This window comes from Sprattus sprattus, assembly GCF_963457725.1.
Source record: "Sprattus sprattus genome assembly, chromosome: 20".
Classification (NCBI taxonomy): Eukaryota; Metazoa; Chordata; class Actinopteri; order Clupeiformes; family Clupeidae; genus Sprattus; species Sprattus sprattus.
Window position 1 is genome coordinate 16,713,269 of NC_137918.1, and position 72,089 is coordinate 16,785,357.

General features: G+C 42.9%; 1 protein-coding gene across 1 annotated transcript; it reads left to right on the plus strand.

The window, feature by feature from the left end:
• Positions 1-24,795: 24,795 nt before the first annotated feature.
• LOC308381606 (NACHT, LRR and PYD domains-containing protein 3-like) lies at positions 24,796-40,450 on the plus strand (the record flags this gene model as incomplete). The annotated part of the gene is made up of 11 exons (XM_080859196.1): positions 24,796-24,979; positions 25,105-26,905; positions 28,904-29,077; positions 29,548-29,721; positions 30,759-30,932; positions 32,026-32,199; positions 32,737-32,910; positions 34,372-34,463; positions 35,850-36,015; positions 39,859-40,032; positions 40,267-40,450. The coding sequence occupies 11 exons, from the start codon at positions 24,796-24,798 to the stop codon at positions 40,448-40,450; spliced, it is 3,471 nt and encodes a 1,156-aa protein (XP_080715322.1).
• Positions 40,451-72,089: the final 31,639 nt, after the last annotated feature.

A 72,089-nucleotide genomic window follows, 5' to 3' on the forward strand; every position in this document is an offset into this window, starting at 1 on the left:
AAATTCTCCCACTTCTTTCCGACCTGCTGGGAGGTGACCTTGCCCTGGAGGCCAATGTCCTTGATCAGCGTCCTGCATCGTTACATTGACAGATAACGTGTACGAGGAGGACACTTTACAACCAGCAATGATCACGTTAACATGCACATCTAAAGTGTTTACTCCAATTACTCGTTTATTGCAATAACACCATTATTGTGATAATGTAAACGGGCTCATTAACAAACCAATACACTGTAAGAAACCTAAATAACTCACTCCCAGAGTTGTTTGGAATTTGCTGGGGACCTCAGGAAACGCTGGTCATTTTCGGCCCTATACCTGATGAGCTGCCGCGTTTCTTCTGGAGACCCTGTAAAGCACACAGGTATAGTTGTGGGAATTGTTATGTATTCCTTTTATCAGTCACCGACACGTAGTTACTGGATCATGTGGCGCCATAAACAGTTTTTATTGACAATGACAACAACCATGCAGGTCAGCGACAACAACCATAGATTGTAGGCTACATAACTAACGTTTTATGACAACAACCCAACTGTTACCATGGAGATATTTGTACTGATTCTACGGGACACGGGAACAGTCTGGAACTAGTTCTTGTTCTATTGTCATCGCTGGAGAATACATACAGCAGCTGTTGCACGATGAACATTTTCCCCAGGTATTAATAGTTCAACGTGGGTAGTAAGTTGGTGTTTTCTACCAGCCAAACAAACATTTCACCAGCATTCGGCCGATTGGCTGGTGTTCAAAGTTTTCGAGCACTGCTGATAAAGGTTTCCATTTGCGTTTTATGGAGAAAATGTGACTGTTTACACAATGCAACATTTCATCAAACAAGTTTTCAAACCATGAATTACAAAGAAAATACTTACATTTGTGTGCTGCTTTCCGCGCTGCCATTTTTAAAGGGACTTCTTCAATGTTGTTTCGATGTTTCTTCTTTAATGACAGCTGCCAGACTCAATTTATTGCCGCCATCTACGGGATTGGGGTGTGAATGATCACGGGTTCGCAATGCATTGAGGGAAATCGATCTTACCCCTCCGTTTGAAGCGTGCCCTCGGAAAATCTCCGTTTGGAGCGGTAGAAAGCGCTTCCCCTTCCCCTACCCCTCTGTCTTAACGTGAATTGGGACAGCCCTACCCCTCCACATGAACGCGCAAAACGGAGGGGAAGGGGAAAGACGAAGGGGTAGCGGGAGAAATGGGATTCAGCCTAAGTCTAGCTCATGACCACCACTTTGCGGGACATCTGGGTATCAAAAAGACTGCAGACCGAATAATGCATAATTTTTTTTGGCCAGGAATTTAGCGTGATATTGCAAAGTTCTGTACGACCTGTCATCCGTGTCAAGTGGCAGGGAAACCGAACCAGGTCATTCCGCCTGCCCCGTTAAAACCGGTCCCAGTGTCTTCAGAACCATTCGAACGCGTTATCTTGGACTGTGTTGGCCCTCTGCCGAAAACCAAATCCGGAAACCAATATCTACTGACGATAATGTGTAGTTTAACGCGTTTTCCCAAGGCCATTCCACTTAGGAAGATTACAGCGACCGTTATTGTGATGGCGATGCTGAACCTTTTCTCTATGTTTGGTCTCCCAAAGCTGGTCTCGACAGATCAAGGGACCAATTTCATGTCTAGAGTGTTCAAACAGGTTATGCAACAGTTGGCCATTCAGCATGTCACGTCGAGCAGTTACGTCCGACTCACATTGTTGCGTTGGAAGGCGTTGATGCGTCAGGGTTAACGCATCCCCATTCACTTTGCATGGGGTGACGTCATCCTTTGCCGAACTGAATTGTGGCTCCGTTTGGTTCGCGTGCGTTGCGTTCCCTGCTTTGCATGCGGCATGAGTTGAAGAATGTTGAACTTTTCGAGAGGCAAAGCATGCGTCAGCGAATCAAATTCCCTTTCATGCATAACTGACAGCACAGGCGCTAGCCAATCATATCCCGTATATGCTCACGTCTACACAGCGGCAAGCTCAAAAAAAAAAATGGCTGACCAAACTCCGTAGATGGTCGTATTTGTACCTACAAGTTGGTTGTTTGACTTTTTTTTGGTTAGATTTTTTAAAAGTTACCGAGAAATAGACACTGTACAATGTAAAAACCCCTTTATTGTACCTGAAAAATACGTATCGTAGGATTTGCGAGGTGTCTTAGCACCCTATCTAATAATAGCATGCTACTACTCACAGGGTAAAGCTTGCTAGTGACGTGAATGGTTTGTTGACCTGTCCATCTCGCTATAACGTCTCCGGTATCAGCAGAACCCCATGCGCCAGACTCCTCCTCCACCGTCCGTTGCATCGATGCTGCAACAATGTGAGTCGGGCGTTACCACCCGCAGTCCCAAGGCGCACTCGAGCGTTTTCATCAAACCCTCAAAACGATGTTAAAACTTTTTGAGGTCTATGTAAGAGAAGCGCTTGCGCTCGTGCTGGGGCTCCAGCACTTTGAGGTCTATGTAGGTGGAGCGGCGACGGTGACTGTGTTTACGGACCACAATCCGCTAACTTTTCTTCACCGCATGTGCAACAGCAACCAGCGGTTAATGCGTTGGTGCATTGTCCTTCAAGGTTATAATTTTTAAACATCAAGCACATTCGTGGTCGGGATAATGTTGTTGCTGACGCTTTATCCCGTGCGTAAAACACTGTTACCAAATAAGTTGTCGGGTAAGTTAGTGGTAGGTATTAAGGTATTGTATTGGTTTACTATTGTAATCTTGTATGGTGTTGAATTTACATGGTGTACATGTAACATGTACATGAATGGTGATTTTCTTAGTTTACTACAATATTGTATTGTAGAGTTGGTAAATTTTGCCGCCAACGTATTTCTTAAGGGTGGGGGTGTTACGTGGCCCTCTTTTGCCATCCCTGGTTTTGGCTTTCACTGGTTTCACTAATTGATGCCCTGATTGCGCTCTGCGCTCTGTTTCCTCTAACGTGATTGTGTGCAGGTGTGCCCATGGGAAGGAGTGCCCTCATTGGCCAAGCCATGGACATAGGCCTGGATATAAGTTCCAACCTCCAGTCTCCACGCTCTCTCTGCTCTGCGCTCTCATGCTGCACGTCGCGTTCTGAGAAGCTCTTGGCAAATACTCAATTACTCTGCCCTTAGCCGTATACTCATTATTGTCTTATTTTGAGATAACTTTGACTTTTGTGATCGGTGGCGAGGTGGTGATTGTTTTCTTTCAACTTTGAGCACGACATAGGTTTTAGTTAAGGAGTCAGGAAGTTTTTATGTTCCACTCCCATGTTTATCTAAAATGGGTTTGTAACACATAAAAACAGGTATATTGCAGGTATAAAACAAATCATGACGTCAGATGATGATTTTCAGTCTTGTTACCATAAACAAGACCCAATACAGAGCAACCCTGAGCACTGACATGATTAGCACTTTGGTGACAAGAAAGGTGAGCATGGCTGCAAAGTCACATGGAAGGCTTCAGTTGTGCTCTGCTCAAAAAGGCCAATATACATAGGCCTATATATATATATATATATATATATATATATATATATATATACATATACAGTACCAGTCAAAAGTTTGGACACAACTTCTAATTTTTAGAGACGTTTTTTCATTACTTTTATTATTTTCTACATGGTAGATAACACTTTTTTTGTTTAGTGAATCATTCTGTGTTCTTTCATAGTTTAAATGTATTCAGTATTAATCAACAATGTAGATAATAATAAAAGTAAAGACAACATTTCTCAAAATAATTAAAGGTGTGTCAAAACTTTTGACTGGTACTGTATACACTGTATATATTCTTGATAAGTGCTTAATGATGCAAAATGTAAAGATCTCTTTTCATTTATGGAATTCTTGTCAAGAAAATATGATTGTATTGTTTTCTTCGCTGCTGATTTATTATGTTGAATAACTGGATGATATGGCTGTGAGTGGGGAATTGACCACGTGCAAAGCACCTGCCAAACTGAACGCGAAGGGCCTTGCCATTGCCAATAAAATGTATTGAAATCTGAGTTGCATAACATTGTAAAGGCTGTCAATCATGATGAAAGAGTAGACCAGTTAAGTTACAGCATGTCCAACATCTCTTGTGGGGGTTATGCATTAAGCCATTTGTGGTGCCCTTACCACATTGTGCCTCATATACTGTAAATGTTAGACCCAGTGACAGGCTGGCATGAAATGGCTTGCATAATACTTAGTAAGGAGGCCATAATCATTTTTGACTCATGGCTGAAGTTAAGTTTCTTCAGCTCTCCCCAGGTTGGAAAAACAGCAACTCAAAATGCATCCTCTTGATGCTTCAAAATATGGAATATTTAAATTTTGCTTACGGGGGAGCATGCCCCGGACCCCCCTAGAGGGGTAATGTCCTCCTCACCTTTTTCACCCCTGACCCGTTTTCATGCCTGAACAATAATGAATAAGACAACTGACTTGCATTTCAGAAATTGCTTTTTTATTGCTTTAATTCACAAGAAGGTAAAAGAAAGACAGAGACAGACAGACAAACAGCTGGCCACGCAGCTCCTCTGTCTCAAGGGAGTTGAAAAAGAAGCGCCCACACGGCAACATTTCAACGTGGTATATTTTCAACATAACCAGAGATTTGGAAATATTAATCTGCTACGACAATGCATGAACTACGGGTGATCATGGTAAGCACAGCAAGCTATCATTCAGATTGAAAAAGTGGAGAAGACAATCATAATCATAGGTCACCTAACCTTACAATATAATGCATCTGCTCCATATGCTTGGCTCAGGTCCCTTATCTCCAAACACTTTAAATGGTTTAGGATAATACTTTTCCAGCTCTGCATTCAGGTCTTGTATATTTCCATACACTGTAGCCTTAGCCCCCTTGACCCCTGTCATCTGTAGCATGTAGCCCCCTGACATACACTTTGCATCAGACGAAAGCTGACCAGTAGTGAGTGGGGATGTTCGCTCGATTCACTTCAACATTGCTAATTTTCCTCTTTATAAACTCTTTCCCTGGCACAACCCCAGTCACTACATAGACTTTGTTGTCTTTATCCCTTTTACATTCTTTGTCAATTTTTTTTGTTAACGAGTTCTCCACCTCATCGGCCCACTGCAGGTTGTCTTACTCTCTCTGTGGGGCGACGGTGGACAGCAGACAACTGGACTACATGAACATTAATTAAAGAATAATGAATACGACAACTGACTTGCATTTCAGAAATAGCTTTTTTATTGCTTCATTTCCACCCAGCTCCTCTGTCTCAAGGGAGTTGCAAAAGAAGCGCCCACACGGCAAAATTTCAACGTTGTATATTTTCAACATCACTACAAATTTGGAAATATTAATCCGCTACGACAATGCGTAAACTACAGGTGATCATGGTAAGCACAGCAAGCTTTCATTCAGATTGAAACAGTAAAGACTTAATCATCAAACATCCTAAGTCACCTTACAGTATATTGCATCTCCACTTGCCTGTCTCAGGTTGCTTTTTACCAAACACTTTAAATGGTGTGGTGGACTTGGAGAAAGGATCATGCTTTGCCAGCTCTGCATTCAGGTCGTGTATATTTCCATACACTGTAGCCTTAGCCCCCCGAGCCCCCTTGACCCCTTTCATCTCTAGCATGTAGCCCCCTGTCATACACTTCGCATCAGTTTTCCTAATACAGGCGAAAGCTGACCAGTAGTGAGTGGGGATGTTCACTCGATTCACTTCAACATTGGCAATTTTCCTCTTTATAAACTCTTTCCCTGGCACAACCCCAGTCACTACATAGACTTTGTTGTTGTTATCCCATTTACATTCTTTATCAATTTTACCCTTTAACAGTGTCTCCACCTCATTGGCCCACTGCAGGTTGTCGGCTTCTTTCTGTGGGGCGACGTTGGTGAGGGTGAAGGTTGACTCAGCCTGCTCCTGGTCACAGCTTTGACACTGCGGGAACACATGGCCCCTGGTGTAACCAGAGCCTGTGTAGTCCTCGTTCACAGCCTGGTTCCCACCAAAGGTCACCGGTGGTCTCATCTCATCGATTGTCTGAGTAAAGCCAGTAGGGGTGATCTCAGAGAGATCAAGCTGCAGTTCACATTGGAGACAGAAGGGAATATAAAAAACTTATCAGAAAAGCTCTCTCTCATAATGTACACAATGTAATACTACAAATGTACAGTTGTGCTGATTAATGTAAACTTAACTCACCTGAGGTTCAATCATCCAGGGTAGGGTTGGTCTCTTTGCATCGTGTCCCTGGTACTCATAGGCGGAGTAGATGGGGATCCTGTTCTTGATGTCGTAGAAGGTGGCGTAGCGGTACTTGTTTTTGTATTTCTGGCAGATCTGACGGTACTTGTTCTGGTCTGGCACCAGAGTGGGGGGGACCCCGTTAAGAAAGAACTGAGAACAAGACTGAAAAGATGTAACCACCTCCCCCTCCACCAATAAGACGAGAGCCAGGAGCACCAGCAGACCAATCAGCTTCATGATGATGATGATGATGGTGATGATGATGAAGAGCAGTGTTCTCTGCAAGCCCCAGGAGCCGAGTAAAGAGAGCAGGACAGAGTGCCTTCTTAAATACTCACAAAACGCACACACTCAATCACACAGTGAAAGCCATATTTGGCCTGGAGGAGGAACTTCAGTTAGTCAACCGGCATATGGAGGAGGAAAGGAGAAAAGTTTGTGTACTTTAAAGTGCACAAACATTTCTCCTGATGGACCAAGATACTAATTTCATTATTAGACTATTACTGTTTGTGGGGTGAGGAGTAGGCTAGCCAAAGGCTAAGCTAATCTTTGGTCCTGGATGTGTTGGGCAGTTTTTATGTAGGTGGTTAGTGACAGTACCGAAATGAAAGAAAATCACACGAGGATCGAAAAGGTTATCGAATGTGGTTGGCTGGTCTGGTTCAAAAATTCCCTGGCTGTTTTTTTTGTCCAAGTCCGCCTCTGCTGATATGTCAGGTGAGTCCAGGCCTAAAATGGCTATCTATATACAAATCGCCACACTTAAAATACAATAGAGAATTGCAGAGGCAATGTTGAAGAATGTAATACACATTTAAATGTTAAGAACAGACTAGACCAGACAATTTCTCAGTATGATCTCTGTATGTATTGATAATTCATCCAGTAACATTTTTAAAGACATATAATCAAGATTTGTTTGAGCGTTTTCAATTGTGCCCGCTCAGAAAAAAATCTTGATTATATGTCTTTAAAAATGTTACCGGATGAATTATCAATACATTTCTACCACAAATAAAAACCTGAAAAGGTTTCAGTTAAATATGTGCAGTTAAACATGTGTAATGTAATCTGTCCAGAGCTGTTAATGATTTGGGTGCGCCCTGAAAAGGAAAAAGTTCAAACTAAAGTTTAGAAAAGTATGTTCATATAGAGTGTTAAACATTCGGAGAGGGCCCATGAGTCACAGGGTCTGTGTGTGTATGTGTGTGAAAAATTCCCTAGAATTAGAGTTTCCTATTGGTCAGTCCGCCCCTGTGTGAATGTCTTTTTTACTGCTTCATCTCTGCTATTTAGAGAGAGACAGAGGAGAGACAGCATTTGTAAATCAAAGAAGGCTGGAGATGGGAAGAAATCCGGACAAAGGCGAGAGATGGAGATGGAGGAGAAAGAAGAGAAGTCCAGAATGAGATGAGCAAAATTATCAACAATTTCAGAAATGTTCAACTCCCTGGCCCGGATGCTTTCGATGGACAGGGTAGTAATCCACTCAGTATCTACTGCCCAAGACTGCTCTTAAGTAGGTCTTAATCTTCTTTTGTTCAGAAAATGATCGCTATGCTGTGGCTACGGTCACAGGTACGGTAAGAAACAATAGCAGAGCCGGGCCCGTGCACACCTCGCCGAATGCTGATGTAACCGAGTGGTTATCAACAATCTGAGTTTTTGCTATCTGTTGCGCTCATGACTGCTGAGAAATCGCTGCTTTAAAAGCAAGGCGTGAACTATAAGAGTTGCGCTGGAAATGTGGGCGCAATGTCCCTGTCATAGTGGTCAGACAAAACGTTTGCCTTTCCAAACAGCGCATCATCTCCTGCGAGTTGAAGGGTACTGGGGTGTGAAGCATAGAAGACATGACAGGTTGCTCTCGTACTACTGAATCTTTGGGAAAGCTGGCTGATTATGATATCTAGCTTTAGCTATTTTCCGACTACATCCTGCAAAATAGTTTACAATATCTAACCTGGCTGCTGCCTTAGCCTATAGGCCTATACATGTATTGTATGACGTTTAATAGCCACGTCTAAATGCATTCCATTAGGCTATACCAGACAGTAAACGTTATGTGATTAGCCTACCCTGGTGGGCCTCATTGCTGTTGGGCTGGGGGTCAAACGTAGCGTTATCCTGAACACTCCTCGCCACAAATCCAAATGAAGATAACTTTGGCAGTTTTGCCACCCTTTCATCCTGCTCTTTGGGTTCATCCCGCTTCCTGCAGCCACTTTTGTGTTTGAAGGGCATGGGGTAGCCTACTTCTCGCTTACTCAACACGCAATGCAACACAACACAGGATGGGACACACTCCGGAGAGGAGGGCGTACTATTATCTTCATTTGGATTTGTGGCGAGGAGTGTTCAGGATAACGCTACGTCTGACCCTTCAACTCGCAGGAGATGATGAGCTGTTTGGAAAGGCAAACGTTTTGTCTGACCACTATGACAGGGACATTGCGCCCACGTTTCCAGCGCAACTCCTATAGTTCACGCCCTGCTTTTAAAGCAGCGATTTCTCAGCAGTCATGACTCATGAGTGCACACCTCGCCGAATGCTGATGTAACCCAGTGGTTATCAACAATCTGAGTTGTTGCTATCTGTTGCACTCATGACTCCTCTTGCCTCGAGCCCAGAGCCTGAAGTGTTATTTATACGACTCGTTACAATGAGAAAATACATTTATTTTGTTAATTAAATGTCTGCCTAAAAACACACCCCGGGATAGAATTGTGGATTGGGCAGTTTACCATTTACAGTATTTTCCATTTTCCAGATTTAACATCAACCAGATCTGCTTTTTGGGTCTGTTCAGGAGCAGCTCTGGTTCTAGGGTCGACCAGCTTCACATGCAGAACCGGAGACATGGAGGTGAGCAGGAATGTTCTTGATCTCACCACAAGGGGGCGACACACACAGCATCCACTACCAGCCAACTGAGCTGGTCACACACACACACAAACACACACACACACACACACACACACACACACACACACACACACACACACACACACACACACACACACACACACACACACACACACACACACACAGCATCCACAGCCAGGCAGCTGAGCTGATGAGTTTTACTGGTGAGAGAAAGCTTTGGACAGCTACACACACACACACACTAACACACACACAGACACACACACACACACACACACACACACACAGTCTGCTCCACACGCCGGCAGGGCTGCTGGTTGTATACTACTCGCTGACGCTGCTGGATGACATCATCGCTCCAGGGCCACCTGGGAAGTCGAGTCCCCTTCCTTCTCCGTCACCCTGAATACAAATGAGCTCTCCCCCCCAGTGTCCCAATCATTCAATCTACCCCATAAGTCAGGGGTGGGCAATTCATTTTCCCAAGGGGCCACATGAGATAGTGGGACCGTGGTGGAGGGCCGGACCAATAGGCAGAACTCAATTCTGCTCAATATACATTTTATGTCTTTATTAAACACATTAAATTGTATATTTTTGATAAACTGGATGTGGTGCAGGCATAGTAAAAACACGAACATTATTTAATCAACATTCAAAACGCTTTTGAAAATGGGCATGTTTTTGCAGTATTAATATACATCAAAAGTAAAGCGTGCCAGTCCACCAGTCCACCAGTCCACCAGTCCACATAACCTTATATGGAGTTCCTGCCACACAGTTCCCCCCTGCCCACTGGCTATAGCACAACACAACACACACAAATACCACACAAAGAACACTACACAAATGAATAACCAGACTGACACATCATTCACCAGACTGACATGTTACATCTTACTGACAGGTTACATCATGTTACATGATTAGCATCTGTCTCAAATGAGCTCTGTGCTGTCTGAACACTGTGTGCTTTTGCAAGTGTGACAATGTACCACTTCCTCTTTTAACTGGAACAACAAGCTGTTGTGCAGAGAAGTAGCTAACCACCAGATGTTTGCTTCCCTTATGAAAGAAAGATCTGCAGACAGTTTTGGCAAACTCAGAATGTGCATGTGCCTGTTTGCAAGTAGGTCATAAATGTAGCAATCTCTGTTTTTGTCAGACCTCTGAATTATTTCAGCCTCTTCACTCTGTGATTCTCATACACAATAAGAAAGTTTCATCAGATCTTTATTATTTTCTCTCAACAATGAAATTATAGATTAATTTACACCACAAAGTACACTTACAACACGTCAGTATTGTACTTCACATACACTTTAAACTACTTTAAGGTACCATGACAAGGAGGCGTGCAGCAGGGCAATGATCCTAAATATTCAAGCAGACCTTGATGGCTCAATGAGAGGACATGTAGCGAGCAACATTGAAACACTGTGTGGGAGGACACATAGGGAACTGTTCACACATGTAAACCATAAAATATCAGGAAGTTAAATAAGTTGAATAATGAAAACAGACCAAAAAAGGGAAAGGTTAAGTTGAAGTGATAGGCACCAGCAGCTGCTGGATCCCAAGGGTTCACACAATAAATGCACTCAAGGATATTAGATGAAGACTCCGTTCATTAGAACAATGAATAGAATGTTCAACATGAAGGGTTTTACTTCATCACTCAACTGTTTAGAGATCAGGTTGCAGATTTTTTGGTTGTCAGTTTATCCTCGCAGATAAAAGATTCTGGAAAATCCCAATATATAGATATACACCCCAAACAATTTCAAAAAGGCAGACATCAACTCCTGAGGTGACTAGGGTGGATGTTCACCTGACAATTACTACTGTGTGTGTGTGTCACTTCCCTGGATGGGTAAAATGCAGAGGTGAATTTCAGAGTGTGTGTGTCTACACCACCTCTGCCATAGAGAGGACTTTCACTTTCACAAGAAAAGTTGTTAATTCCCTGCGTGCACCACACACTCGGAATACACAAGAGGGGGCGGAGCGGCTAAAGTGAAAATAAACCGAAGTGGTACCCGTGCTGAGAGTCCAAAGATTATGTTTAAGCCCAAAACAGCTATTACACCACGAGGGCAAAGAATTTAGAGAGTGAAACGTTTTACATTACGTAAATACATCCTGGTATGAAATTTGGAGGACGTTGATGTGAAAAAAAAATACATATAATCAGTTAATCAAGCGATTTCTCAGAAGAGGAAATTGTTGCTGATAGGCCTCGTGGAATGGCGCAGAAGAAAATCAAACTTCGCTAAAGGGTGAGTTTTTGAACTTCACTGTACGTTTACCAGCAACACAACTTTCAGAACAGTTAGGGGATAACGTTGGGCGAGGTGTTTTGTTATGGGAAAATATTGGACAAGGAGTATTATTTTAAAATACGATACATAATTGCGATCAGTATATTGGAAATAACTGAGAACGGTATAAAAAATAAAACACAAAATAATTTATTTCCAACCTCATCAGGAAAGGAAGAAATACAACCTAAATCTGTCCAGAAATGCTTTTTTTCAGGGTATGTTGGTCTGGGGCTGTATTACGAGTATTATTGTGTGAGAGCGAGAAAGGAAAGTTGTCTCGAAAACGCAGACTGAAAAGTAGGGCTCAAGACCCGTGTATCGAGCCGCTTTAAATATGTGTTTTCTACTGTCAGTGGTTGTGTTACATTTGAGAAACAGTAGAGGAAATTAAACCTGCTAAGGGTATTAGTGAAGGAGACCCATTACTATCATGGTGGCCCCGCGAATGGCTGCTACGGTGTTGCGCACTCTCGTGCTTTTTATGTTTATGTGTAAGCACACTGACACTTTACCAAGTCAATTGTTTGTGCAAACTGACTTGGCCAATGAAATATGATTCTGATCTGATTCTGATTACGCCAGATCAGCCTGTTAGCACAAACGTAGCCTATCTGGCCTGAGTATGAACCTGTATAAAACAAGTCTGGCTGACAGAAGTGCAATGGATACGTCCTGCAGGTGAGACCAAGGCGGAGACGCTAGGTTGTTTTATAATCTAGGCTAATGCATGTGTAGGAAGATGCAAGGTTAAAAGGCTAAAACAGTGATGACATCATTTATCGTTTCCACTTTCTTGATTATCTGTCTCTGGAGCCAATTCGCGTGGGATTTATTAGCCTTCACGATATTTCTTTCCCATTTTACTTTGTAGTGAATAGAATAAAAGTATGCCTTGGTAAATTAGAAAGTGCATAGGTCAAGTCAAGTAGCAGTCTAGCTTTCTAACCTGAAACTACCTATAAAGAGCCAGACAGTTTAAGGCGAACCAACACAATAGTGCTGAATGATAGCTACTAATGCTGCAGTTAATGCTGCAGTTAATGCTGCAGTCTCCATCTTAATACCCCTGACTATTAGTCCAGGCAAAATAGTTCATTTTGGAGCCAAAAATAGAATTAATTGTAAAATATTTTTTACATTTTGTCTTGGATGAGGGATGGTAGGTCGTAGAGTTTAGGCAGCTGAACAGGTGTCCACAGGTGAACTTGTGAGACAGTATGCCTTGGATTGCAAAGGATCAAAAGTGTCTGGGTTGAACCTGTTGTAGCCCCATAGACATTCAGTCCTCGTGACCAAACACAGACGTGTCTCTACATATTCACTCATGAAGAAGGGAAACTGCTTCAGGCAAATGCTTTTTATTGGTTTTATCTGCAGGACACAGCAAAGAAAAAGAGAAGTGAGTAACTATTACATACAAAAATGTTAATTAGCCTATCATTGATGAAGTTGATCTTCAAGTTGTCATATGTCAGTCATTTGATTCCAGGTGTCAATTTTAATTCTTTATTCAACAAAACCAATCCAGAACTTGTGGTTTAGTAATAATGAAGTTCATCGTTATTATGCTAAAGGCAGACCTGCAATTAAAATATGGCTCAATATATTATAGTATTACAATATAGTATCATCAACACCGGTCAGCTTTGTCTACTTCTGTAAGTGTGGCCTTGTCTGCTCTGGCTGCCAGACGTGAGCGGTTTGCTCCAGTGTTACAGGATTGTCATCACACCAAAGGAGCTTTTGTTTCATGCCGTATCACACTGTTCAAGCATAAAACAAGAAAGTTTAAAAGCTCTTAAAGTGTGCAAACAGTAATTGTATATTTTAACATGCTGCTTATGCTTGAATCAAATTAATGTTATTTTCAAACTAGCCATCTGGGCGTCACACTGCCATACCAAGAATGACCATGAGAGGGGGCAGCGAAATAAAGTGGGGGCTGAATCTCATGAATCATGAATCTGTTCATACTGCCTTCACCTGTATGCAGGTTAATGCAGGTTCGGCAATGAATACTGAATACAATAATAATGCTCTTGTTTCAAAGGTAATTTTAATGGCTCTATTCTGTGCTCTATTCTGTGCGTGATAATAAAACATTCTCCTCGGCAAAACAAATCTTGTAAATCTTTGAGGATGCTTTACAGGCAAAAGGAAAAGTGTTGCCTTCACAGAAAAATACACGTGCCTATTATGCTTTCCATGGTCTTCCGTGGTCTTTACTGCTTTTTAGAAGCCTTTCAGGCAAGGAGTGGCTATGGAGAGAGCAGTATGGACCATGTCTTTTACTTAGTGATACCCCTACCCCTCTCAGATTGGTTGTCAGTAGGGGTGTAAAAAAAGAACCGATACGTATCGATATCCGTTTTTAGCGTGTAAGATACGACTACATTGATACACAGTCCCGTATCGGTTTTAAAATGTCCTGAACCGGTCTTTGCCCTATTTAAAAGTTATGAATCGGTTCACAAGCGTTTGTCCCTCCGTTTTTTTTTTAAACACAAAATGCTCGCTGGCCTTTTGAATTTTATCTCAGTCAGAATAATGACAGCCTATCATTGGCCAAAGCCCGCATAGCATAAACCAATCAGGCTGTATTCTCAGTATTAACGCAAGGACCTGGAGAAAATGTCAGATTCTCAACAATGCTATGCTAGCTTCGCTATACATTTTCAACGGCCGATGCTATGCTAGCTACTTCAGCCAAGGAAGATACATCGTTGTTGATTGCGTGTTTCTACAGACATCCTCGGATTTAAATAATTATAAAATAATAAATAGGAGAATATTTGTATCATTAACAATTATGTTTAACATTTATAGTCATGATTCCGAGACCGAGCCATCATGATGTCCTAACATAACTATAAGCACTGTATGAAGAGTGCAAATGCCAGTGCAGACATCCCAAGTCTCCCGGAAGTTCCGGGAGTCTCCCACATATTGATAACGACTTACTGATGCCCGCAAATTACTTAAAATCTCTCGGAATCAAGAGTGAGCGAACAAGACCGCGCACACGAGACAGACGTGCTCCAAACCGTGTTAGCATTTGTGTAGCGCGCGCACGACAGAGAGGGAGAGGGACCTAGAGACTGTGCACGTGTGAGGGAGTGTGCGTGTGTGCCTCAGTAGCATCCTGATTAGCCTGTTTCGGTAAGTCAACCAATCAATTTTCAGTGTGGACGGGCTTTTATCTTTTCTGCCGAACCGAATTAATCAGTTCAGTGTATCTAGGAACAGGGGCACCATGGCACAGGGACAGTGCCCCCCAAAAAAGAAAATATAAGACATTTTACAACAGACTATACAAAGGTGTACCCCTGTCTTATAAAAGTAAATCACAATGACCGTCTTGCACGCTGTACTATCTGTTACAGTGATTTCAGCATTGGTGGGTTAAGAGGGTAGGTAGAGATGAAAGGGGGGGGGGGGCAAAAGGGAGGGAGGAGAGGGGGGGGGATTATCAGAAGCATGGCAGATGAATTCATACACGTATGCATGCTACAAGCAGGCTACATTTATGAAGATGGTATATACATAATCCATACCAAATGATTCGTGGATAAAATGGGGTGAGATTATTCCAGTATTTTAGAACAGTTTAACATATTAAATAAAGAATTAGAATTAGAAATCTATGCTGATGGTGGAAATTATTAACATTATTGGCAGTAATGAAATTAATGTAACATATTCATGTTTGGTCTTGAATTTATCCTGAAGATGTGGGCAGTAGTCTGATCATGATGTCTTTGCAATCTGAAGTACCTGCTATAGCTGTGTAATTTGATTGTTACCTCTGCCTGGGCATACCCAGATGACCAGGGTTGGTGAGGGGAGAACGTTATCTAAGGGCATCAAGGAGAGATGGTGACGTTAAGGGATTGAAGGGTGGCAAATGCATAGCAATGAGCATAGAGGTGCAAAACCACTTCAGAATGGCAGGTTTCCTCTTCGCTTTGCTCTCTTATTCTATCACTCTATCTGCATAGAGGTGCAAAACCACTTTAGAGTGGCTGGTTTCCTCTTCGCTCTGCTCTCTTCTTCTGCTCTTTCTGAAGATGCTGCTTCTCCTTTCCTGTCTTTCAGTGTGAAGATCCTCTCTTCCACTGCACTCTTATTCTATCACTCTATCTGTCTGTCTGTCTGTCTGATCCTCTCTTCCCCTGCACTCTTATTCTATCACTCTGTCTGTCTCTCCTCTCTTTCACTGCACTCTTATTCTATCACTCTGTCTGTCTCTCCTCTCTTCCCCTGCACACTTATTCTATCACTCTGTCTGTCTCTCCTCTCTTTCACTGCACTCTTATTCTATCACTCTGTCTGTCTCTCCTCTCTTCCCCTGCACTCTTATTATATCACTCTGTCTGTCTCTCCTCTCTTCCCCTGCTCTATTAGGCTGAATCCCATTACACCCCTTAGCCCTACCACTGCATGAAATGTGGGATTTACGACAGTCTTCGACCCTGTGTATTGCCGTAGAAGCCCACATTGGTGTGAAAGCCTCCCCACCCCTACCCCTTGGCCAGGCCTAGGTTTTGTTATGTTAATTGAATTGACCTGGATTGAAAACAACTCCCCCCCTCCCCCGCCAGGGGAGGCACCCCGTCACTGCTTCACTGATTTAAAAAACCTGAAAGTCACAGGTTCGATCCCCACTAGTGGCAACCATGGCCCAAGTTGCTTAACGACTGTCAACGACTCTTAATGACTGTTATCAGAGTGAGCCTGACTCTGTATAATTACATGCCAGAAACGAATCTCAAGAACATTAAGGTAAAATAATAATATATAAGTTAGGAACATTACACATAGCCTAAGTTAAAACTTTTAAACACATACCACCATAAACATGTGAGATAATTCGACAAGAGACATTGAAAGACAGCTTACTCACTGCTTCGGCAAATAAGAGAGATCTACTATATATATATCTGGAAACCACTTACAGATTCCGATTAGCTAAATTTGCGTCTGGATGGAAAGGTGTTATCCTTCCCCATCCCACCCATGCTAAGCCATTTCTAGCATAACATGCGATCTGCCGTGGAAAACAGAAGGCAGGCGATTTTTTTATCAGTTCTCACCACACAACGACGTCTCATCTTTGCTCCTTGAATGTCCAGTGGTGTAGTCCAGTGTATACGCAGGTATACGGAGTATACCCACTTATTTTTAAGTCAGCATTGGGTATACCCACTTCTCAAAACAGGGTGTTTATCCTGTGCTGTATGAATAAATAAAGAGTATACCCACTTCTCCAGGCACCACTACACCACTGTGAATGTCGATATGTAATGGTATGGTGTTATTGAAACTTACTACGTGTAAAAAAGACTAGAAATTGAACGTTTATTATTCGAGTCTAATGTTTCTAATGTTGCCTCGGGCGCCTTTACGTGAACATAATTAAAACGTCACATAAGTCCACTAAACAATTCCCAATTCGCACGCTCCAGTAACAGAAGAGAAATACCTCATAGGAGGGAGGAATGATAAACCAGGTACTTGGCCGCACCAACGAGCCAGATCCTTACCAGCAAAGGTGGCTAAGCGGTTAGAAACAGCACCATTAGGTACACAGTACCACTAACCTGAAGAGCGCAGGTTCGGATTTTGAGACTCGCGTAAGATTTCTAAATCTACCTGAAAAGTCGCAAACATTTGCCAAGTTGCGAGATGACTATCTCAATCTCAGAGTAAGCCCGACTCTGTATAATTACATGCCAGAAGTGAATCTCAAGAACATTACAGAGAAGAAGCTCCGGAATATGAGTGGAACAGCCTCGAAAGTACATTGCAACCCCCCGAACTCTGAAAATGAAAGGCAAAGCAAGAATCGTGATATCCCCGAAATCAAAACCCTAAAGACAGAACTCTGAAAACGGAAGGTGAATCAAGAAATGTGATAACCCCTGAGCAAAACCCTAAAGACAGAATATTAATTAAATTATTATCGTGTACACTTTAATTTCGTTTTTATGGGGCAATAGCTGTAAATGGGGATACGTTTTGTCAGTTGAAAGCTGACCTATAGACAGAATCTCATTCCGTCTCATCACAAGACGTTTTAATTCAATTCCTTGTTGTTTTCAACCAATGGCTGCAGCAGGGTGTGTGTGGCTAGACTGCTGACAGTCAATATGCTAATAAGAGCATTTCTCACCTCTGTCAGCGGGAGGTGAGAATGCTAAACACATCGGCCCCCCTCCCTTCGCAGGTTCCTTTCCGGGAAATTCCGTTCGTATGCGGCAGACGGATATTTCGGGGGAATGTCGGAAACAGCAGGAAAAGCATCACAAATGAAAGTATTTTCTTTGTAATTCATGGTTTTAAAACAGTGCGGCCACAACAGCTGCAGGCGCCATGTTTGTTTTTGTCTGGTGAGTGACAGCTGTCGCTCTCCGGTTATGTAACAGCTGCCGCAGCGTACTGATGACTTACGTAATTGTTGAAGGGATATCCCAATTCGTAGGGCTAACGTTTCAAGCCCTTCGCCTACACCTACGTTATTGCTCCATTTGAAAAGGCGAGGGCCAAGGGGTAGGGGTAGGGGTAGGGGTGGAGATTAGAAATGGGATTGGGCCTTAGTCTATCACGCTGTCTGTCTGTCTGTCTGTCTGTCTGTCTGTCTGTCTGTCTGTCTGTCGGTCTCTCCTCTCTTCCCCTGCACTCTTTAGGTTATATAGTCTATTCAGGTAATTGAATTAATGAACTGTTCATTAATAATGATCTCACAATTTTCATATATTCTATTTGGTAATATTGTAGGTAATTTACCGGACTATAAGGCGCATTAAGCGAAACAAAACAGTCAGTCAGTTAAACTTTATTAAACGTGTTCACAATAACTCTCAACATTGTTCAAACGTTAATGAGCGTATTCACAATAACTTTCAACCTTGTTCAGTTGTAACACGTCTGATACCGCTAAATCAAACGCTAGCGTAATTTACCATAACTCTCAAAATATTGCCAAGTATTGTGTCTGAACTGAAGCTGCTAACGCTTAGACCAAAAATCCATTGAAACACATAGTAGCTAGCTAGCCTCGCTGCTAATAAGTATAATGTTAGCATGCTAGTCAGCCATTCTAAATAGGTTCTACACATACGTGAAATACATTCCCTATTTAATGGATAGAGAGCAACGCTCCCAGCATTACTCAATAGCAAATGACTCTAGTTGTCATTTCAAGCTTGCTGTAGAAGGTACTTCCTACACCAAGCCACCAGCTAAGAGAGCAACAGTGGTCGAAAGCAATGAAACCTACTGTTCGATTGTTTATATACAGTACCATAGCCGTAATGCTGCAAGCGGTGCGGCTCTGTAGTTTACCAAAGTCGTACTAAAACATTTTGACAGAGCGCCGTGTACCACACAAAATCGCTTCGAGGTCAGTAAGCACAACCAGAATGAATCCATATAGAAGGCGCTCGTTTTTTTGAGAAAATGAAAGGCTTTTAAGTGCACCTTATTTTCGGAAAATACGGTATGTGTGATGTTAAATGAAGATGATATGTTTGTGTGTTTCTGTGGCTCTTGGGCTTTTTAGTGGACGTATAGGCAGACTCCACATATGCTAATAGCTTACTCTTAAACACTGCCTTTGTTCTTCAATTCTCTGTGTTAATTTCCCTTTTCATAACAGCAAGTCAGTCACTGTCCAACACCATTTGTGAAAAAAACGGATGTAGGCCTACACTATGTGAAAATAAGTTTGAACAAATGAACACAAACATGGATAATTATTCTAAATTCTGAATGAGTCACGGTCCAGGCCTACTCGGCCACTGAACACAATCAGGTTTACCACAATAATCTCCTGCAATAACTGCAATAATTCATTCCTACACAAGGGTTTCATGTAATACTGTGTTTGTCAAGTACACTTACATGAGTGATTTATTCAACAGTGATCTTATAAGTCATTTGGCATAAGGCATCAAGGAGATACAGTATTATGGTGACGTTAAGGGATTGACGAGTGGCAAATGCATAGCAATGAGCATAGAGGTGCAAAACCACTTTAGAGTGGCTGGTTTGCTCTTCGCTCTGCTCTCTTATTCTTCTGCTCTTTCTGATGCTGCTTCTCCTTTCCTGTATTTCAGTGTGGAGATCCTCTCTTCCCCTCCACTCTTATTCTATCACTCTATCTGTCTGATCCTCTCTTCCCCTGCACTCTTATTCTATCACTCTGTCTGTCTGATCCTCTCTTCCACTGAACTCTTATTCTATCACTCTGTCTGTCTGATCCTCTCTTCCCCTGCACTCTTAATAGATCACTCTGTCTGTCTGATCCTCTCTTCCCCTGCACTCTTATTCTATCACTCTATCTGTCTGATCCTCTCTTCCACTGCACTCTTATTCTATCACTCTGTCTGTCTCTCCTCTCTTCCCCTGCACTCTTAGTCTATCACGCTGTCTGTCTGTCTGTCTGTCTGTCTGTCTGTCTGTCTGTCTGTCTGTCTGTCTGTCAGTCTGTCTGTTTGTCTGTCTCTCCTCTCTTCCCCTGCACTCTTTAGGTTATATTGTCTATTCAGTTTATTGAATTAATGAACTGCTCATCAACCATTTATGTAACTCCTTGTCTGTCATGCCATTTCATAGATAATGATCTCACAATTTTCATATATCCTATTTTGTAATATTGTAGGTAATTTCATATTTTGTTTAATTTAATTTGTACTTATATTTAAAATGAGTAGTATAATAAAAAAAAATATTAATGTAATGTGTTTTCAGATAAATTATTGTTTTGATTCCTTGTTTCTACTGAAGCCAGTAGTGTGTCCATGAGGAGAAGCTGAGCAATGGAAACACCAGGAGACGCTCCAGAGGGACAGAGGTAATGCATCATCTGAATCATGTGTGATGTTAAATGAAGCTGATATGTTTGTGTGTTTCTGTGGCTCTTGGGCTTTTTAGTGGACCTATAAGCCTACTCCATGTAAGCTTACCGATTATCAATTGTAAACCGATAAAACGATCATCGATGCATGTCGATTTTTAAAACATTTGAGTTTGCTACTCAGAGTCTTAAATCACTTCCTACTTTGTGTTTGAAAATGAAAGAAAATCAACAGATGAATTACTTTCTCTATTTTTTATTAGAGAAAAAGCTTTTTCTTGTCACAATTATGACTTTCTATGAACAATGCAATAATCGATGCAGCTTGCATTTCAACACAAAATGGATGTGTAAAAAAAAAAAAACGTTTCTGAATCGAGACCGAAACACTTGAGAGAGAATCGAGTTTTTTCCCCACCCCTATTTCTCCTGTAAGACATGTGTGTGCAGTATTGACAAAAGAACTACATTTGACACGCTCTCCTGTAAGACATATGTGTGCAGTAGTGAGAACAGAACTACATTTCCCACGCTCTCCTGTAAGACATGTGTGTGCAGTAGTGAGAGGAGAAAGCTACATTTCCCACGCTCTTGCATTTCATATGGAATTGTGAGCAGAGCAGCGTCATTAAAACTCTAGTCAGTTCAGTAGAATGGCTAAATTTGATTTCCTAAATCGAAAGGAAAAACGATGCCTTCCATGGATATTTTGTATTTGTATTTAATTTAAATACCAACATTTCCCTTCCAGCTTCTCCTTTTAAATAAAAGTCAGTCAGATTTGAGTGTAAAAGCCTCTGTAGTAAATCATGGGTGCTATTTTGTGTGATAGACATGTCCGTCAGGAGAGACCTCCATCACCTGCACCCACTTGTGTGTCCATAAAGAGCGACCGGTCAAAAGATTACCCTCTCAACTTCCAGAAAGAAGATGGTCCAGATGCATCAAGGCAAGTACATGAAACAGACTCATGTCAAGGGTATGCTTAAAAAGGTATACTGCCACACAGACTAACACAAGGGTGTACTAGGAAGGGTGTGTAAGAAATCAACAAATAGTGAATTTAGAGTGTCACAACCAGATATTTGGTCAAGAAACAAAGAGTCTGTCAATACATACTTCATAACTGTAACTGTGTTTTTTTTCTATAAATACTTTGTAATTAAATTTAATATAAATACCAACATTCCCCTTACAGCTTTCCCTTTTTAAGAATAGTGTAACGTGCACGGCTCAATGCACGAAACATAAAGGGGAGGGCACGCAGAATTTATGATAATAATAATAATAGAAGGTATTTATTTAATGATACAAGGTTTATATTTATCTATTAATTATAGCAAACGTGTGGTGAATATCAGTGTTGTGAAGAGAAACAAAGATGTTATGTAAAGTCAGTTAAATGGTAATCCAAAACAAACAACGACGATAATCCAAAACCAATGACAATACAAAACCAACAAGTATCCCAAATCCAATCTATATCCAAATCCAACGATTAGCAAAATCCAACGACCAATCCAAAGCTCTCCCGACTTCAGTCTGATCAGGGCTTTTGTAGCCCAGCCAATCCAAGATCCACCTGTTTCCAATCACCTGCTGTAAAGACAGAGACAGACAGGCATGCAAATATCATGGGGCGTGGCCTAGACCCGCCAGCGCGTAACTCGTAACAATAGTCATTCAGATTTTGGGTGTAAAAGCCTCTGTAGTAAATCATGGGTGCTATTTTGTGTGATAGACATGTCCGTCAGGAGAGACCTCCATCACCTGCACCCACTTGTGTGTCCATGAAGAGTGACCGGTCAAAAGATAACCCCCTGAACTTCCAGAATGAAGATGGTCCAACTGCATCAAGGCAAGTCCATGAAACAGACTCATGTCAAGGGTGTGCTAAAAAAGGTATACTTTCACACAGACTAACACAAGGGTGTACTAGAAAGGGTGTGTAAGAAGTCAACAAATAGTGAATTTAGAGTGTCACAACCAGATATTTGGTCAAAAAACAAAGAGTCTGTCTATACATACTTGGTAACTGTATTTAAATTACGAGCTTAAAAGTTTTCTATAAATACCAACATTCCCCTTCCAGCTTCCCCTTTTTAAGAAGGTCAGTCAGATTCTGGGTGTAAATGCCTCTGGAGTAAATCATGGGCAGGGCTTTGAACCTGAATTTTTTCCCAATTGGTTCGTTCCGATCAGAAACAGTATTTTAACGTTTCCGATTTTCGTTCCAACCCTAAAATTGACGTTCCTGAACCGGTTAGAACAAAAAAATAAAGTTCCTGAACCGGTTAATAGCGTTCCATGTCAGCTGCGGGACATACAAATAAGTAGACTGATCATTAGGACTTTAAAATAATCTTATATGTCTCTGTCCTCTCATTAAACATTAAAAAAGCACTATAGGCTACATTATGTAAGCGGCAACTGTAATTCTGACATTTTGTAAGTATTATACATGAATTAAGACAAGGAAAATGTATGCTATGTTGTTTATTGGGCAAACAAAACATAACAGCATTTGGCCACACCTCGTCAGGGCCCAATCAGTGCATTTTTGTCAACAGAGACAATACAAATATTACAAAACTACAATGGTATCTACATACATCCCTCAATGTTGTATTTGGATTTGTTAGTCGCGGGGTCAAATGAATAATGCTGCCGCATAGGATTCTCGCAATGTCTTCCCATCTGAACAAAAAAGTTAAAATTCCAAATATGAGAACTACCGTATTAGCCTACGTTTTAAATAAAGACTTAACAAACTAGGGTCGGTTATGCTGGGCAATAGCAAGGTAGTCTACTGTCAATGCTAACTCTCCAACTTAGCTATAATTTCATTAACTTGACCCTGCAGATTTTAACAACAATGCATTGGAAATTCGTAGCCTATCTTATAGAATTCCTATTTAAAACAAACATGTTTGAGATACTTGGTACAATATTTACCTCTTCTTAAGATTGAGTTTGAGAGACTGGTGGCTACAGCTTGTGCATAGATTTGATCCGATAAGGCTACCAGCTGGCGGCGCGCGGCACGGTTCTCTAGTATCTAAGTTAACGACCGGAAGAGAACATCACCAATCATATTGCATTTAGGAATCTTGTGAAGGAGCGAAAAAATAACGTTATTAACCGGTTACCATTATTTTAGGTAAACGATTCTGATCCGGAACATATATTTTTTTTAAGTTTCTGGTTTCGTTTCTGTTCCTAGCAAAACATCAAAAGTTTCTGGTTTTCGTTTTCGTTCCGTGAACCGGTTCAAAGCCTTGATCATGGGTAATATTTTGTGCGAATCTCACGTCGGTCGGCAGACTAAAAACTAAAAACACCAAATTATCAATTTACAAAACATTTTCTGAAATAAGTACAGCATAGAAAAGACAGAACAAGTACAGACCCAAAAACGTAAGACAAGGAAAAAGAAATCTTCTTACATTTAATATCATATATTACTTAAAGGCACATGATGCAGGTTTTTAACAGTTTTTGAGGTATGGTTTTGGAAAAAGCACATCTTTTGTTTTCATAAGCGACTCAGTCTAATCGCTAGGTTTCTGATAAAGGCTCGAAACCCTGTGGAAATGTAAGACCAGCTTTTACTGCACAGTGTTGCCAAATGTATCAGTTAGCAAGCTGGGTAGTTTTAATCAGGGTCAACTGTGTTTTTTTTATGTTTAAAGGTTAGCTCCATATTTCTTCACATTGATTTTTCATCCCCAGAAGCCAAGTGGAGGAATTTAAACCAGATGCTGTCAGTGACCAGTTCACCCAGAGTCTACATGGGGATCTGAAGCACACATTCCAGGTTTGATGCAGACATTAAATGCAGTGCTGCTGCAGTATATGTTCATGATTAGTAATATATACCACCACTCAACAATATGGAACTACTCACTAATGTACTTGTTTTTTGAAGAAAATAACAATTCAAATAACCTAAGATTGACCATAAATATAATATGGCTACTCATTAACCATCAGCCTGTTATGGCATGTTTGACAGGTTATGTTGTCTTGGTTAATACTAGTTGTCATAGCAATGACATCCCAAACTATGTCAACTTCCCCTTATACATGACATAATTGACCAAATGCCACTTAATGACAACAGTCATAAACGTTCATAAAAACTCCTTCATGTTTTGACAGGAGTCATGTTATGGTTATGACAGTGTCATGTCAGTCTTATGCCCACCCCTTCACATAAAGAGTTATGGGTTGTTCTGAGGAACTAAAGTTATTAAATGCAAGAAATTGCCAGGTTACTGAATATATTTTCCAAAGGTTAGATCTTCCCAAGATGTGCACCACACCCTTCAAAGAACAGAGCAAATGGTGTTAAGAAATAGAGCATTCCTTTGTACTTACATATACCAGGTTTAGGGTTAATGTAAGTAGTGTATCAGTGCTCTGTAATGCAATGCACTGAAGACCTTTACCAGATTTGTGTGCTTTAGGTGTTAGAGGAGATGATCATCACCTTTGTGAAGAATGAGCTGAAGAGATTCAAGAGGATGCTGAGTCCAGATTACCAAGAAAACTTTGAGAGTAAAGAGGAGGATGAGGATGATGCCAGAGAAGCGGCTCTGAATATGGCACTGCACTTCCTTAGGATTATGAAACGGGAAGATCTCGCTGACAAACTGCAAGAGAGTAAGAATTCTTTCTTTTCACACGTGCATGTTTTTGCATCAATTAGCTAACTAACCGTCAGTTTGTTGTTTTCCGTCAGTGGCTTGCAAAACATCATTATGTTTTATGTTGTATATTTGAAATAGATAAGCTGGATGTAGTGTGTCAGACCGAGCTGAAAATAAACCTCAAGATCAAGTACCAGAGTGTTTTTGAAGGAATACCCAAGCAAGGAAGCGCTGCTCTTCTAGACAAGATCTACACAGAGGTCTACATCACAGAAGGAGGAAGGGGAAAAGTAAATGAAGAGCATGAAGTCAGACAGATTGAGTCAAGATCCAAGAGACCAGCTGGACAGGAGACATCAATCAGATGCAGTGACATCTTTAAACCCTTACCTGGCCAAGACAAACCAATCAGAAGTGTTGTCACAAAAGGAGTTGCTGGCATTGGTAAAACTGTCTCAGTTCAGAAGTTCATCCTGGACTGGGCAGAGGGAAAAGAAAATCAGGATATCCACTTTATATTTCCACTGCTTTTTAGGGAGCTCAACCTCATGAGAGAAAAACAGCTCTCATTGATGGGTCTCCTCCACCACTTTTTCACAGAATTAAAGCAGTTAACCTTTCCCAGCAAAGGGAAGTACAAAGCTTTGTTCATATTTGATGGTCTGGATGAATGTCGACTCCAACTAGACTTCCAGAAAAATGAAAGTGTGACTGATGTGACAGAGGTCACCACATTGGACGTACTCCTGACAAATGTCATCAAGGGTAATCTGCTCCCCTCTGCTTTACTTTGGATAACCTCTCGACCAGCAGCAGCCAATCAAATCCCACCTGATTGTGTTGACCGGGTCACAGAGGTACAAGGGTTCAACGACCCACAGAAGGAGGAGTACTTCAGGAAGAGGATCAGTGATCAAAATCTTGTCAGCAAAGTCATCTCTCACATCAAATTATCAAGGAGTCTCCACATTATGTGCCACATACCAGTGTTCTGCTGGATTGCTGCTACTGTTCTTGGAGTAATCCTTGGCTCTTCAGGAGGTGGACAGATTCCAAAGACTTTGACAGAGATGTACACCTATTTCCTTATTTTCCAAACCAAACAGAGGAGAATAAAGTTTGAAAATGAGCATGACCTTGATCCACAGTGGAACCAGGAAGTTATCCTTGGTCTTGGAAAGTTGGCATATGAACAGTTAGAGAAGGGTAATCTGATTTTTTATGAAAAAGACCTGCAAGAGTGTGGCATTGATTTCAAAGAGGCAGCAGTATGCTCTGGCATCTGCTCCCAGATCTTTCGAGAAGAATCTGGGCTTTATCAAGGAAAGGTGTTCTGCTTTGTGCATTTAAGTGTCCAGGAGTATCTTGCAGCTTTGTATGCTCTTCTGATGTTAATAATGAAAAGGAAAAACATCATTTCTCCAAATCAAGCCCTCAGAAAAGTCTTTAAGCTTTGGGAAATGAGATCAGTGCACAAATCCATGATCATCTTCCACAAGAGTGCTGTGGACAAAGCTTTGGAGCATGAAGATGGACGCTTTGACCTATTCCTCCGTTTCCTTCTTGGCCTCTCTCTGGAGTCAAACCAGACTCTCCTTCATGGCCTACTACAGAGAGGAAAGAATCACATGGGCAATGAAGAAACTATCAGTTACCTTAAGGAAAAGATCAGGGAGGTTCCTTCATCAGAAAGGGTCATAAACCTCTTCCACTGTCTGCATGAACTCAATGATCACTCCTTAGTGGAAAAGGTCCAGAGCTTCCTGAGTTCTGGGACACTTTCTGAAGCTGAACTCTCACCTACCCAGTGGTCAGCTCTAGTGTTTGTGCTGCTGACGTCAGAACAGAAGCTGGATGTGTTTGACTTGAAGAAATACATCAGATCTGATGAAGCTTTCCTCAGGCTTCAGCCAGTAGTGGAGGAATCCCAGAAGGCTCAGTAAGTATGGTGGCAGTCTGTATTCTCAGAAAGGAAAGGGTTGGTGACACTAGCTGGGTTTCTATCCAAGTTTTTAATGCACAATTTGACTATTTGAATAATAAACCCTGACTGGAAACACTGGAATTCTTATAAAAATCTTTTGCAAATAAATATTCTATTTGCTAGAGGCGGGTGGATTAACCTGCTGTTCTGGTATAATGCGAGTTTTTTAGTTAAATGGGTTAATTCGCATTTGTTGCACTTCATTTCCCTTTTAAAGTTGCTCTGACAACCTTATGTTGTGATCCCACGCTGTTCACGTTCCTCCCTTAATTAGGAGAGTGTCCATTTTTTATTTGCATAATACCGATGATGAAAGTTCACTGATTCGCAGTTGTTTAGCTGAGTTTTCATGAAAGCGCATAAAAGATGGGAATGAATTAGATGGAAATCCAGCTTCTGATATGCAAAAAAGACATTTTGCCTGATTTTTGAGTTGGTTTAGAAGCAAAACACTAAAATACAGACAGCAGCATTTAATTGAGTTTATAGACACTGGTGGCTGTTTTCCCCTCAAGGCTCAATAGCTGTGGGCTCACTGAAAGGAGCTGTACAGCACTGGCATGTATCCTCAGCAAAGCGTCTTCAAAACTGAAAAATGTGGATCTCAGTGACAACCGTATTGGAGGTATCGGAGTCCAAGAACTCTGTAGTGGACTGGAGAACCCAAACTGTGCACTGGAGACACTCAGGTAAGACATTTTGATTCTTCAGTATTCTCTAGGAATTAGTTCTGTGGGATGATTCAACTGTTTCATTGCTTGATAAAATATCCCCATGGTTGCAGACAGACAGACAGACAGACAAAGAGACAGACAGACAGTATTTCTTCATTTAAAATTTTCATGACTTGAAGATCCTTCCAGACCTTGTGCGCTGAACCCTGCTCAGGCCACGTCCCCCTTTATTCGATTTTAAATTCACACACCTCCGCTACAGCCTCAGTCATGTTCACACTCCCAGCTGCACTTCATTCACAATCAGCACTGATCCCACACACCTGGCACTCTCCTTACTTAAACTCCACACTCCCTTCACTCCCTTGTCGGTTCTCGGATCACGCTCACATCACTTATAGGTTATATCTCAAGACGATACAAGCTCCAGATCCCCAACCTCCACTGCCACGCCAGTGTTCTCCTCTTCCAGGTTGTGTAGTCTTAGTTCTGGTCCCGCGTTCCTGCACCGTCAGGTCCCGTGTTTCCATGATCTCCACGACACCCAGGTCGTTCTAGTTAATTTTCCATGCTTTTGTATCCCAAGTTACCTTTTTTTTTTGCATGATTTTTACTCTGTGAACCCTGTTCTGGCTGGTTTCAATAAACTCCCAACTCCCTGCAATCTCTGTGTCGTCTGACGTTCCATGACCCCTTGACCATAGCACCATGCATGTATTACTGCATTTTGGGTGTGAATACCACCTCAGCGTACATTATTTTCAACCTTTCGAATGCTCTGTCATCCAAGGTCCCTGATGTAGTAAACTACTGATCCCCTCAATAACCTACAAAAATAATCTTACTTTAAAGTGGCATTATGCAGTAATTATACTTCAGGATTAGGGTTAGGATAAGCAGTTTTACCTGAAAATAACAGCTTAAAAAAAATTGGGCCGCTAAAATGAATTTTAATATGAAAAATCGCCTCCGTGCCATTGCCATACCAGGGTCCGTAGGCATATTACTGTGTTCTGCAGGTTTGCCTGAAGCCACCCGGTTTCTACTGTCTGCCGAACTAGTTAGTAGCTTATTTGCCGTCTTGCTTTGTCTTGTGTTGACCTTGCTTGATGTTTGACTGTGTTAAGACAGTTGTTGAGTAACTAGTTTGTAAATAGTAAAAGTAAGCACATTTCAAGAGGTTTCTCTGTTTTTTTTTATCCGTTATGCTGCTTCAAATATACTGCAAATGTCTTGTTGTGTTTGCCTTGACTGAATTATGACTATATTATCACCGTAGACTCTCAGACTGCAGTATCACAGAGGACGGCTATGCTAGTCTGGCTTCAGCCTTGAGGTTAAATCCCAATCATCTCAGAGAGCTGGATCTCAGAGGAAATGATCCAGGGGAATCAGGAGTCAAACTGCTTTCAGATCTTAAGGAGGACCCGCAGTGTAAACTGAAAAATCTCAGGTAAATGGAAATATTAACCAAGAATATTACAATAAAAAAGATAATGAGACTGTTATTATGAGTAAACGAGTTCTATGACTATAACAAGTCTACATCATTGCAATTAACTTAAAGCATCTCTTTATTTAATAGCCACATTTAGGGGCATCACTAATGACCATAGATGAACAATATATTGAAAGTGACAGGATGAGCTCAGCTGTTGCAGTGAAAACTCAGCCTGTTAAATTTAAAGCTGCTGCACCAGGCCAAGCAGACTTATTGAACTAATAGACTACACTAGTGGGTAGCAGTGTTTCCTAGCCCATGAGAAAAACACATACTATGTGAGTGATCAGTTTGATTTTTTTCATTTTTGTGAAAGGTTGCCTTGGCTGAAGTTATAATGTTTGTGTGTTTTTTAAATTTAAGCAAATGTAATGGTTTTGTGTGCCAGACAACAGATATGTTAATTGTCTCTATTTGTACAGGTTCCTGAAGGGGAGTGCTGCTGAGGAAGGCTTTGCTGCTGTGGTTTCAGCTGTGGGTTCAAACCCCTTACTCATGACTGAGCTGGATCTGAGTGAGCTCATACCAGAAGCCTTGGGAGTGACTCAGCTGTGTGTTTTACTGGAGGATTCCCACTGCACACTGCAGAAACTGAGGTTAGTGGATGATGTCACTTTCTTTTTAATTAACATGCATAAGCTGCATTCTTCTCTTTTTGGAGGATGGAAGTCTAGTTAAGCCTTTGAACGACTTAAAAGTGCTTCCTATGTGCAATAAATATAGAGGTTTTCTTTACAAATGACAGCTGGCCAATATCTAGCTCTGAATTATGTCCCAGAAGAAGCCTGTTAGCTCAGACATTATCACAGGGTTAGAGATCTTTGCTTTAGATGAAAACTAGAGTTACACATATGTGTTATTGAAACTGTTTGGGTTTGTGGTTACCAGGGACATTGTATTGTCGTATTGAAATGAAGTGGTCATTGACCGGGTTTCCCCTGCCATTATATTAGGGGGGGATTATTAACTTAACTCTGAGCATGATATGTATTTTACTGCATAGTAGTCTTAGCGACATGAAGTCATTTATATGATTCAATATCGCGGTAGCAGCTCAGAACACTGAGCATAATATAAGATGCGTTTTACTCCCTGTAAGTTAATCAGCAGCATTCATTACAAGAGCTAGTCAAACTGATTATAACTAACTCATCACAAATATCCTCAGCTGGGTCAAGGCGAAGCTCAAGGTTTATAGTTTGTCGTCGCCGTCTTCAGAACTGTATGTATGATGTATGAAAACAACCCAACATGTGGTTACGGGTAAAACAGGGTGTTTTCTCGTTTTTTTTTGCTACGTCATGACCCAATACAGATCGCAGATTTACCATGTGTTCATCATATGAATAGCTCTCTTAAGCAGCTGTTTTGTCACTCTGAGACTAAAATGTGCAAGGTTTTACTTCTATTCTTCTTTCAAAGTGATATTTAATTTTTTAATTTTTGAGAATATATTTTTTATAGATTCAAGGTTTCTGGGGGTGTTCTTTGTATGTCTCTAGGACAAAAACGAGCAGAGCTTTAAGCGCAGATTGACAACAAGAACAAAATATCCCTCCATAGCGAAAAACGAAAGAACACTTCAATCTCTGCATTTATTTTTTATAATGATATTATCCTTTTCTCTCCACAGGCTGTCAAACTGCAGTATTACAGAAGAGGGCTTCAGTTCTCTTTCATCAGCACTGAGATCAAACCCCTCACACATGAGAGATCTGTGGCTGAATGGGAGTAAAGTAGGAGACTCAGGAGTGAAGCGTCTTTCTTCTCTTCTGGAGGATCCCAACTGTAAACTGGAGACACTAAGGTGAGTATCACAAGACCAAATGCTGAGTTGCTATCAGTGAATTTGACAATGACAGTGACTTATCATGCTCTACACATGTAAAGGGTCACTATTTATCACTATGATTTTCCATCTTTATTGCACACACATAAAGAAGGCTGTTATCCTAAATGTGATTTATTTTATTCTCAAAAACGATACATCTGCAAAGAAATCAACATAAATTGCAACATACCACCTTCTCAGAGTCTAAAGTCCAACGACAGTTATGTGGTATGCAACTATTTGCCAATGTGCTGATTATGGATTATCACTTGCAGGTGCTTGCACACCTTGCTTGCACAGGCACAACACCTTGTCCTTTTCATTGAGCTTATAGTCACTGGTGACTGTTTTTACCTCAAGGCTCAATAGCTGTGGGCTCACTGAAAGGAGCTGTACAGCACTGGCATGTATCCTCAGCAAAGCATCTTCAAAAGTTCTTGACACATCTTTTAAGGACGGCCACAATGCTTTGAAACAACGTGTTTATAAGTTTCATTATTCAAAGGTATTCTTCCTCAATATGTGTGCGTGTTGTCAGTGTTTTTAATACAATGGTGTTGGCTACAAGTTAACTCCACTTCACGTTAATGTTAGCTTTTGTATATGAGCGGACAGATTACAGAAAAAAGCTCTACCCGCGCTTGCGTCACGGGTGCAATACCATATGCCGTTTAAACATATTTGAGATTGAAGGACAAATTAGTTGTGAATACTATCACTGAGTTTTAGAGGTTGGCCTATTGGTCAGGTAATAGCCAGGTGACAGCTGATTTCTCTCGTAGTTTCAAAGCATTGTGGTCGTCCTTAAAAGATGTGTGAAGAACTTCTGCTTCATGTAAAGCAGACACGTTGACTTCAATACTTATTAAGACATTCTAAATATGAAATGTTCCATGCTTTATCACGAGGGCTGCTGTCTCTCTATTTGCCAATGTGCTGATTATGGATTATCACTTGCAGGTGCTTGCACACCTTGCTTGCACAGGCACAACACTAATATATACGTATATATGGCAGCAGTGTCCTTTTCATTGAGCTTATAGTCACTGGTGACTGTTTTTTCCTCAAGGCTCAATAGCTGTGGGCTCACTGAAAGGAGCTGTACAGCACTGGCATGTATCCTCAGCAAAGCATCTTCAAAACTGAAAAATGTGGATCTCAATGACAACAGTATTAGAGATATTGGGGTCCAAGAACTCTGTAGCGGACTGGAAAACCGAAACTGTGCACTGGAGACACTCAGGTAAGACATTTACATTATTCAGTGTTCCCTAATAATGAGTTCTGTATAATAATTTTAACTGTTCATTTCCTGATCAAATATCAAGACAGGCACACAGATAGTATTTCCTATACACTTTTTCAAATTTTCATGTTAAGTTTCAGACGCACATAGACTTGAAGTTCCGTCCATTTTTCAATGATAAAAGCTCACTGAACGAACTGCAGAAGTTTTCTCAGTTTACAAAATGAATATCAAGTGCATTTTGGAACAAACACTCAGACATGTTTAGAGTATCATGAAACCACAATGTCACAAACTGTTTGACTTCCCAAATCTCGATGACTAGGTGTCATAATGAGAAAGAACACCTTTGAATAATGTTACTTATAAACACGTTGTTTCAAAGCATTGTGGCCGTCCTTAAAAGATGTGTGAAGAACTTCTGCTTCATGTAAAGCAGACACGTTGACTTCAATACTTATTAAGATATTTGAAATACTGCAAATATCTTGTTGTGTTTGCCTTGACTGAATTATGACTATTGTATCACTGTAGACTCTCAGACTGCAGTATCATGGAGGAGGGCTATGCTAGTCTGGCTTCAGCCTTGAGGTTAAATCCCAATCATCTCAGAGAGCTGGATCTTAGAGGAAATGATCCAGGGGAATCAGGAGTCAAACTGCTTTTAGACCTAAAGGAGGACCCGCAGAGTAAACTGAAAAATCTCAGGTAAATGGATATCAAGACCAAGAATATTACAAAGAGTTTTAAAAACAAACTAAAATAATGAGACTGTTATTACGAGTATACGAGTTCTATGACTATAACAAGTCTTCTTCATTGCAATTAACTTAAGGCGAGACATGGCAGGTGAATAGGGTAAAAAAATTAAATACAAGGGATCACCATGAAACTTTACCAGTTGACTACATACATCATTACAAGAAAAAAATGTATTACAAGTTTTAGAATTTTGCATATTTAATTATGCTAATTAGGCTGGATCTCATTAAATATGCACGTTTTTGCATATATTTCAGGTACATGAATCTTAAACTGTGATAAAGCCAGGACCAAAATTCTTTTTTTATTTTGTTTATATATCAAATGACAAAAAATACTCAGATGGATTTTAGGATATCTGCTTTTATGACCTGGGAAATCAAAATATACTATGCGTGGCCTTAAAAACCCTATTTTCGCCATGATTTCCAGGTAAAATGACCCATAAATCTGGCCAGGAACAATTTATAAATAAATCCATCTGTAGATGTCTTCATAACAATGCTATGTGTGAAACTGGGAAGTGTGGTGTACCTAGGTTCTACATAGGCTGAGAAATGTGTACCTAAAAATGAAAAAACACTCATTTTGAGAAAACCGCATTTAAAGACAACACGTGGGGCACTGAGCGAATCACGTTAGCAGAAAAGCGCCGTCAGCCAATGAATCCCTTCAGAAAGTCAGGATTGGTTGCTGAAAAGAAAGGAAATGCCCATATTTGGATTACACAGCCTTCTGATCGAGGCTCATAGCGTTAAAGTCATTCCAGACATGACAGATGTCGTGTAAAAAGACGAAACGCTGAACGTGGTTCAAGGGAGAATTCTTGGTAAAGTTAGGAGAAAATGGATGCCGCGGCTGAACTAAATGCAGTGAAACAGACACTTAAATGTGTAATTTTGACGTTTTCTTTATGGTAGTATGAAAGATAACAAGTTAAAGAGGCAAACTAGCCCAAAATCTGAAATTTGACCAGGGCATGAAAAAAATCGATATTTCACCTGCCGTGTCTTGCCTTAAGGCATTAGTCTCTTTATTTAAAAGCCACGCCTCATATTTTAAGATGTTGACTTAGGGGCATAATGAATTACCATAGATGGACATTATATTTAAAGTGACAGGATGAGCTCAGCTGTTGCAGTGAAAACACAGCCTGCTAGATTTAAAGCTGCTGCACCAGGTCAAGCAGACTTATTGAATTAATAGACTATACTAGTGGGAAGCACTGCTTCCTTTCCCATGAGAAAAAGACATATGTGACTGCTCAGCTTGCTTTTTACATTTCTGTAAAAGGCTGCCTTGGTAGAAGTTGTAATGTTTTTGAGTGTTTTTTTATTTAAGCACCAGTGATGATGTTTTGTGTTTTTTTTGTGACAACAGATATATTTCTTGTCTCTTTTTTTACAGGTTCCTGAAGGGGAGTGCTGCTGAGGAAGCATGTGCTGCTTTGGCTTCAGCTGTGGGTTCAAACCCCTTACTCATGACTGATCTGGATCTGAGTGAGCTCATACCAGTAGCCTTGGGAGTGACTCAGCTTTGTGCTTTACTGGAGGATTCCCACTGCAGATTGCAGAAACTGATGTTAGTGGATGTCGTTACATTCTTTTTAATTTACACACATAAGCTGCATTATTCTCTTTTTGGAGGATGTTAAGTTAGTCTTTTTAACGACTTAAAGGTGCTTCCTCTGCGCAATGAATACAGAGGTTTTCTTAAGTGACCGTTGGCCAATATCTAGCTCTGAACTATGTCCCAGAAGAAGCCTGTTAGCTCAGACATCATCACAGGGTTAGAGATCTGTTGAGAACTACTTTATTGCATTACCAGAGGTACACTCAGGAAAGCATGCCAGTAGACACAAGTAGCATTCCCACCAATGATGATCTCTCTAGATTTCCTCACCTTAGGGAGGTGAACCTTTTAACAGTCAAAGCCATTCTTGAGTTGTTGATTGGCAGCAATGTTCCAAAGGCTTTAGAAGAGTGGAAAGTGGCAAACAGCCAAAGAGATGGGCCACATGCAGTTATAACCAAACCTTACTGGCTTGTCAATGTCAACGATCCTTGGTCTGATTCTTGATTTAGTTTAGAGGAACAACACTAATATATAGACGGCTGCAGTGTCCTTTTCATTGAGCTGATAGTCACTGGTGTCTGTTTTTCCCTCAAGGCTCAATAGCTGTGGGCTCACTGAAAGGAGCTGTACAGCACTGGCATGTATCCTCAGCAAAGCATCTTCAAAACTGAAAAATGTGGATCTCAGTGACAACAGTATTGGAGATATTGGGGTCCAAGAACTCTGTAGCGGACTGGAGAACCGAAAATGTGCACTGGAGACACTAAGGTAAGACATTTAGATTATTCAGTGTTCCCTAGTAATGAGTTCTGTATAATCATTTTAACTGTTAATTTCTTGATAAAATATAAAGACAGGCACACAGAGACTTGAAGGTCCGTCCATTTTTCAATGATAAAAGCTCACTTAACGAACTGCAGAAGTTGTCTCAGTTTACGAAATTAATATCAAGTGCATTTTGGAACAAACACTCAGAAATGTTTAGAGTATCATGAAACCACAATGTCACAAACTGTTTGACTCCCCAAATCTCGATGACTAGGTGACTCAGATATGTTTTCTCCTAACGTGGGTTGTTACTAGAGACCCAAATCCTTAAATTCAGTTAATTAGCAATGGGGCCTTGGGTCACGTCTGTGCTGAACCCTGCTCCAGCCACGCCCCCTGTTTCGTCTTTAAACCCACACATCTCTGCTACAGCCTCAGTCACATTCACACTGCCAGCTGCACTTAATTCACAATCAGATCTGATCCCACACACCTTTATTTTTCTATAATAATACCTTCCTTTTCTCTCTACAGCCTGTCAGACTGCAGTATTACAGAAGAGGCCTTCAATTCTCTTGCATCAGCACTGAGATCAAACCCCTCACACATGAGAGAGCTGTGGCTGAATGGGAATAAAGTAGGAGACTCAGGAGTGAAGCATCTTACTTCTCTTCTGGAGGATCCCAACTGTAAACTGAAGGAACTAAGGTGAGTATCACAATACCAAATACTGAGCTGCTATCAGTGAATTTGACAGTGACAGTGACTTAGCATGCTCTTCACATGTAAAGGGTCACTATTAATCCACCAGTAAACACTTCTTATCAACCTGATTTTCCATATTTATGTCACACACACACACACACACACACTCTTTCACACACACACAAATGTTCACACACACACAAATGTACACACACACACAAACTTACACACACACACTTACACGCACACACACACACACACTCACACACTTACAAACCTACACACGCTTACTTACGCAGACACTTACACACAATATATACTGTATATATATATATATATATATATATATACCGTAAATCCTCCAATTGTGGCCGGGGCTTTTATTTACTTAGGCTGCACAGCGTTCCGGCCTTTATTTGGGGCAGGCTTGTATTAGGGGCAGGCCTTTATTTCTTACTTATCTTCTGTTATAGAATTGTATTATTTAAATAATGGGCATAATTGCAGTAGGCTAATCTAATTCATTGCATATGCGTTCAACACTTCCTGCAAATCGCGTAGCGCTTTAGGTGCGGTGTGTCAACGTAAAAAATAAACATCGGAGTTATGGTCTCCACTGTCAGTCACGGAGAAAAAGATTCCCAAAGCCTTGATTTAAATCATTTTTCTAGACACTCTATTATGCTTATCGCGGACTGAAAAAAAGGTATTCAACGACCTGGTTTGATATCCAGCCTAACTTTCTTTCTACCTCCACCTGCTAGTCGTAGCCTATCGCATTCGTCTCGGGTCAATGTCAAACTTCTATGCTTTTTTTCCTCCCGAATGTTCTTCAGCAATCAATCAGCATACACCATCTCTATGAATTTAATATCAAAGTTACGTAAGTCTACAACTGTTTTATGATACCTTCTGGAAAAAGTAACCTAGCCAACTAAAACGTTACAGATAAACAACAGTAGGCTATACGATACGTGCATTTAGGCTAAACATTCGCCTAGTAGTCCTACGTGGGGAAATTTCTTTTTTTTATTGCAAACAGCCCATGAAATTAGCCAACAATATTACATATTATAATATTAAACATGAGGAGAACATCTATTTGTGAAATGCATTCAATTAAATTGTGATGCCTACTTTGAGCCGAAGGACTGATGCTGGTAGGCTACAGTAATAGGCTACTTTATTTTACCCCCGGCTTGTATTCGGGGCCCGGCCTTTATTTGTTTGTATGGACCACGACCCCGGCTACTATCTGAAGCCCGGCTTCTAATTGAATCCCGGCCACAATTGGAGGATTTACGGTATATATTCTCATCACATTTTATTTAGTCTAAAATGACATACATTATATTTTTGTATTATATTTTGTCTCTACAGCATGTCAAACTGCAGTATTACGGAAGAGGGATTCAGCTCTCTTGCATCAGCACTGAGATCAAACCCTTCACACATGAGAGGGCTGTGGCTGAATGGGAATAAAGCAGGAGACTCAGGAGTGAAGCATCTTTCTTCTCTTCTGCAGGATCCCAACTGTAAACTGGAGGAACTAAGGGGAGTATCACAAGACCAGATACTGAGTTGTTATCAGTGATGTCAGGTTGGAATGAAGAGCACAGTCGCAGATGCAGTTTAGAGCTTTTATTGGGCTGAGTAACTTAAATAACTTAGGAAGTGGTCAACAGAGGAATAAGGCAAAGCAGGATATTAAATCACGACCACACACTGGATCAAGTCACACTTGTGAAACAAAGGCAAAATTTAAGTTCATCAAAACGGTTTGCTCAAGGGTAATCCAAAATCAAGGTCAAGGCACAGTCCAGGGTCAAAGTACACAGAGTAGCCAGCAAAGTCGAGGTATCCAGATAGGGCAAGACAAAGGGGAGTTTAAAGACAAGTGGGGTTCAATACTGTGAATCAAAAAGAGTCCAAGCAAAGAGTCCAAAGTGTAATCCAAAATCCAAAGTCACGGCAAGCCGGGTCAGCACAGACAAAGAGTATCCAAAAGAGCTTCCAAGAAATTCCACAAGAAGTTTGCCAGCAAAGTAGTGCCCGTAGCATGCAAACCATGAATGAGCACTGACAAACAATTCAGGGTTCCATGGCTGCTCACGTCCTCACCAACTTGGCTGAGCCGGCCTTGCTCCGACTCTTTAGTGCCCTCTGCTGTCCTGGAGGGCACGCTGTCTGTTGAGTCGTGACAAGTGAATTTGAGAGTGACAGTGACTTATCATGCTTTTCACATGTTCACTATTAATCCACCAGTAAACACTTCTTATCACTCTTATTTTCCATCTTTATTACACAAACACACACACACACACACACACACACACACACACACACACACACACACACACACACACACCTACATACACATACACACACACACACACACACACATATAACACATTTACAAATACACACACTAACACACACACTCACACTCTCAAGAAGACACACACAAGCACTCTCAAATACACACACACACACACACACACACACACACACACACTTAGAAACACACACACACACACACTTAAAAACACACACACACACACACTTACTTGATCACACGTACACACACACTTACAAACACACAGACACACACGGAAAACAAAACCCTTCAGTTAATTATCAATGGAAGCTTGTGTGATGTCTGCGCTGAACCCTGCTCTGGCCCCCCCCCCCCCCCCCCCCTCACACACCTCCGCTACAGCCTCAGTCAGACGATACAAGCTCTGGATCCATGATCTCCATGACACCCAGGTCTTTCTAGTTCCCCCAGTCAAAATGATGTGTTATAGTTTTGGATTTGATCTTTTGTGCGTTATAGTTTTTGGATTTTGATCTTTTGTGCGTTACAGTTTTTTGCATTTTGATCTTTTGTGCGTTACAGTTTTTTGCAATTTGATATTTTGTTTATTCCAGTCTGAACTTATCATCTGTCCCGAGTTGCTTTTGTGTCTTTTCCCGTTTTTTCCCCCCTGTGAACCCTGTACTGGCTGGTTTCAATAAACTCCCACCTCCCTGCAATCTCTGTGTCGTCCCACGTTCCGTGACCCCTTGACCATAGCATCATGCATTTGGGTGGGAATACCACCTTCAGTGTGCAATATTTTCAACCTTTCAAATGCTCTGTCATCCAATATACCTGACGTAGTAAACTACTGATCCCCTCAATAATCTACAAAAATATTCTTACTTTAAATATATTGCAAATGTCTTGTTGTGTTTGCCTTGACTGAATTATGACTATATTATCACTGTAGACTCTCAGGCTGCAGTATCACAGAGGAGGGCTATGCTAGTCTGGCTTCAGCCTTGAGGTTAAATCCCAATCATCTCAGAAAACTGGATCTCAGAGGAAATTACCCAGGGGAATCAGGAGTCAAACTGCTTTTAGACCTAAAGGAGGACCTGCAGTGTAAACTGAACTATCTCAGGTAAATGTATATCAAGACCAAGACTATTTCAAAGAGTTTCAAATAAAAAAATAAAAATGAGACGAGTTTTATGACTATAACAAGTCTTCTTAATTACAATTGACATAAAGCATTAGTCCCTCTATTTAATAGCCACACCTCATATTTTAAGTTGTTGACTTCGCTAATGACCATAGATGAACATTATATTGAAAGTGACAGGATGAGCTCAGCTGTTGCAGTGAAAACTCAGCCTGCTAGATTTAAATCTGCTGCACCAGGCCAGGCAGACTTATTTTTTCATTTTTGTAAAAGGCTGCCTTGGCAGAAGTTGTAATGTTTTTGTGTTTTTTTTTATTTAAGCACCAGTGATGATGTTTTGTTTCAGCAACAGATATGTTTATTGTCTCTATTTGTACAGGTTCCTGAAGGGGAGTGCTGCTGAGGAAGCCTGTGCTGCTGTGGCTTCAGCTGTTGGTTCAAACCCCTTACTCGTGACTGAGCTGGATCTGAGTAAGCTCATACCAGAAGCCTTGGGAGTGACTCAGCTGTGTGCTTTACTGGAGGATTCCCACTGCAGACTGCAGAAACTGATGTTAGTGGATGTTGTTACATTCTTTTTAATTTACACGTTCAGAGAGACCATTAGAGGACGTCGCGGGGACGTCATTTTGCTTACAGGGTCAGACATCATCACAGGGTTAGAGATCTCTGCTGTAGATGAAAACTACTTTATTTCATTACCAGAGGTATACACTCAGGAAAGCATGCCAGTAGACACAAGTAGCATTCCCACCAATGACGATCTCTCTAGATTTCCTTACCTTAGGGAGGTGAACCTTCTTACAGTCAAAGCCTATCTGGAGTTGTTGATTGGCAGCAATGTTCCAAAGGCTTTAGAACCGTGGCAAGTGGTCAACAGCCAAGGAAATGGGCCCGACACAGTTTTTACTAAGTTTCCTGATGCAACTGCCAAGGCCCGAACTTGGTTCATGATAGCTTGTTCGGTATAAGAGACTTGTGGAAGACGGCTAAGCAAAAGAACATGTTTAATCAGACACTAGCCATGGTAACTTCTGCACAGCACGGTGGCGTGCCACAAGGCTTGTCTTCTTCTGCGAGGAAAGGTCTTCTTTACATTAAAGAAATGTACAGTTCTTATAATATAGAATTATCATATTAACAATGACATTAATGTAAACGGAGGGGTGGGTGTGTCTGGAGGTCAAAGGGGGAGGTCAAACTTTGACCAATGACTATAGGGCCATATAGATGCTAATATGATTGGCTTCAACCATCATGTCGTGGCTGTAGACAAAAGCCAACAATCAGAGTCTAATAGCTCTGGCTCCAAGCAGACTAAAGGCCAGGAACCAAGGGCCTGATTTACTAATATGTGCGTTCGCAAATTAACGCACAGTGTTTTTGCGCATTTTACTTGGTATTTATCAAACCAGATTGCGCTGGGCAATCTATGTTTACTCCGCCCTATATAGGGCCTGATTTACTAACATTGCGACCGCTGCTTAAACTGCGTTCGCACATTAACGCACGGTGTTTTTCCGCATTTTCCGTGGTATTAATTTAGGAAGAGAAAATGAAGCTTCAGCAAGTGGAGATAGATATATTGGTTCACGTTCGCTCAATCACTGAACCTGATTCAGTGTGTGCGCTGCTATAATGTTGTTCTGCCCGCCATCACCTACAGTAAGATGTTTAAAAGAACACGATTATAAAGAATATGCTATTGGTGGCATTAATGCATAAACTGTCTATTATAACAATATAGATGTGTACATGGCGAGATTAATAATTTCTACAAGGGACATGGGTTCACTACAATATATATGGACGTGGGTGCAATCACATTGGTTCATATTACGTTCGGAAAGTTTGCGATTTCAAAAAAGGTCCTGTTTGATGTCTATAATTTCAGCTGTGGCAGTGGGGAAATGTATTGACCAGTGCGCCATAGCAATGCTTCGAGTACCTGTGTGAATATTTTTGAAGGCTGAGATATATCAACTGCTGATACTATAACTGTTTGAAATGATCCGGTGCCAATATTTGCAATGTTTACCAACTGATTGAATGGAATGTGATCTCCGGTTGGAGGGTTAGATGTCATCTCTGATCTGGTTCAGTAATTTAAGTATTGCGTGGATGGTTAACCTGTACCGTCTAATGATTTGTGGTTCATTTAACTGAAAATGTGTTATGCGAGTTGAAAAAAATATTTCTGTGCGCTGTCTCTGTCTTCTTTCTTCGCCTTTCTCTTATCACTGCTGCCATATCAACGTTTTCAGACTCAATGAAATTGCGCTTCCTGGTTAAGACGTGCTTTTATGAGGCGGAGAATTATCCTGCAAATTGGAGACGTGCGCTCCACAGGCAGTTTAGTAAATACCACGCATGACATCATTAGGCGCACTTACCTTGTCTCCACCCATGTAAATTGCGCCTCACGCCTACGTTACCACCCACCTCCAAGTTACCTCCCCTGTTCACACCCACAGGCGTTAATATGCGCTGCGGCCCATTAGTAAATACCGTTTTATGTTTACGACCGCTATTTTACGCCAGAAATGGGCGCAATCCTGTTAGTAAATCAGGCCCCAAGTGTGATGGCTCCTAACAAAGACAAAAGGCCAGGAACCAAGTGTGATGGCTTCTGTTCTGGTGTATTCAAACTGACAGTATGGGTCTAATTGAGATGTGGTCTGGTGTGTGAAATTATGGTCTGATATCTGATTCACCTTAATCTAACGGGTGTCAACAGTCCTCTGAATCGGTGTTGCATGGATAGCTGTCCTAAAGTCACGGCAAACAGACTCTCTGTTGCAAACTTGGAGGAGCTATGGTTGCAGCAGTATGACCATGACTTTAGTGAAAGCTCAGAAGACAACATGAGATTCTGGCACTCTGAGATTCTGAATGAGGAGTATGTTACAAATAAAATGAATTATTATTATTATAACATTGAGTATCTTTACATGTAAACGGATCATTTTAATTCAGCAGTAAACTTCTTATCACTGTCCTCTTCCATCTTTATTACACACACACACACACACACACACACACACACACACACACACACACACACACACACACACACACACACACACACACACACACACACACACACACACAGACACACACACACACACACACACACACAGCCTCAGCTGCGGCCTGCTCAGTCTCATCCTCAGTATCAGCCTCAGTATCAGTCTCAGTCTCAGTCTCAGTCTCAGCCTACTCACCTGGAGTCTAGTCCTAGTCCTGAACATGAAAGCATCATCAAAACACACACACACACAAACACACACCATCTCTATAACACATACACTCTTTATAACACACACACACACACACACACATGCACACTCTCTATAACACACACACACACACACACACACACATACACACACACACACACACACACACACACACACTCTCTATAACACACACACACACATTCTCTCTATAACACACACACACACACACACACTCTATAACACACACACACACACACACCCACACTCTCTCTATAACACACACACACACACACACTCTTTATAACACACACACACACACACACTCTCTTTAAAACACACACACACACACTCTCTCTCTATAACACAAACACACGCACACAAAAACACTCTATAACACATACACACACACTCTCTATAACATATCATATTTTTATATTTTTATATTTATCATATTTTGTATATATATATAGAAATAAAGAATAATTGTCAATTTCTCTCTACAGCCTGGATAACTGCAGTATTACAGAAGAGGGCTTCAGTTCTCTTGCATCAGCACTGAGATCAAACCCCTCACACATAAGAGACCTAAGGCTGGATGGGAGTAAAGCAGGACACTCAGGAGTAAGGCATCTTTCTTCTTTTCTGAAGGATCCCATCTGTAAAATGGAGGTACTAAGGTGAGTATCACAAGACCAAATACTGAGTTGATATCAGTGAATTTGACTGTGTCAGTGACTTATCATGCTCTTCACATGGAAAGGGTCACTATTAATCCACCAGTACACACTTCTTATCGCTGATTTTCTTTTTTTATCACACACACACACACACACACACACACACACACACACACACACACACACACACACACACACAGACACACACACACACACACACAGACACACACACACACACACACACACACACACACACACACACACACAGCCTCACCTACTGCCTGCTCAGCCTCAATCTCTCAGTTATAATCTCAGCCTCAGTCTACTCAACTGGAGTCTAGTCCTAGTCCTGAACATGAAAGCATCTGCAAAACTAAAAATAAAAAGGATACTGAAATCTCCGCAAATATGTTTTATTATAATATTTTCCTTTTCTCTCTACAGCCTGTCAAACTGCAGTATTACAGAAGAGGGCTTCAGTTCTCTTGCATCAGCACTGAGATCAAACCCCTCACCCATGATAGAGCTGTCGTTGGATGGGAGTAAAGCAGGAGACTCAGGAGTGAAGCATCTTTCTTCTCTTCTGGAGGATCCCATCTGTAAAATGGAGGTACTAATGTGAGTATCACAACACCAAATACTGAGTTGATATCAGTGAATTTGACTGTGACAGTGACTTATCAAGCTCTTCACATGTAAAGGGTCACTATTAATCCACCAGTACTCACTTCTTATCACTGATTTTCTTTTTTATCACACACAAACACACACACACACACACACACACACACACACACACACACACACACACACACACACACACACACACACACCACACACACAAAAACACGCAAACACACACACACACACACACACACACACACACACACAGACACACACACACACACACACACACACACACACACAGACACACACACACACACACAGAGCCTCACCTACTGCCTGCTCAGCCTCAATCTCTCAGTTATAATCTCAGCCTCAGTCTACTCAACTGGAGTCTAGTCCTAGTCCTGAACATGAAAGCATCTGCAAAACTAAAAATAAAAAGGATACTGAAATCTCCGCAAATATGTTTTATTATAATATTTTCCTTTTCTCTCTACAGCCTGTCAAACTGCAGTATTACAGAAGAGGGCTTCAGTTCTCTTGCATCAGCACTGAGATCAAACCCCTCACACATGAGAGACCTAAGGCTGGATGGGAGTAAAGCAGGACACTCAGGAGTAAGGCATCTTTCTTCTTTTCTGGAGGATCCCATCTGTAAAATGGAGGTACTAAGGTGAGTATCACAAGACCAAATACTGAGTTGATATCAGTGAATTTGACTGTGTCAGTGACTTATCATGCTCTTCACATGGAAAGGGTCACTATTAATCCACCAGTACACACTTCTTATCGCTGATTTTCTTTTTTTATCACACACACACACACACACACACACACACACACACACACACACACACACACACACACACAGACACACACACACACACACACACACACACACAGACACACACACACACACACACACACACACACACACAGACACACACACACACACACACAGAGCCTCACCTACTGCCTGCTCAGCCTCAATCTCTCAGTTATAATCTCAGCCTCAGTCTACTCAACTGGAGTCTAGTCCTAGTCCTGAACATGAAAGCATCTGCAAAACTAAAAATAAAAAGGATACTGAAATCTCCGCAAATATGTTTTATTATAATATTTTCCTTTTCTCTCTACAGCCTGTCAAACTGCAGTATTACAGAAGAGGGCTTCAGTTCTCTTGCATCAGCACTGAGATCAAACCCCTCACCCATGATAGAGCTGTCGCTGGATGGGAGTAAAGCAGGAGACTCAGGAGTGAAGCATCTTTCTTCTCTTCTGGAGGATCCCATCTGTAAAATGGAGGTACTAATGTGAGTATCACAACACCAAATACTGAGTTGATATCAGTGAATTTGACTGTGACAGTGACTTATCAAGCTCTTCACATGTAAAGGGTCACTATTAATCCACCAGTACTCACTTCTTATCACTGATTTTCTTTTTTATCACACACAAACACACACACACACACACACACACACACACACACACACACACACACACACACACCACACACACAAAAACACGCAAACACACACACACACACACACACACACACACACACACACAGACACACACACACACACACACACACACACACACACACACACACACAGACACACACACACACACACAGAGCCTCACCTACTGCCTGCTCAGCCTCAATCTCTCAGTTATAATCTCAGCCTCAGTCTACTCAACTGGAGTCTAGTCCTAGTCCTGAACATGAAAGCATCTGCAAAACTAAAAATAAAAAGGATACTGAAATCTCCGCAAATATGTTTTATTATAATATTTTCCTTTTCTCTCTACAGCCTGTCAAACTGCAGTATTACAGAAGAGGGCTTCAGTTCTCTTGCATCAGCACTGAAATCAAACCCCTCACACATGAGAGACCTAAGGCTGGATGGGAGTAAAGCAGGAGGCTCAGGAGTGAAGCATCTTTCTTCTCTTCTGGAGGATCCCATCTGTAAACTGAAGGTACTAATGTGAGTATCACAACACCAAATACTGAGTTGATATCAGTGAATTTGACTGTGACAGTGACTTATCATGCTCTTCATATGTAAAGGGTCACTATTAATCCACCAGTACTCACTTCTTATCACTGATTTTCTTTTCATCACACACAAACACACACACACACACACACACACACACACACACCACACACATAAACACGCAAACACACACACACACACACACACACACACACACACACACACACACACACAAACACACACGAAACAAATACACACACACAAACACACACACACACAGCCTCAGCTACGGACTGCTCAGGTTCAGTCTCTCAGTTATAATCTCAGCCTCAGTCTACTCAACTGGAGTCTAGTCCTAGTCCTGAACATGAAAGCATCTGCAAAACTAAAGATAAAAAGTATACTGAAATCTCCGCAATTATGTTTTATTATAATATTTTCCTTTTCTCTCTACAGCCTGAGAGACTGCAGTATTACAGAAGAGGGCTTCAGTTCTCTTGCATCAGCACTGAGATCAAACCCCTCACACATGAGAAAGCTGTGGCTGGATGAGAGTAAAGCAGGAGACTCAGGAGTGAAGCATCTTTCTTCTTTTCTGGAGGATCCCATCTGTAAAATGGAGGAACTAAGGTGTGTATCACAACACCAAATACTGAGTTGATATCAGTGAATTTGACTGTGACAGTGACTTATCATGCTCTTCACATGTAAAGGGTCACTATTAATCCACCAGTACTCACTTCTTATCACTGATTTTCTTTTTTATCACAAACACACACACACACACACACACACACACACACACACACACACACACACACACACACACACACACACACACACACACACACAGCCTCAGCTGCGGCCTGCTCAGTCTCAGTCTCATACTCAGTCTCAGTATCAGCCTCAGTACACACACACACACACAAACACACACACACACACACACACACACACACACACACACACACACACACACACACACCACACACACAAAAACACGCAAACACACACACACAAACACACACACACACACGCACACGCAAACACACACACACAAACACACACACACACACGCACACACACATGAAACAAGTACACACACACAAACTCACACACACACACAGCCTCAGCCACGGTCTGCTCAGGTTCTGTCTCTCAGTTATAATCTCAGCCTCAGTCTACTCAACTGGAGTCTAGTCCTAGTCCTGAACATGAAAGCATCTGCAAAACTAAAGATAAAAAGGATACTGAAATCTCCGCAATTATGTTTTATTATAATATTTTCCTTTTCTCTCTACAGCCTGGATAACTGCAGTATTACAGAAGAGGGCTTCAGTTCTCTTGCATCAGCACTGAGATCAAACCCCTCACACATGAGAAAGCTGTGGCTGGATGAGAGTAAAGCAGGAGACTCAGGAGTGAAGCATCTTTCTTCTTTTCTGGAGGATCCCATCTGTAAAATGGAGGAACTAAGGTGTGTATCACAACACCAAATACTGAGTTGATATCAGTGAATTTGACAATGACAGTGACTTATCATGCTCTTCACATGTAAAGGGTCACTATTAATCCACCAGTACTCACTTCTTATCACTGATTTTCCTTTTTTAACACACACACACACATACACACACACACACACACACACACACACACACACACACACACACACACACACACACACACACACACAGCCTCAGCTGCGGCCTGCTCAGTCTCAGTCTCATACTCAGTCTCATTATCAGCCTCAGTACACACACACACACAAACACACACACACACACACACACACACACACACACACACACACACACACACACACACCACACACACAAAAACACGCAAACACACACACACGAACACACACACACACACGCACACACACATGAAACAAGTACACACACACAAACTCACACACACACACACAGCCTCAGCCACGGCCTGCTCAGGTTCAGTCTCTCAGTTTTAGTCCCAGCCTCAGTCTACTCAACTGGAGTCTAGTTCTAGTCCTAGTCCTGAACATGAAAGCATCTGCAAAACTAAAGATAAAAAGGATACTGAAATCTCCGCAATTATGTTTTATTATAATATTTTCCTTTTCTCTCTACAGCCTGGATAACTGCAGTATTACAGAAGAGGGCTTCAGTTCTCTTGCATCAGCACTGAGATCAAACCCTTCACACATGAGAAAGCTGTGGCTGGATGAGAGTAAAGCAGGAGACTCAGGAGTGAAGCATCTTTCTTCTTTTCTGGAGGATCCCATCTGTAAAATGGAGGAACTAAGGTGTGTATCACAAGACCAAATACTGAGTTGATATCAGTGAATTTGACTGTGACAGTGACTTATCATGCTCTTTACATGGAAAGGGTCACTATTAATCCACCAGTACTCACTTCTTATCACTGATTTTCCTTTTTTAACACACACACACATACACACACACACACACACACACACACACACACACACACACACACACACACACACACACACAGCCTCAGCTGCGGCCTGCTCAGTCTCAGTCTCATACTCAGCCTCAGTATCAGCCTCAGTCTCAGCCTCATACTCAGCCTCAGTATCAGCCTCAGTATCAGCCTCAGTATCAGCCTCAGTATCAGTCTCAGTATCAGCCTCAGTCTCAGCCTCATACTCAGCCTCAGTATCAGCCTCAGTATCAGCCTCAGTATCAGTATCAGTATCAGCCTCAGCATCAGCCTCAGTCTCAGTCTCAGTCTCAGTCTCAGCCTCAGTATCAGCCTCAGTCAGTCTACTCACCTGGAGTCTAGTCCTAGTCCTGAATATGAAAGCATCATCAAACACACACACACACACACACACACCATCTCTATAACACATACACTCATTATAACACACACACACACACACACACACTCTCTCTATAAACCACACACACACACACACACACACACACAGACACAATCTCTATAACACACACAAACATTCTCTCTATAACACACACACACACACACACTCTATAACACACAAACACACCCACACTCTCTCTATAACACACACATACTCTTTATAACACACACACACACACTCTCTATAAAACACACACACACACACACTCTCTCTCTATAACACACACACACTCACACACTCTATAACAAAAACACACTCTCTTTAACACACACACACACTCTCTATAACACATCATATTTTTATATTTTTATATTTATCATATTTTGTATATATATATGGAAACAAAGAATAATTGTCATTTTCTCTCTACAGCCTGGATAACTGCAGTATTACAGAAGAGGGCTTCAGTTCTCTTGCATCAGCACTGAGATCAAACCCCTCACACATGAGAGACCTAAGGCTGGATGGGAGTAAAGCAGGAGACTCAGGAGTGAAGCATCTTTCTTCTTTTCTGGAGGATCCCATCTGTAAAATGGAGGTACTAACGTGAGTATCACAACACCAAATACTGAGTTGATATCAGTGAATTTGACTGTGACAGTGACTTATCAAGCTCTTCACATGTAAAGGGTCACTATTAATCCACCAGTACACACTTCTTATCACTGATTTTCTTTTTTTATCACACACACACACACACACACACACACACACACACACACACACACACACACACACACACACACACACACACACACACACACACAGCCTCACCTACTGCCTGCTCAGCCTCAATCTCTCAGTTTTAGTCCCAGCCTCAGTCTACTCAACTGGAGTCTAGTCCTAGTCCTGAACATGAAAGCATCTGCAAAACTAAAAATAAAAAGGATACTGAAATCTCCGCAAATATGTTTTATTATAATATTTTCCTTTTCTCTCTACAGCCTGAGAGACTGCAGTATTACAGAAGAGGGCTTCAGTTCTCTTGCATCAGCACTGAGATCAAACCCCTCGCACATGAGAGACCTAAGGCTGAATGGGAGTAAAGCAGGAGACTCAGGAGTGAAGCATCTTTCTTCTTTTCTGGAGGATCCCATCTGTAAAATGGAGGAACTAAGGTGTGTATCACAACACCAAATGCTGAGTTGATATCAGTGAATTTGACTAGGACAGTGACTTATCATGCTCTTCACATGTAAAGGGTCACTATTAATCCACCAGTACTCACTTCTTTTCACTGATTTTCTTTTTTTTAACACACACACACACACACACACACACACACACACACACACACACACACACACACACACACACACACACACACACACACACACACACACACACAGCCTCACCTACTGCCTGCTCAGCCTCAATCGCTCAGTTTTAGTCCCAGCCTCAGTCTACTCAACTGGAGTCTAGTCCTAGTCCTGAACATGAAAGCATCTGCAAAACTAAAAATAAAAAGGATACTGAAATCTCCGCAAATATGTTTTATTACAATATTTTCCTTTTCTCTCTACAGCCTGAGAGACTGCAGTATTACAGAAGAGGGCTTCAGTTCTCTTGCATCAGCACTGAGATCAAACCCCTCACACATGAGAGAGCTGTGGCTGGATGGGAGTAAAGCAGGAGACTCAGGAGTGAAGCATCTTTCTTCTTTTCTGGAGGATCCCATCTGTAAACTGGAGATACTATAGTGAGTATCACAACACCAAATACTGAGTTGATATCAGTGAATTTGACAATGACAGTGACTTATCATGCTCTTCACATGTAAAGGGTCACTATTAATCCACCAGTACTCACTTCTTTTCACTGATTTTCTTTTTTTTAACACACACACACACACACACACACACACACACACACACACACACACACACACACACAAACACACACACACAGCCTCAGCTGCGGCCTGCTCAGTCTCAGTCTCAGTCTCAGTCTCAGTCTCAGCCTCAGCCTCAGTCTCAGTCTCAGTCTCAGTCTCAGTCTCAGTCTCAGTCTCAGTCTCAGCCTCAGTATCAGCCTCAGTCAGTCTACTCACCTGGAGTCTAGTCCTAGTCCTGAATATGAAAGCATCATCAAACACACACACACACACACACACACACACACACACACACACCATCTCTATAACACATACACTCATTATAACACACACACACACACACACACACACACACACACACTCTCTATAAACCACACACACACACACACACACACAGACACAATCTCTATAACACACACAAACATTCTCTCTATAACACACACACACACACACTCTCTATAACACACAAACACACCCACCCTCTCTATAACACACACACACACACATACTCTTTATAACACACACACACACTCTCTATAAAACACACACACACACACACTCTCTCTCTATAACACACACACACACTCACACACTCTATAACAAAAACACACTCTCTTTAACACACACACACACACTCTCTATAACACATCATATTTTTATATTTTTATATTTATCATATTTTGTATATATATATATGGAAACAAAGAATAATTGTCAATTTCTCTCTACAGCCTGGATAACTGCAGTATTACAGAAGAGGGCTTCAGTTCTCTTGCATCAGCACTGAGATCAAACCCCTCACACATGAGAGTGCTGGCGCTGGATGGGAGTAAAGCAGGAGACTCAGGAGTGAAGCATCTTTCTTCTCTTCTGGAGGAACCCATCTGTAAACTGAAGAAACTATAGTGAGTATCACAAGACCAAATACTGAGTTGATATCAGTGAATTTGTCAGTGACAGTGACTTATCATGCTCTTCACATGTAAAGGGTCACTATTAATCCACCAGTAAACACTTCTTATCACTTTGATTTTCCATCTTTATAACACACACACACACACACACACACACACACACACACGCACACACACACACAGCCTCAGCTCTAGCCTGCTCAGTCTCAGTCTCAGCTACAGCCTCAGCCTACTCAACTGGAGTCTAATCCAGAAATTGATATTTCTGCTGCTGACAGAAAGTGGAAAGGCACTATTAAGGCATCTTTAAGAGCATCCTTGGTTGAGAAGGGTGTCTTATCTGAATTAGAATCAGAGGTACAGAAACCTTCAGTAACTGCTGCTACCTCTAGTACTGTTACGTATGAGCAGCAGCATGAGTTACTCTCCCTGCAGTTAGAGTCCAAAAAGCTGGAGACTGAACTTGAGATCACTAAATTGGAGATTGAGGGGAAACGTTTGCAATAAATTGATGAGGGGAAACTTGTCCCGCAAACTGTGTCGCATGCTGCCCCTAAATTTCATATGGCCTCTAATTTAAAGTTGGTTCCACCTTTTAATGAGCGGGATTTGGATTCTTGATTCTTTGAGAGAGTGACTGATGCACAGGCCTGGCCGAATACTGAGCACACTCTTATGCTGCAGTGTGTTTTTAAGGGTAAGGCCCAGTGGGTCTACTCTGCTATGTCCCTTGAGGACAGCCGTGATTACCACAAGGTGAAGACGGCTATTCTCAAGGCTTATTCCCTTGTGCCTGAGGCCTACAGGCAACGCTTTAGAAACCTGAGGAGACGTTCTGACCAGACGTATGTTGAATTTGCCCAAGAGTTAAAGTTGCAGTGCCAACGTTGGTGTTCTGCCTCTGAACACTGCACGAAAAGCAATATTATCGGGCCCGTATACGCTGTTATACAGCCGCGAATGATCACCATTCCTGACTGATCGCGGACATTCCCCCGAAATATCCGTCTGCCGCATACGAACGGAATTAAAATGTACACGATAATAATTTAATTAATATTCTGTCTTTAGGGTTTTGCTCCGGGGTTATCACATTTCTTGATTCACCTTCCGTTTTCAGAGTTCTGTCTTTAGGGTTTTGATTTCGGGGATATCACGATTCTTGCTTTGCCTTTCATTTTCAGAGGCTGTTCCACTCATATTCCGGAGCTTCCTCTCTGTAATGTTCTTGAGATTCACTTTTGGCATGTAATTATACAGAGTCGGGCTTACTCTGATAATGAGATATGTTTGCCACTCGTGAATATCTATCCTGTGTCTTTTCAGGTAGATTTTGAAATCTTGCGCAAGCTTCGAACCTGCCCTCTTCAGGTTAATGGTACTGTAGTATACCTGTGTCTAACCGCTTAGCCACGTTGCTGGTACCAATCTAGCTCGTCGGTGCGACCAAGTACCTGGTTTATCATTCCTCCCTCCTCTGGGGTATTTGTATTTCTCTTCTGTTACTGGAGCGTGCGAATAAGGAATTGTTTAGAGGACTTATGTGACGTTTTAATTATGTTCACGTAAAGGCGCCCGAGGCAACATTAGAAACTTTAGACTCGAATAATAAACGTTCAATTTCTAGTCTTTTTTACACGTAGTAAGTTTCAATAACACCATACCATTACATATCGACATTCACAGTGGTGTAGTCGTGGACCCTGGAGAAGTGGGTATACTTTTTATTTATTCATACAGCACAGGATAAACACCCTGTTTTGAGAAATGGGTTTACCCAATGCTGACTGAAAAATAAGTGGGTATACTCCGTATACCTGCGTATACACTGGACTACACCACTGGACATTTAAGGAGCAAAGATGAGACGTCGTTGTGTGGTGAGAACTGATAAAAAAAATCGCCTGCCTTCTGTTTTCCACGGTAGATCGCATGTTATGCTAGAAATGGCTTAGCATGGGTGGGATGGGGAAAGATAACACCTTTCCATCAGACGCAAATTTAGCTAATCGGAATCTGTAAGTGGTTTCCAGATATATATAGTTGATCTCTCTTATTTGACGAAGCAGTGAGTAAGCTGTCTTTCAATGTGTCTTGTTGAATTATCTCACATGTTTATGGTGGTATGTGTTTAAAAGTTTTAACTTAGGCTATGTGTAATGTTCCTAACTTATATATTATTATTTCACCTTAATGTTCTTGAGATTCGTTTCTGGCATGTAATTATACAGAGTCAGGCTTACTCTGATAACAGTCATTAAGAGTCGTTAACAGTCGTTAAGCAACTTGGGCCATGGTTGCCACTAGTGGGGATCGAACCTGTGACTTTCAGGTTTTTTAAATCAGTGAAGCAGTGACGGGGGGGGGGGGGGGGGGTTGTTTTCAATCCAGGTCAATTAAATTAACATAACAAAACATAGGCCTGGTCAAGGGGAAGGGGTGGGGGGCTTTCACACCAATGTGGGCTTCTACGGCAATACACAGGGTCGAAGACTGTCGTAAATCCCACATTTCATGCAGTGGAAGTTGAAGGTTATGAGGAGCTATTCAATCTGATGTTGCTAGAGCAGTTCACAAATACTTTACCTGTTCAGCTGGCGACATACATCATGGAGCATGATATGACCACTGTTTCAGAAGCGGCTGTTCTTGCAGACGACTATGAGTTCACATATAAGGCTCGGGCATTTCCTCAGGGTAGGTCTGACTGGCATCAGAGGGGTGCAGGTGGTCCTGTGCCATTCCCACATACTGTTTACCCACCTCCTGAGACTGTGTGGCGGCCTTTCAGCAGACGAGAGCCTACTGCCCAGTTAGATTCAAGCAAGAGGTGTCATTACTGTCTAGGTAGTGGGCACTGGAAACCTGATTGCCCACTTTTGAAGCAAAGTGCTAAGCCACGTTCTGGGCCTGAGAAGTACTCTCGTCCAGGTCAATTCTTAAGTGTTTGTTCACAGTCTGATGAGGAGAATTTTACTCAGACCCATTACTCGCCCTTCATTTCTGATGGTGTTGTTTCCCTTCCAGGACATACAGAGGCAGTTCCTGTTAAAATTTTGAGGGATACTGGTTCCTCGGAGTCTTTCATCTTGCAGTCTGTGCTACCCTTTGATGTACATTCCGACACAGGAAATAGTGTCTTGGTTCGTGGTTTTGGTCCAGGCACCTTCGCTGTCCCATTACACCACGTGAACTTACGGTCACAGCTAGTGCAGGGGGACGTATGTTTTGGGGTGTGTTCGTCTCTGCCTGTAGATGGCGTCGCCGTCGTGATTGGCAATAATTTGGCCGGTTGCCATGTTTGGGCAGCGTCTGCTTTGCCCCTGGTGACCTCAGAAACACCCTCTCGTTCGGGGGTGTCTGGTATTCATGCACAAACCCTACCCAATTTGGTTATAAGCCAAACCCTCCCCAATGTCACCTCTGCTGGTGTGGTTACTCGCGCTGCTCGCCGTGCCGCCGAAGAGCAGGGTGTTGATGGGGAAGCTGGTTACACCCCGGAGCCCTGGCTCTTGAGGGAAAACCTTCCCACATCGGTGTTGCGGGGAGAGCTACCGAAGGAGCATAGACGAGACCCTTCCTTACAAGCCCTATTTAGCCGGGTTAACTCAAAAGAAAAGAGTGACCATGTGTCCAATGGCTACTTTGTGCATGAGGGTGTCTTGGTGAGAAAGTGGACTTCACACACGGGTGAGAAAAGTGGGCAAACTCCTGGTGCTGGTTGTTATTCCGGAAAGTCTTCGTCCACTTGTTTTGAAAACTGCACATGACACTTTGGGCCACGTGGGGGTTAAGAAAACGTATGATTATTTGATGCGTTACTTTTACTGGCCACGGGTCAAGCGAGATGTGTCAAAGTATATTAAGTCCTGTCACACCTGCCAAATGACAGGGAAGCCAAACCAGGTTATCAAACCTGCGCCTTTGTCGCCCATTTCGGTTGCGGCCAGCCGGTTTGACCATCTTCTCATTGACTGTGTCTAGGTCTAGCTCGGGTCATGAGTACCTCCTCACAGTGATGTGTCAGACCACTCGCTATCCTGCCGCTTATCCCCTCCGCTCAATTAAGGCTAAGTCCATTGTAAAGGCTTTGTCTCAGTTTATTTCAATTTTTCGGATACCAGAGGTAATCCAATCAGATCGTGGCTCGAACTTCTCTTCTCGTGTTTTCGCAGAGGTTTTACGCCTACTCCGAGTGAAGCACAGCCTCTCTACTGCTTACCATCCCCAGAGCCAGGGAGCATTAGAGTGGTTCCATCAAACATTGAAGTCCCTTCTTCGTGCCTATTGCGTGGAACTGGCTTGGGATTGGGTGGATGGTCTGCCGTGGCTGTTGCTGGCTGCGAGAGAGGTCACCCAGGAGAGCACCGGGTTTAGTCCCAATGCCCTAGTGTTTGGTCACTCTGTACGAGGGCCTCTTGCTGTGTTGCAGAGTCAGTGGGATGTGTTGGCGCCTCCAAAGAATCTGACGGATTATGTAAATGGTTTTAAGCGGAGGTTGTCTGAGGCATGGCGGGTAGCTCGGGTGAATTTGGAAAAGGCACAGGGCAGAATGAAACGGCTCTATGACCGTCGGTCTAAGCAGCGGGTATTTCAGGAAGGGGACCGTGTCCTGGCGTTACTCCCTGTCACGGGTTCACCGTTCCATGCTAAGTTTGGTGGCCCCTACCTGGTGGTGAAACAAGTGTCTAGTGAGAATTACTTGATTGCAACTCCGGATAGGCGCAAGTCCACGCAACTAGTTCATGTTAACTTATTAAAAGCCTATCATGTACGGGATATGGTGAAGCCTGTTCTTTTGGTTAGTGCCCCGGGGTCTGCTGATGTCTCTCCGGGCAGCTTGCATTCCTTTGAAAGGGGGGATGAGCTGCGCGGGCCAGATGATGCTGTGTAAAGGGCAAGGTTGCAAAACTCGGAGTCACTTAAAAACTTGGAGCAAATCCTCAGTCACCTGCCAGAGACAAGGCGGTCGGAGTTGATTGCTCTTGTTCAGGAGTATAAGTGTTTGTTTTCAGTCCGTCCATCTCAAACTCACGTCATTAGCCATGATATTGAGGTGGGGAATTCAGACTCTATTAAGCAGCGCTTCTACAGGGTCTCTGTGGATAGACAGAGGCAGCTGGAGACAGAGGTGCAGTATCTGTTAGATAATGACCTTGCAGAGCCCTCTTCCTCCAGCTGGGCTTCTCCGTGCATTTTGGTGAACAAGCCTGGCGGTACGTTCCGGTTTTGCACGGATTACCGTAAAGTCAACGCCATCACCAAGCCTGACTCTTTCCCGCTACCTAGGATTGAGGACTGTGAGGATCAGGTGGGAGGCGCTCGCTTTGTGAGCAAGTTCGATCTACTCAAGGGGTACTGGCAAGTCCCTCTCACAGAGCGAGCACAGGAGATCTCCGCCTTTGTCACACCTAAAGGCCTCTACTCTTATAAGGTAATGAGTTTTGGTCTCCGTAATGCCTCGGCCACGTTCCAGCGGCTAATGAACCGTGTGGTCTCTGGTCTGGATGGGTGTTCGGTTTATTTGGATGATGTGGTTTGTTTTAGTGACACTTGGGAGGGTCATTTGGTTCACATTCTGGCTCTGTTTCAGCATTTAGCAGAGGCCAACTTGACGGTGAACCTCTCTAAATGTGAATTTGCCAAAGCTACAGTGACCTACCTGGGAAAGGTTGTTGGCCAGGGCCAGGTGCGCCCTGTACGGGCTAAGGTGGAGGCGATTGATCGCTTCCCTCCTCCAACCACAAAGAAGGAGCTCATGAGGTTTTTGGGTATCTTGGGGTTCTACAGGTGTTTTTGTAAGGCTTTCTCCACAGCATTGCAGCACTTTGAGGTATATGTTGGGGGATGTGCGTCTACACTGGTGGTATACTGCGATCACAATCCCCTGACGTTTCTGAATTCCCTCCAAAACCTCAACCAACAGCTAATGCGTTGGTCATTGTTTCTGCAGCCTTACCATCTTGACATTAGACACATTAAATGCTCAAATAATGTCATTGCGGATGCGCTCTCCCCCGCGCCAGTTTAATGTATTGTCTGTATACCCTTATAACTTTTGTGTCTTCTACCTTTAGCCTCCCAGGGCCAGGGCCCGGGTTGGGCTGTTGTTGCAGAGGGGACAAGGGTTAGGTGGGGGGGGGGGGGTAAAGATAAGTATAAAATGTGTAATATTTAATGTTAAATAGGGTAAGGTAAGGTAAGATTGTTAGTTATGGTCACGTGGTGTTACATGTGGGTGCTTATGGTTGTCACTATAGGCTGGCTGTTCTGGCCATGAGTATTGTAGTAGTTATTTATGCAGGCCTGCATTCTGTGTGCATTCGGTGTTCTGTGTTATTCTCTGCATTCTGTGTTGATTATTGTTGTTGTTGTACGTTGACCCGTGATGATCAACTTTTCTAAGGGGGAGGGTGTGACGAACCATTATGTTCGTCCGCTTTCCTTGGTGTCCTGTGTTGTGCGAGTGTTGGTATGTTTGTCTGCATGGCTGTGTCTCGTCCCAGGTGCTGATTAGCCCAGGTTCCACCTGCGTGGGGGCGTGTCCGCGTGCTATAAAATACCTGCTCTTCCGCACACCGAGAGAACGGACAAGCAGCACACTTTGTCTAGCGTGTATTTAACCTTCTTTAAATAAATACCCGTAACTTTGAGCTGTGGTTGTCTCGTTTCTTGCAACAATCCTGAGCCGGTTGTTGCACACACACACTCACTTACAAACACACACACAAACACACTCACACACTGACTTAGAAACACACACATAGACACACACACTTACAAACACACAGACACACACATATACACACACATACTAACACTCTCACTTACACAAACATTCAAACACAGCTGATCTAATAGAGTCTTTTCTTCTTTCTCTCTACAGCCTACAGCGCTGCAGTATTACAGATGAAGGCTTCAGATCTTTAGCATCAGCAGTGAGATCAAACCCATCAGCCCTCAGAGAGCTTTGGCTGGGTAGGAATCATCCTGGACCCTCAGGACTGCAGCTGATCTCTGAACTTCAGAAAGATCCAAACTGTAAACATATCAACATAAAGATCTAGACTCTCATGAATCCATTCACATTTCATTCCACATTAAATATTCCTCCACTCTGTGTATAAAACAAATAATGATATCTGATGTAAAAATTATTTCTCTTTAGTTACTGGAATGATTAGTGACGTGTTAAAGGCACTGCATATATGATATATAGTAGTTGTCCAACAGCTCCTGTCCACTGTACCTCTCTTTGTTTAGGAAGAAAGGATGTTACTCCTATCGCTGTACTCCACTGGACTGTTAATATACTCCCTCTCCCTTGGATACTACTTGCATCACGTTACTATTTAAAGAAAAATGTATGTTTTTTTTAAGTAACAAAAAAAATTGTCAGTGGTGTTTAAAGAATGTTTTCATTAATATCCCCTTAATTCTAATATTGATAATAAACATAACCGATGAGAGCAGATTAATGTTTAATGTTCAATGATTCTATATTTGTGGTCAATTGGACTTGACACTGAAAACAGTGTGTGTTAGATTCCCTATTATCAGGATGCTCTGTGTCTTTAGTCGGAGATAAAACACTTGTGGCTCTGTGCTGGGTGCTGTGGGGAGTGCAGGGGACCAGACTAAAGACTAATGACTGTGTGAAGACCAGGCTAAAGACTAATGACTGTGTGAAGACCAGACTAATGACTAATGACTGTGTGAAGACCAGACTAATGACTAATGACTGTGTGAAGACCAGACTAATGACTAATGACTGTGTGAAGACCAGACTAATGACTAATGACTGTGTGAAGACCAGACTAATGGCTGTGTGAAGACCAGACTAATGATTAATGACTGTGTGAAGACCAGACTAATGACTGTGTGAAGACCAGACTAATGACTGTATGAAGACCAGACTAATGACTAATGACTGTGTGAAGACCAGACTAATGACTGTGTGAAGACCAGACTAATGACTAGTGACTGTGTGAAGACCAGACTAATGACTGTGTGAAGACCAGACTAATGACTGTGTGAACACCAGACTAATGGCTGTTGCCGTTAGCAACTGCTTGTTAGTTGTATAAGACCCTGACAGGTCCACTAGAGACAGGTTTAGTATAAACTGGAGTTTATTAGAAAAATACCTCTCATAGTTGGCATAGTTGGAGGGGATAAAGTATGTGTGCATGAGTATGTGTGTGTGTGTGTGTTTGAGTGTGTGAGTGTGTTTGCATAGTTGGGGGGATGTTATTCAATATCTCCTCACTGCTGCTGTTTCAGGAAGCACTCAAGGCTGCACCCCTCTCTGTCAGCACACGTGGTACGCTCCAGACCCAGCTCCACCCTGATAGGTGAAATCCACCCTAGTTAGTTCAGGACTCCAGAGCTGCATGAAAGTATATGTATTAGACAAACAAACAACAACAATTGCAATTGGGCTCCCCTCCCAGCCGAGGCTGACAGTGAAGGCCCTGATAAACCCTTTGCAGAAGGTTTATATAGACAGAAGTTTGGTTTTCAGCAGGGGTAACCACGTGGTGGATTTCTCACGTCCGAGGCTCCCTGTCTTGCAAGGATGGCAGTTTTGCACAAGGTCGGAAGAAGCACAGTTCCTTTCTTATCTCCTCTGGTCTAAACATGCTCTTGTTCATATGCAGACTTAGTGGCACCTAATATTCTAGTTACACACACAGAGAGAAAAGCCATGCTCCTGCTTTCATAAGCACATGATTCATACAAGGAATATATTAATACAAGGCACTTGATTATTATATTCTTAGGTCATTAACAGTGTTTGGAAATAATCTCTATCACACCCCTGCACTCCTCATTGGCTCACTCAGGCCGCCCCTCTCCACACCAGAGACCAATGCAGCACAGACAGCGTCACCATTTTGACACGCCCATGCATTGTGATGGAACACGTTGCTGTGGTAACCATAATTCCCAGTGTTCCACAGATGTTGAGCAGGTGTGTGAATGTGGCTGGGAATGCGAGGGAGAGGCGGGGGGGCGGGCCTGTCCAAGGGGGTGTGTTCAGGGAACATGTCTGTGATGAGAGCCCAGTCAAGCAGAGACATGGTGCTCACGTGGTCCGAGCCGGACGACTCTCTCCAGTCCTCGCTGTCCTCCAGGTCCCCAAAGAGCAGCTCTGGGTAGCCATGGCAACCTGTGTTCTCAGAGATGGGAGTGTAGGCGCTGAGGAGCACTTCCTGTCTCTTTGTCTCCTTGTCTGGCTGATCCGGGAACAGCAGCTCCAGTTCAGCCTCCAGTCCATCAGGGGGCTCCACTGCTCCCCAATCAGGCATTATGGGGGGAGAAACAGCTAGCCAGGTGTCTGGGAAGGGGATCAGAGGGCCAGCTGCCCACTGATGGGGGTCTCCGTACATCACTTCAGGGGTGATTGGCGTTGGGGTGCTGTTGTCATGGTAACCTCTAAAGAGCCGCTCCCGGGTGTCCTTCCCCTCCTGAGCCACATGGGGCGCCAGCTGGGGCTGCTCCATCTTGGCCATGAGCCTGCGGTACTTCTCATTGAAGCTGTTGGGATCCTTGGACTGAGATGGCTTCTTGCGCCTCTTGGCCTTTGCCTTGAGAGGTGGCGCCACCTGCTGGACGAGGGGGGCAGACTGCAGGATGAGGTTGACAGGGAGAGCAGTGAAGACGGGGCTCTGAGTCGGCTCAGAGGGAAGGGCCAGGAACCGGATCATCCCCTCCACTCCCCCTAAACCTGCCCCTGCCCCTAAACCTGCCCCTCCCCCTAAACCTGCCCCTGCTAGCTGGATCATCCCCTCCACTCCCCCTAAATCTGCCCCTGCCCCTAAACCTGCCTCTGCCCATAAACCTGCCCCTGCCCTTAAACCTGCAAGCTGGATCCCCCTGTCTGCTCCAGTAGGGGGTTCCACCATGCCTCCTGTAGGGGGCTCCACCATGCCTGCTGCAGTGCGCTCCACCATGCCTCCTGTAGGGGGCTCCACCATGCCTCCAGTAGGGGGCTCCACCATGCCTCCTGTAGGGGGCTCCACCATGCCTCCTTCTGTGCGCTCCACCATGCCTCCTGTAGTGTGCTCCACCATGTCTCCTGTAGGGGGCTCCACCATGCCTCCTGTGTAAGTGAGTGAAGGGCTGGATTATCAGTTTATATCAAACTGAAAAATAAAGTAGTTTTACTGTCTGCGTCCTACTACTGATCTTAACGGCAGCGGAAACTTACCACTGTCTGGGGTTGCAACCACAGGCAGAAAGGTCTTTAGCCACTCAAAGTTCATAGTGGCCTGTGTGTGTGGCATCAGGCTCCGAAGTGAAAGAAATCCTGATTTAGAGAATGACATGAGGCTGCTCAATGCCCCTATTTATACTGCCAGCCAATTGTGATGTCATAGAAACATTTATTCCATAAATGGCTGCAAAGATTCTATAGAATTCTACTGTTAATTGTTGTTGTTTACAGACAACTGTTAGACATGCGCATAGAACAGATGTGCAACTTCCCTCTTTAGGCCGTGATCACACACAACCTGTCACACATAACCCGTCCCAAATAAAGTGTCACACATAATGTGTCAAGCACTCTGTTATCAGTTTTGGAATGTCGTTGGCAGCAACTCTTTTTAGACAGGTGACAATCTAAAGAGAAGTAGGAATGATAACTGATGATGAATTAATGAATGAAACAAAACATGTCAATAGCACAATCCCCCATACAAACCACTCCATTAAGACTTTTATTCATGCTTAAAAGAAACAAAAAAACAAAGAAAACCAAAACAAACATCAAATGTGTTTCAATCCAAGTCTCAATTTTCGTTCAGGATAATATCAACATCTTCAGGTAACAAAAGGCCTTCTGACCGAAATGAAAGAGGAAAAAACTAAAACATGTAGCAAGTAATAAAAACACGACAACAGTCGGCCACAATAGGAATCTCCATATTTACATGTAAAACTGCTCAACCAGGCCCCTAATCACACAGAAGACGCTCTGTTGTGTTAATACTCAAGGAATATGTCCAATGAAATTACAGTCATTATGAGAAAGATATCAATTAGTAAATTAGGACAAGGAAGTCATTATAGTAGAACTCAGGGGCACACACTGCTCTCTCCACTCACACACACACCACTCTCTCTCCACACACACACTGCTCTCTCCACACACACACACCGCCCTCTCCACACACACACTGCTCTCTCCAAACACACACACACCGCCCTCTCCACACACACACACTGCTCTCCCCAAACACACACTGCTCTCTCCACAAACACACACCGCTCTCTCCACACACACACACACAGACCGCTCTCTCCACACACACACACCGCTCTCTCCACACACACACACAGACCGCTCTCTCCACACACCAACACACACCACTCTCTCCACACACACACACAGACCGCTCTCTCCACACACACACACCGCTCTCTCCACACACACACACAGACCGCTCTCTCCACACACACACACCGTTCTCTCCACACACACACACACACACCACTCTCTCCACACACACCACTCTCTCCACACACACCACTCTCTCCACACACACACACACCACTCTCTCCACACACACACACACACACCACTCTCTCCACACACACCACTCTCTCCACACACACACACACCACTCTCTCCACACACACACACACTGCTCTCTCCGCAGTTCAGTTCATGTACACCAGATGATAAATGTAATTAATTTTCTGGCATACTTTTGTGTTGCATGTCGTAACTGCATGAATGTCTTAACTGCAGAAATAGTGTCAATTAAAAATGTATCACAAAAAAAAGAATAAGTTACTGTTACTGTTTTTGTTACTGTTACTGTAACTTTTACTGTTAGTGAAATTGAACTGGTGGGGCAACAGTTATATCCAAGGAAACGGACCAAGGTTATAACCATAGAAACAGACACCGGTTATAACCATAGAAACAGACACCGGTTATAACCATAGAAACAGACACAGGTTATATCCATGGAAACGGACCAAGGTTATAACCATAGAAACAGACACCGGTTATAACCATAGAAACAGACACCGGTTATAACCATAGAAACAGACACCGTTAGGCAGTATCAGTCAGTATCCATGGCTAGGGTAACAGCTGAACCATGGGATGGGATCTGCCTAGACTGAAGCCAGATCAGAACCGAACACCTGCTGCTATGGCGTGAATAGGCCTGATCAGAGCCAGACTCATGCACACACACACACACACAGACACACACACACACACACACACACACACACACACACACACACACACCTACATTTACATAGGATTTCAACATTAAATAAACAATCAGGCATGAGAATCACTCACCTTTCGGCGAGATTCGCCGTTTTGAAAACAAAATAGGTGACCTACGTGAATCGTGTAGATTCGATGAGTTTTTATTTTTGTTGGGGGGGGGGGGTCATATTCAGTGAACTGCGAACACACAGACCTGCCAACCTGCACGCATTTTGTGTATCCGCCCCCTCCCCCGCGACAATTTTTCATATTCAGATGAGATGTAGGCTACTATTGTAAGCATGCACCTAGTGGTGGCGGCGGCAAGGTGCTCAGTGTCGCCAGATTGTAAAGATAATAAATTATATCTGGCAACACTGGGAAAGCGGTTGATCAATGACAGTTCTGTCTACAGTCAGAGCTCGTGCAAGAAGGTTGAACGTAAGATATCCTTTCCAAAACGTGTAAAGACGTAATAACTCATTTGTGAAAGACCCGGAGAAACACTAGTATCCGACGAGGCAAAATTCTGGACAATTTTGGAATCCCTGCTGGACACATTTTTTAAGTCTCGAAAGGAGAACATGTCCGGGTAAAAGATGATGTCTGGTCACTGGAATTTCGGAGGTACAATGGGAAGTGGGGGAGTAATAATCAAGCACATAAATGTGACTGTAATGTTAGCATATAAAACGTTGTGTTCAGTAACTTAACGAGATGATTCATTTCAAGGGGTATAACCTTCAGATACATTTGTATAAAAAAGTTAGCCGTAGTAGCAAGCATATGATGTGATTAGCCTGGTTACGAGATGGCTACGGTTACGGTGAATAACTGATGGAGTAGGCTAATTTAGCTGCAGTAACGTTAACCCAAACGCCACGGAGACTCCCTGTTCTAACTTTGAATCGCTCTGTTGGGCAAAGTGACCATTGCAATAGTCTTTGCTAACGTAGCAAATAATTCCTACTATTGCAGCCAATCAACCTACAAGCCTTGCAAGTATAAAACAAATCATGACGTCAGATGACGATTTTCAGTCTTACCATAGTTACCATAAACAAGACCCAATACAGAGCAACCCTGAGCACTGACATGATAAGCACTTTGGTGACAAGAAAGGTGAGCATGGCTGCAAAGTCACATGGAAGGCTTCAGTTGTGCTCTGCTCAAAAAGGCCAATATAGATAGGCCTATATATATATATATATATATATATTTACATATACAGTACCAGTCAAAAGTTTGGACACAACTTCTCATTTTTAGAGACGTTTTTTCATTACTTTTATTATTTTCTACATGGTAGATAACACTTTTTGTGTTTAGTGCATCATTTTATATGTGTTCTTTCGTAGTTTAAATGTATTCAGTATTAATCAACAATGTAGAAAATAATAAAAGTAAAGACAACATTTCTCAAAATAATTAAAGGTGTGTCAAAACTTTTGACTGGTACTGTATACACTGTATATATTCTTGAGAAGTGCTTAATGATGCAAAATGTAAAGATCTCTTTTCATTTAAGGAATTCTTGTCAAGAAAATATGATTGTATTGTTTTCTTCGCTGCTGATTTATTATGTTGAATAACTGGATGATATGGCTGTGAGTGGGGAATTGACCACGTGCAAAGCACCTGCCAAACTTAACGCGAAGGGCCTTGCCAATAAAATGTATTGAAATCTGAGTTACATAACATTGTATAGGCTGTCAATCATGATGAAACAGTAGACCAGTTAAGTTACAGCATGTCCAACATCTCTTGTGGGGGTTATGCATTAAGCCATTTGTGGTGTCTTTACCACATTGTGCCTCATATACTGTTAATGTTAGACCCAGTGACAGGCTGGCATGAAAAGGCTTGCATAATACTAAGTAAGGAGGCCATAATAATTTTTGACTCATGGCTGAAGTTAAGTTTCTCCAGCTCTCCCCAGGTTGGAAAAAGAGCATCTCAAAATGCATCCGATAGATGCTTTAAAATGTGGAATATTTAAATTTTGCTTACGGGGGAGCACGCCCCCGGACCCCCCTAGAGGGGTAATGTCATCCTCACCTTTTACACCCCTGACCCGTTTTCATGCAACTCATACCATACACACACACACACACTCACACACACACACACACACTCTGCAGCAGACCGCTGAACTACATGAACATTACATAACATTTCAGAAATTGCTTTTTTATTGATTTAATTCACAAGAAGGTAAAAGAAAAACAGAGACAGTCAGACAAGCAGATGGCCACGCAGCTCCTCTGTCTCAAGGGAGTTGCAAAAGAAGCGCCCATACGGCATAATTTCAACGTGGTATATTTTCAACATAACCAGAGATTTGGAAATATTATCCGTTACGACAATGCATGAACTACAGGTGATCATGGTAAGCACAGCAAGCTTTCTTTCAGATTGAAACAGTGGAGAAGACTTAATCATAATCATGAGTCACCTCACCTTACAATATAATGCATTTGCTCCATATGCTTGGCTCAGGTCCCTTATCTCCAAACACTTTAAATGGTTTAGGATAATACTTTTCCAGCTCTGTATTCAGGGCTTGTATCTTTCCATACACTGTAGCCTTAGTCCCCTTGACCCCTGTCATCTGTAGCATGTAGCCCCCTGTCATACACTTCGCATTGGTTTTCTTAATACAGGCGAAAGCTGACCAGTAGTGAGTGGGGATGTTCACTCGATTCACTTTAACATTGCCAATTTTCCTCTTTAGAAACTCTTTCCCTGAACCATGGGATGGGATCTGCCTAGACTGAAGCCAGATCAGAATCGAACACCTGCTGCTATGGCGTGAATAGGCCTGATCAGAGCCAGACTCATGCACACACACACACACACAGACACACACACACACACACACACACACACACACACACACACACACACCTACATTTACATAGGATTTCAACATTAAATAAACAATCAGGCATGAGAATCACTCACCTTTCGGCGAGATTCGCCGTTTTGAAAACAAAATAGGTGACCTACGTGAATCGTGTAGATTCGATGAGTTTTATGTTTGTTGGGGGGGGGGGGGGGGGGGGTCATATTCAGTGAACTGCGAACACGCAGACCTGCCAACCTGCACGCATTTTGTGTATCCTCCCCCTCCCCCGCGAAAATGTTTCATATTCAGATGAGATGTAGGCTACTATTGTAAGCATGCACCTAGTGGTGGTGGCGGCAAGGTGCTCAGTGTTGCCAGATTGTAAAGATAATAAATTATATCTGGCAACACTGGGAAAGCGGTTGATCAATGACAGTTCTGTCTAAAGTCAGAGCTCGCGCAAGAAGGTTGAACGTAAGATATCCTTTCCAAAACGTGTAAAGACGTAATAACTAATTTGTGAAAGACCCGGAGAAACACTAGTATCTGACGAGGCAAAATTCTGGACAATTTTGGAATCCCTGCTGGACACATTTTTTAGGTCTCGAAAGGAGAACATGTCCGGATAAAAGAAGATGTCTGGTCACTGGCATTTCGGAGGTACAATGGGAAGTGGGGGAGTAATAATCAAGCACATAAATGTGACTGTAATGTTAGCATATAAAACGTTGTGTTCGGTAACTTAACGAGATGATTCATTTCAAGGGGTATAACCTTCAGATACATTTGTATAAAAAAGTTAGCCGTAGTAGCAAGCATATGATGTGATTAGCCTGGTTACGAGATGGCTACGGTTACGGTGAATAACTGATGGAGTAGGCTAATTTAGTTGCAGTAACGTTAACCCAAACGCCACGGAGACTCCCTGTTCTAACTTTGAATCGCTCTGTTGGGCAAAGTGACCATTGCAATAGTCTTTGCTAACGTAGCAAATAATTCCTACTATTGCAGCCAATCAACCTACAAGCCTTGCAAGTATAAAACAAATCATGACGTCAGATGACGATTTTCAGTCTTACCATAGTTACCATAAACAAGACCCAATACAGAGCAACCCTGAGCACTGACATGATAAGCACTTTGGTGACAAGAAAGGAGAGCATGGCTGCAAAGTCACATGGAAGGCTTCAGTTGTGCTCTGCTCAAAAAGGCCAATATAGATAGGCCTATATATATATATATATATATTTACATATACAGTACCAGTCAAAAGTTTGGACACAACTTCTCATTTTTAGAGACGTTTTTTCATTACTTTTATTATTTTCTACATGGTAGATAACACTTTTTGTGTTTAGTGCATCATTTTATATGGGTTCTTTCGTAGTTTAAATGTATTCAGTATTAATCAACAATGTAGAAAATAATAAAAGTAAAGACAACATTTCTCAAAATAATTAAAGGTGTGTCAAAACTTTTGACTGGTACTGTATACACTGTATATATTCTTGAGAAGTGCTTAATGATGCAAAATGTAAAGATCTCTTTTCATTTAAGGAATCCTTGTCAAGAAAATATGATTGTATTGTTTTCTTCGCTGCTGATTTATTATGTTGAATAACTGGATGATGTGGCTGTGAGTGGGGAATTGACCACGTGCAAAGCACCTGCCAAACTTAACGCGAAGGGCCTTGCCAATAAAATGTATTGAAATCTGAGTTACATAACATTGTATAGGCTGTCAATCATGATGAAACAGTAGACCAGTTAAGTTACAGCATGTCCAACATCTCTTGTGGGGGTTATGCATTAAGCCATTTGTGGTGTCTTTACCACATTGTGCCTCATATACTGTTAATGTTAGACCCAGTGACAGGCTGGCATGAAAAGGCTTGCATAATACTAAGTAAGGAGGCCATAATCATTTTTGACTCATGGCTGAAGTTAAGTTTCTCCAGCTCTCCCCAGGTTGGAAAAAGAGCATCTCAAAATGCATCCGATAGATGCTTTAAAATGTGGAATATTAAAATTTTGCTTACGGGGGAGCACGCCCCCGGACCCCCCTAGAGGGGTAATGTCATCCTCACCTTTTACACCCCTGACCCGTTTTCATGCAACTCATACCATACACACACACACACACTCACACACACACACACACACTCTGCAGCAGACCGCTGAACTACATGAACATTACATAACATTTCAGAAATTGCTTTTTTATTGATTTAATTCACAAGAAGGTAAAAGAAAGACAGAGACAGTCAGACAAGCAGATGGCCACGCAGCTCCTCTGTCTCAAGGGAGTTGCAAAAGAAGCGCCCATACGGCAAAATTTCAACGTGGTATATTTTCAACATAACCAGAGATTTGGAAATATTATCCGTTACGACAATGCATGAACTACAGGTGATCATGGTAAGCACAGCAAGCTTTCTTTCAGATTGAAACAGTGGAGAAGACTTAATCATAATCATGAGTCACCTCACCTTACAATATAATGCATTTGCTCCATATGCTTGGCTCAGGTCCCTTATCTCCAAACACTTTAAATGGTTTAGGATAATACTTTTCCAGCTCTGTATTCAGGGCTTGTATCTTTCCATACACTGTAGCCTTAGTCCCCTTGACCCCTGTCATCTGTAGCATGTAGCCCCCTGTCATACACTTCGCATTGGTTTTCTTAATACAGGCGAAAGCTGACCAGTAGTGAGTGGGGATGTTCACTCGATTCACTTCAACATTGCCAATTTTCCTCTTTAGAAACTCTTTCCCTGGCACAACCCCAGTCACTACATAGACTTTGTTGTTGTTATCCCATTTACAATCGTTTTCAATTTTACTCTTTAACGGGTTCCTTGTCGTAGTAACCTACGACAGTACAGATGGGACGTGACATCGTCACGGCTCCAATTCGAATACACTATTCATTCACGCCGGAAGGCTGAAATATGTCAATCATCTCCTGAGCCCGCCCCCTCAGGAGCGCATATAAAAGGCAGCGCTTGACATATGATCACCCTCTTTTCCAATTTCGACGTTAGGTATCCGTACCTAACCTCACTCTTCGTTACGCTCGAAAATTTTGCTACTTGCTAATTTATCCTCGTGTGCTTAAAACTCTTTGTAGCCGGTGAGTTGGGTTTTCCCTTTCACTAGCTCTGGGTGCAACGAGTTTATTGGCTTGTTTTATTCTGCTATTCTGTCGAGTCGCTGTATTGTAACGTGTTACTAGCCAGTCGCTGACTAGCTTGCTAATCACCTGCTAAGTGCTTGTTACTTTACTTCACTCGCACTAATTCTGTTTTCTACAGTTATGTCCTCCAAACAGGTGTACCCGGACTGCGGGCACGCCAGAGAGAAGGGGGACCGTCACCGCATGTGCCTTCGCTGCCTGGGCAAGGACCACGCAGCTGCTGCCCTTGGTGAAGACGACCCCGCGTGTGAACTCTGTGCCAAAATGGATTTGGCCAGAGTCAGGAAGCGCCATGCGTTCTGGCAACGCAGCGGCTCTGGTGCGAGTACTCCAGCGCCGACTGGGGGGGCTCCCCCACTCGGCCCTCGTGCTCCGTCGGCTTCCAGCAGCGTAGTGTGTGGCAACCGCCCTCGTGCCGTTGCCTCATCCGCTAGCCCTTCCCACTCGCCCATACCTCCCCTCGCCCCACGGGTGGCCGAGGACCGCGAGGCGGTGGAACTGCCCTCCTGCTTCGAGGAGTTGCCTGCCCTCGAGCTGGATTTCGGACTGGACACCGAGAGCCTGCCCGAACTCGAGGAGCTCTCGGATGAGAGCGAGGAGATGGACGTGACCGAGCAGCTGCCCGTCACCTCCAGGACCCTGGGCCAACAACTGCACGAGGTGGCGCTGAGGGCTGCGACCTACCTCGGTCTCCCTCTCCCGTCACCTCCCGTCGTGCAGCCTTCCCTGCTGGACGGCGAGTTCTACGGCGGCCCTCCAGCCTCAGCTCCCAGCCCCCTCCCCTTCTTCGCGGAGGTGCACAGAGAGCACACAGCGACCTGGGCCACACCCTATTCTGGACGGGCTCCGGTCCCAGGCTTCGCCGCCTACCTCCACCTCGACCAGGCAAAGGAGAGCGGCTACCTCTCCGTCCCTCAGGTAGAAGACGCGGTGGCTGCATACCTCTCGCCCTCTGCTCCCACAGCGCGTCTCGGCCAAAAGCCCACCCTGCCGTCCCGGGTTTCCCGTCACCAGGCTTCGTTGGCTGAGAAGGCGTACCTGGCGGCTGGGCAAGCCGCCTGCTCCACCAACACCTCTGCTCTCCTGCAGCGCTATCAAGCAAGGCTGCTTACTGAGCTAGCCGCGTCGTTGGGAGGCGAACACCAGGTGGTATCCGAGCTGCGCCGGGCTACCGACCTCTCTCTCCGGCTTACCCGCTGCACAGCGCAGGCACACGGGAGAGTCATGGGCGCCTCTGTCGCGACTCTTCGCTCGCTCTGGCTGTCTCTGGCGAGGCTCAGCGACAAAGAAAAGGCTCCTCTCCTAGACTCGCCACTCACCACCGACGGGATCTTCGGTGAGTCCGTGGAAACGATGGCCGCCCAGTTTGAGGCAGATAAGAAGAGCAGCGAGGCTTTCCGAGCCTGGATGCCACGCTCTACCTCTGACCAACGCTCTTCTGATCAGGCGACACCAGCCACGGGGTCCAAGCGCAGCGGCTTCCGCTCACCAGCGCCTCCACCAGCTAAGGTGCAGGCTCGCCGTGGATGGCACAGACACCCCTTCCGTCTCCCGGAGCAGCCCGACTCGCATCAGCCTGCTCCACGCCAGACGCAGAGCGCACCCCACGCCCCACACCAGAAGGCTGTCAAGCGTGGGAAAGGTCGCGGATTCTCTCCAGCCTCCTGATCCAAGGCTGAAGTAGAGGAGAGGGGGAGAGGTGGAATCCTCACCACCAGGGAAATTGGCCCTATACTCGCATGCAAAACTCATGCCAGCAACGGTTTGTCATGTTACACCAACACAAAATATCTCTGTCCCAGCTGTCCCTTTAGGCACAGCGCTTCGACATATAAATGTAACTCCCCCCGCAGTGTCCCCACTGCACATCACACATTTTTTATTCAAACTGAGGGGGCAACCCCAGATCTCGTCCCCCTCCTCAGTCGGAGCGGGCACAGATCTAGACTTAATCAGATTGAATATGAGCGAGCTAGTGCTCGACCTATTGTTTCTCTCTCGGCCCAACCTGCACGGTTGTGTGGAGAGCTGGCGCGCATGCGCAGTGTCACCCTGGGTTCTAAAAACCATTTCAGTGGGTTATACGCTCCAGTTTGCCCGCCCCCCCCCCAAGGTTCAGGGGCGTAGTTCAAACGATAGTGCCA